This window comes from Arachis ipaensis, chromosome B3 (genome assembly GCF_059453495.1).
Source record: "Arachis ipaensis isolate K30076 ecotype BB chromosome B3, ASM5945349v1, whole genome shotgun sequence".
NCBI lineage: Eukaryota > Viridiplantae > Streptophyta > Magnoliopsida > Fabales > Fabaceae > Arachis > Arachis ipaensis.
Genome location: NC_142438.1, coordinates 133,703,299 through 133,767,158, shown reverse-complemented (window position 1 = coordinate 133,767,158; position 63,860 = coordinate 133,703,299). Strand labels below are relative to the sequence as shown.

Here is a 63,860-nt window from a genome sequence, read left to right as displayed (position 1 = left end):
GAGTTTTCAACATGTTTTTGTTAGGAAATTATTTGATTTCCTAACTTATTTTTGGGCAATACATATATTAATTATAATCACAAATTATGCTATTTAAAATTAAATGACTTATATAATGATGATCTCATTTATTATTTTAAATGCTAATTGAATAAGTCATTATTACTTTTGATTTGAAATTAAATGAGAATAAAACAGGATATTATCTTTTGTTCCTTAGATAATTATCTTTTTTGGATTTTAGATATATTATCTTTTGGGTTTTAGATACTATTTTATTTGGGCTTAAGGGTTTAATGGGTGCCATGCTCAAATATAAATAGACCTTCAGGGTTTCGGTCCCCGATATACCAAAAGCCGCCTTTGTTACTCTTTCCTCATCAAAAGAGTTGCAGTTCAGCCTCCTAGGAATACAGAAGGCTTTGGTTGAGAAAGATCGAAAGAACCACAAGATCCAAACTCTTCCGATCGTATGATTCATGTTTATGAATTCAGGTACGCTTCCACATTATGATATGATATATTTTTGATGATTCAACGTGGATGATTTGGGTTATTGAAATTAATTTATTCCAACAAGTGGTATCAGAGCCATCCATAATTGAGCCATTAAAAATATTAATTTTTTTTATTTCACCGGATCAAAACATGTTTGCGTTGTTCGGATCGAATTCAATTTTGTGAATCCGGTGAATTCGTTATTTAATTTTTAATGTGTATACATTGACCTTATGAATTGCAGTGCCTTCTTTATATGTATTGATTTATTTGTTAATGAATTTTGTACATGTGAATGTACTGCGCCTTTGATTTGTGAATTCAGAAATAAATGTGTATGATGTGTGTGCGTCGTATACTGGTACTATTGCACAAACACAGATTAATTTCCTTTTGTTAATGCCAGTGCCGTGATATTGCAATTCCTTATATAAATGTGTTATCATGTATGATTGTTTATATATATTATCATTGTTTAAGGTATAACTATATATACATGAAACCGAACTGGCGTTTAATTTATATAATAAATAAATGTTTTATTTTTTAAAACATTAATAAAGTATTATTGAATTATAATGATTAATTTTAATGTTAATAAATCAAGAATTTTTGACACATGAGTTATAATCATGTTTTTCTTTAAGGTCTTAAAAGACATTATTAAGATTTAATTCTTTTTAGGATTTAAGTATTTTTTTTGTTACATAAGGAAACTGGTAACAATTTAAATTAGTATACCCATCTATTTTTATAAAGATTTGGTTTTGAAATAAATTGATTCAACATTATGCTGCCAAAGTAGCCTCTTTTGTGAAAATTGATTTATTTAAAACATTAAGAATATGGTGATATGTAATTCATGCGAATATTGGTCGGCCCAAAGGAAGGCCTATATTTGACCAAATTACATACACATATTAATGGTAAATAAATATTTGGGTAACTAATTAAGAATAAAGTAATGTTTATTATTTATGCAAACAATAATCGGCCCAAAGGAAGTTTATTGTTTGGCCAAATAATAAGCATTGCATACTTCTGTTTATTTTCTATTAATTATGCGGTCAATAATCGGCCCAAAGGAAGGTTATTGTTTGGCCAATTAATAGAGAATATATGCGGTAATAAATAGGTTGCGAAGTTTAAGTTTTCATGTGCGCATTAAGTCGGTCCAAAGAAAGGCTTAATGTGTGACAGGAATTTTGACAATATTTGATTACTGCAATGAGAGTATCACTTACAGTTAATTTTTCTATCCAAAGATTGAAAATTAATGTTGTGCTAGATATCTCAATATGGATTTTTTACCCATTAATAACTAATATTTACTGCATGTTCTTTTTGTTCTGATCCAGAAACTATGGCTTTAGCTACCAATGTTTTTGCGCAAATTAGCAGTATTCCTATGCTGAATGGTTCAAACTTTAAAGTTTGGAAGGATACCGTGGAGATTGTCCTCGGTTGTATGGACCTAGATATAGCTCTTCGAGAGGAGAAACCCACTTCCACTCCGGAAAACCTCAATGAGGTTAAAATAGAGAAGTGGGAGAGATCCAATCGAATGAGCATCATGATCATGAAACGCTCAATTCCTGAGGCGTTTCGGGGCTCAATCACTGAGGATAAAGATGCCAAACAGTTCCTAAAGGATGTAGAAAAATTCTTTACTAAGAATGAAAAGGCGGAGGCAAGTAGTCTTTTGAGCAAACTTGTCTCCATGAGGTATAAAGGTAACGGGAACATAAGGGAGTACATTATGGAAATGTCTCATCTTGCTTCAAAATTGAAAGCACTAAAGTTAGAGTTGTCTGAAGATTTACTCGTGCATTTCATTTTGATTTCCCTTCCTGCACACTTTGGGCAATTCAAAGTGAGTTATAACACTTTGAAGGACACTTGGTCCTTAAATGAGCTTATATCTCACTGTGTGTAAGAAGAAGAGAGGCTACAGCAAGATAAGACTGAAAGTGCTCACATGGCTTCATCTTCTCAGTATAAAAGAAAGCGTGATACTACTGCGGATGTGCCTTCTCAGCAGAAAAAGGCTAAGAAACAAGATCAAGTTTCAACTTGTTTCTTCTGTAAGAAGGTGGGACACATGAAGAAGGATTGTACCAAATATGCCACCTGGCGTGTAAAGAAGGGTATAATTCTTACTTTCGTTTGTTCTGAGGCTAGTTTAAGTTATGCACCTGTTGATACTTGGTGGGTAGATTCTGCTACTACTACTCATGTAAGTGTTACTATGCAGGGTTGCCTGTGGAGCCGACCGCCAAGTGATGCTGAAAGATACATCTATGTGGCAAACGGTAATATAGTTGCAGTCGAAGCTATAGGAACCTTTAGATTATGTTCCACGAGTGGATTTTACTTGGATTTATTAGAGACATTTTATGTACCGTCATTTAGACGAAATTTGGTTTCTGTTTCTCGTTTGGACAAATCAGGTTATTTTTGTTCATTTGGAGACAATAAAGTCAGTCTCTTTTACAATTCGAATAATATTTGCTCTGGTCATTTGGTGGATAATCTATATAGGCTTAACTTAAATTCCTATAATAATGAAATACTGCAAACGGGTACAAAACAAAAAAAAAAAAAAACTGAATGAGAATTCGGCATCATTATGGCACAAATGCCTAGGCCACATCTCTAAACAGAGAATTCAGAGGCTCGTGTCGGATGGAATTCTCGGACCCCTAAATTTGGCGGACTTTGAAGTCTGCATTGAGTGCATAAAGGGAAAAAGGACAAACGAAAGGAAATTAGGTGCCGAGAGAGCTAAAGATGTCTTAGAACTAATACATACCGATATATGTGGCCCATTTCCTACTGTCTCTTGGAATGGACAACGGTACTTTATTACGTTCATAGATGATTACTCTCGTTACGGGTATCTATATTTAATTCATGAAAAGTCCCAAGCCTTGGATGTTTTCAAGTCTTTCAAAGATGAAGTTGAACTTCAACTTGGAAAGAAAATTAAAGCTGTCAAATCTGATCGTGGTGGTGAATACTACGGAAGATATGACGGTTCAGGAGAGCAACGTCCTGGGCCTTTTGCTCTTTTCCTAGAGGAGTGTGGTATTGTTCCGCAATACACTATGCCAGGCAAACCTAGCATGAATGGTGTTGCAGAGCGAAGGAACCGAACTCTTAAGGACATGGTGAGAAGTATGATTAGTCATTCTTCCTTGCCTGAATCACTCTGGGGAGAAGCCTTAAAGACCGCAGTGTACATCCTTAATAGGGTGCCAAGCAAAGCAGTTAACAAAACCCCATATGAAATTTGGACTGGGAAAAGGCCTAGTATAAAGCATTTGCATATTTGGGGATGTCCAGCTGAGGCGCGACCTTATAGGCCGCATGAAAGAAAATTGGACTCAAGGACAATTAGTTGCTACTTTGTTGGTTACGCTGAGCGTTCACGGGGGTACAAGTTTTACAATCCTGCATCAAGGTCTATTTTTGAGACGGGAAATGCGAGATTTCTTGAGGATGTTGAGTTTGGGGGGGAAGGAAATATTAGGAATGTTGCTTTTGATAAGGATTCTATAACTGACAATGATCAGGACCTTGTGCCTATTATTGTTCAAGATACAGTTATAGTACAAAAGTACAATGAGAATCCTGTTGTAAATCCAGCTACAGTACAAGAGAACAATGAGAATATTGTTGTTGCTCAAGATACTGCTACAGTACAGGAAAATAATGAGAATCCTCCTCAAACCCAACCCATACAGCAAGCTCAACAACCTCAAGAAGTGTCATTAATGAGATCCAATAGAAAAAGGAGAAAATCCATCTATGGTCTCAAACAAGCTTCTCGTCAATGGTATCACAAGTTTCATCAAGTCATTACCTCATACGGTTTTGAGGTAAATATTATAGATGAATGTGTATACCGTAAGTTCAGTGGGAGTAAATACTTTTTTTGGTCTTGTATGTTGATGACATTCTATTTGCCAGCAACAATATAGGCTTGTTGCATGAAACTAAGAAATTTCTATCGGACAAATTCGAAATGAAAGATCTTGGTGATGCCTCTTTTGTATTAGGAATCAAGATACTAAGAGATTACTCTCAAGGTATTCTTGGATTGTCACAAAAGAACTATATCGAAAAGATTTTAAGTAGATATGTCATAAAAGGTTGTAGACCAATGGACACACCCGTGGTTAAAGGAGACAAGTTCAGTCTCAAGCAATGCCCTAAAAATGATCTTGAGAGGACATCAATGCATGATAAGCCTTATGCATAAGCACTAGGGAATTTAATGTATGCTCAAGTCTACATACATCCCGATATATCATTTATAGTGGGAGTGTTGGGTAGATACTTGAGCAATCCGGATATGGATCATTGGATAGCTGTTAAACGCGTAATGCGTTGTTTAAAGAAAACAAAGGATTACATGCTTATTTATCGGAGATCAGAAAAATTTGGAGATGATTGGGTACTCTGTTTCCGATTTCATGGCATATGGTTGCGAAACTTTGTCACTAAGCTTCATATAGTAGATGACATTGAAAGACCATTAAAGATATTTTGTGACAATAAGTCAGCAGTACTATACTCCAATAACAATAAGAGCTTGACAAAATCGAAGCATACAGACATCAAGTTCTTAGTTGTCAAGGAGAAAGTTTAAGAAAAACAGATTTCCATAGGACATATAGGAACAGAGTATATGCTAGCAGACTCATTACCAAGGATTGACCTCTAAAGTTTTTCATGAGCACACTGCTCGGATGGGTGTCAATATTTGTGATGCCTTGGTTTAGTGGGAGTTTATGCTATATGTCCTATGACAGATAATTGAATTATTTTTCTGCAGAATTAAGTTGATGGTTTATTTCATATTATGTGAAATGTTCATTTTACAATATTTTGTATTGTATTTGATCTCAATAAAGTTGGACCAGCTGGAAATAGACATGCATGAGATCACTTGGCATGTAATTTCCATATTACTCATCCAAATTTGATCTATGTCGTTGAGTATATTAGGATGGTGATTGGCGTGGTTTAGTCACGGCATTTAATGTGATAAAAGCTGCGGTAGTTCCATATCTAATGTATGAGACGGACCAGATTGTTAAAGTAATGAGAGAAATAGCATTCAGATGCGCGCATAAAGTTTATAAAGATGTGATTATGTCAAGAAATAATATATGTATAGCCCAAGTGGGAGATTGTTAGGAAATTATTTGATTTCCTAACTTATTTGTGGGCAATACATATATTAATTATAATCACAAATTATGCTATTTAAAATTAAATGACTTATATAATGATGATCTCATTTATTATTTTAAATGCTAATTGAATAAGTCATTATTACTTTTGATTTGGAATTAAATGAGAATAAAACAGGATATTATCTTTTGTTCCTTAGATAATTATCTTTTTTGGATTTTAGATATATTATCTTTTGGGCTTTAGATACTATTTTATTTGGGTTTAAGGGTTTAATGGGTGCCATGCTCAAATATAAATAGACCTTCAGGGTTTCGGTTCCCGATATACCAAAAGCCGCCTTTGTTACTCTTTCCTCATCAAAAGAGTTGCAGTTCAGCCTCCTAGGAATACAGAAGGCTTTGGTTGAGAAAGATCGAAAGAACCACAAGATCCAAACTCTTCCGATCGTATGATTCATGTTTATGAATTCAGGTACGCTTCCGCATTATAATATGATATATTTTTGATGATTCAACGTGGATGATTTGGGTTATTGAAATTAATTTATTCCAACAGTTTTCTCCATCTTTTGGTTCTAGCATCAAAGGTAACTGACCCATTAAAACCATCTAATATTTGAAAAGCTCCTTCCTTATAAGTAGCAAACTTTATTGTACTCAAATCTCCTATTGTACAAAGACATTCATACACTCTCCAACGTTGGTCGCTGCGGCGAAGAAGATGTAACTGCAAAGCGATTTCATGCCATCGGTTAATCACAGCCACCGTGCAATCTTCACTAGTCGGAGCCGACGAAAATGCAGCAACATATTCAGAGCAATCTATTAGTTCCGGTAATGGAAAATTTGGAAGATCAATCCTTGCTCTGGAGAACGGGCAAAGGAAGAAAATCGAGCCTTCGCGAAACAGAAGCAGCCACCCCGAATTCGAGGCAACGCAGGTTGCTCCATCGAATTCTGGGATGTTCAATGTATACAACTTATCCTCGTTGCTTAGCAACGAACACGTAGAACCTTCGCCATACATAAGAAACCATGGCTCGTCTTGAAAGGTTTCAATTTCAAGACGAGCCAATGCTTCGGTGGAAGCGTATTTCCAATCCTTGCAAACGCCGCGGATTCTAAGAAGCTCCTTCAACTCTAAATAATCTGAAAATATTTGTGCAAGAAGGTGGATAGAATTGTTTCTTTTCTTGTTATCAGAATCTGCTTCTGAAATGTTGCTATGTTGGTCCATTTTATTTAGAAAAAGATTACCCACACAAAACAAAAGGAATCATATGAGTATATATATATAATAACCTAAATTAAGCCTCACTACAGTGGTTTTAGTTGTAACAGAAAAATATTAGTCCAAGTTTTCCTTGGGATTCAAGTTTTCTTGGGATCCAAGTTTTTTGAAGTCCGCCGTCACTGTTCCTTTTGTTGTTTTAACAATTCTAAAATTTGGCAGATTGGGGATGTATCTAAAATTGTAGAGCGCTCGCTTTGCAAAATGTAACCATTGAGCTCAAATTAAACATACGGAATTGTAATTTTCATACGCTGGAAAATGTAAGATGTGAGACACATGCATCTAATTATATATCACTATGTTAAAAAATAATTACATTTTATAAGAACATAAATAATTGGGTAATTTACTTAAACAAATAAAATGGATATCAAATATTATATGAATATCTTAAAACCAAATACATACCTTATATATATATTAGCGGCTCAACAAGTACTATCGTGTCTATTCAGCCGTTTTTCTATTATTATGAAAAAATTAATTTTTATAATTTTATTTTTAAAATTATAAATTTAATAATATAATCTAAACATTAAGAATAAAAAAAAAAGTTAAAAACAAAAAAAAATTATAAATTATTTAACTTTTAGAATGTATAAAATTTATAAATTTAAATTAAATAAGAGATATTAAACAAATTTATCAATATTATATTATTATTATGTGTAATAAAATAAAATAAGAATTTAGAGACATTATTTACAATTAACAATTTAGAAACGTTATTAAGTTTATTTATTTATTTATTTTTAATAGTATTTAATTTAAAACAGAGATACAAATTTATATTCAAAATATTCTTTATCTTCATTTATAATTTCAATTGATAAAAAATATTTTTTAAAATTTTATATTTAATTTTTTATATTATCTTTAATTGCATTATTTTTTTAAAATTATTAATTTATATTTGTATTATATCGTCTCACTATATCAAACACTATTCTTTCTCTTACGATATATTGTTCTCTCTATACATACATGTCATTGTCTCATCGCCACTATTATATTACCTTGTTCTACTTTCTCATTTTTTTTCTTCTGCTTTCACATTCTCTTCATCCGATCATTTTTAATTATTATCAAGTATCATCATCGCAACTTTTACTCTTGTCTATCACTTTGATTTATAATAACTATCCATTGTATTAACTTTTATGAGTTGTTGAAGATTTGCTAAAAGAATTAAGACATAAATCATTTAAAATATTTTGAAATGATCAAAATTTGATGTCAGTAATCCTAAAAAATAATATCAAAATATATTATTTTCAACCAAAATAATAAAAAATAGTACATAATTGTAAGTTTTTTAATTAATAATTATCAATTTAAGTCCCAGTTTAATATAGTACTTTAAAACAAAAGGCAACCATTGCTATCCATATTTTACTGCTATTTTATAAGTTTCATATTTATTTTATTGTGCACATCAATTAAACTATTATTTATTATTTCATTTTACATGTTTTGAAATAATGTTATCGTATTATAAGGACTAGCGGCTCAACAGACACTATCGTACCTGTTCAGCCGCTTTTCTATTATTGTGAAGAAATTAATTTTTATAATTTTATTTTTAAAATTATAAATTTAATAATATAATCTAAACATTAAGAATAAAAAAAAGTTAAAAACAAAAATAAAAATTTTATAAATTATTTAACTTTTAGAATGAATAAAATTTATAAATTTAAATTAAATAAGATATTAAACAAATTTATTATGTTATTATTATGTGTAACAAAATAAAAATAAGAATTTAGAGACATTATTTACAATTAACAATTTAGAAATGTTATTAAGTTTATTTATTTATTTTTAATAGTATTTAATTTAAAGTAGAGATAAAAATTTATATTCAAAAACTTTTTATCTTCATGCATAATTTTAATTGATAAAAAATATTTTTTTAATTTTATATTTAATTTTTTATACTATCTTTAATTGCATTATTTTTTAAAAATTATTAATTTACATTTGTATTATATCGCCTCACTATATCAAACACTATTCTTTCTCTTACGATATATTGTTCTCTATATACATACGTGTCATTGTCTCATCGCCACTATTATATTACTTTATTCTACTTTCTCATTTTTTCTTCTGCTTTCACATTCTCTTCATCCTATCGTTATTAATTATTATCAAGTATCATCATCACAACTTTTACTGTTGTCCGTCACTTTGATTTATAACTATCTATTGTGTTAACTTTTATGAGTTGTTGAAATTTTGCTAAAAGAATTAAGACATAAATCATTTAAAATTTTTTAAAATTATTAAAATTTGATGTCAGTAATCCTAAAAAACAATATCAAAATATATTATTTTCAACCAAAATAATAAAAAATAGTACATAATTGTAAGTTTTTTAACTAATAATTATAAATTTAAGTCTCAGTTTAATATAACTTTCATATTTATTTTATTGTGCACATTAATTAAACTGTAATTTATTATTTCATTTTACATGTTTTGAAATAATGTTATCGTATTATAAGGATGAGATTAATTTTCATAATCTAATACGAATCTTCTTATTATTTTATTCGTTATAAAGAAAGACAGAAAACTTTTAGATTTATAGTTCTGGTTTACTTCTTAAACCTCACTTAAGATACTCAAATTATGGTGGTGATTCTTTGTAATTAGTTAAAAAATTTCAACTTTCTCTTTCTCTTCCTACTATTTTGAACAAATTTAATTTTGTTATTAAATAGTTTTTTAAGTTTAAAATATTTTTAACTTCCTATATAATAAATATCTTTTAAATTATCTAATGCATAAAATGTTACATCTTTTTATGTATCTTGAAAGTTAAAAATTAAAGTTAAATGACATTAATTTTTTTATTAAGTACAAAAATAAACATTAAGTCTAAATGATATTAGTTCTTTTATTTAGACAGAGAAACTTTATAAAAGAATAATATTAAGTCCCATGTTCTTACATATGAGAACATTTAACCTTTATTATATTATATATAATCTTTCTACTGTATAACAAAAGGTGAAAATCTATAAAGCTAATATAAAGAGTTGGTCACGACTTTAGTTTCAAAATTTTTTGGACTATATTTATTCTTTAACAAATCATTTCATAAAGCAAATTATAAGGACAAAATAGTTATAAAATTCATTTTGAAAAATCTAATAACATCCCACTAAAATAAAATTTACTCCTATAACCATGATAACACATCTCTCAACAACAAAAATACAGAGTGTCTACAAATTGTTAATAAATCAAAAAATAGACTCAGTGAACATCAATGTCTTTACATTTTTTACCATCTTTATGTTTTGTTTAATTATATGTTTGTTTTATTTATATCCTTCATTGGGTTAACCACAAAAAATGCCCACAAATTATTCAAATGCGGACAAAAATACACCCAAATTTTATTGTCGATATAAAAACCTTCAAATTATTTAAAAACGTGACAAAAATGTCCAACAGTAAATATATATTCTCAAAAAATGTCTTAGAAATTGAATTTTGATGCGATTTTTTACAAATATGATTATAAAAATGAGATATTATTATCCTTAAAATTTGGTAATTTTTCGTTAAGTATATATTTTTTTGTAATTTTTTGTTAACAACCAATAATACTATTAAAAAATCACAAAAAATATATATATATACTTAGCAAAAAATTACTAAATTTTAAGAATAATAATATCTCATTTTTTAGTCATGCTCGCAAAAAATTGTATCAAAATTTAATTTTTAAGATATTTTTTGAAAATACATATTTACTATTGGACATTTTGATCGCGTTTTTAAATTATTTAAAGGTATTTTTGTCGATAGTAAGAATTGGGTGTATTTTTGTTAGCGTTTAAATATTTCAAGGACATTTTTTGTGGTTAACCCTCCTTTATTTTATCAATGTCTTTACATTCTTCACCATCTTTATGTTTTGTTTAATTTTATGTTAGTTTTAGTTTATATTCTTTTGTTTAAACCGGCCGTGTACTCTCACCAATAGTTTGGTTCCACCCTCATTATTCTATTAAAGTTTTTTCTAATTTTTTTTAAAAAATCTACCAATTTTATTCTTCATGCACACTTTTATCAGTTTATGTGTTTCTCTTGCTATGGCCCTTTTCCTTTTTTCAACACCCTCAATTGCATCTTTTTCATAGTCTTTCGTTGCTTTCCTCCACTACATTGTAAATTTCATTTGATTTCACGCATAACTTCCAGCTTTCACTTGCATTTTTCCTTCTCTTTAGTTTACTTATTTAATTTATATTTTCTGTTATTCTTCTATCTTTTCACATAAAAAATAGTTCTATCTTTTGCTTTTATCAATTTGATGTAAAAGAAAAACTTTTTTTATCTTATTAAATTGACATAGAAAGAAAAAAAAATATCTAATATGTGTTCTTATATTTTTTATTAATTTTTTTATAATTTTTTTATCTAATTAAACTTTTTTTATTTAATGTGTCAAGAATTAAATTTAACTTCTTTTATAATGAGTAGGTTTTGAATAATCTAATTTATAAAAAAAATCACATCTTTTTATTTATTCTAAAAATTAAAAAATTAAAATTAATATTAATATTTTTAGACAAAAATATTAAAATAAAATATAAAAATAATTCTTGAATAAAAATAAAAATACAAAATTTTAAATCTCAAAATATAAAATAATTATAAATAAAAAATTTACTTAAACATAATTTTTGTAAAATACTTTATGAATTGATATAAATATAAAATGAATCTTAAAATTATGATGTGAGCACTATTGTCCATCACCACAAAAATAAAAGATGACATATAAATACATATTTTTTTTAAATCAATAAAAATATACCCAATACTCTTGATTAAAAATACTTATTTAAGTTCAAATTCATTTTCTTAAATGGTTGATACCATTCAAACTGGATATACTTTAAAATTGTATGACGACCTTGAATAACAGATATATACTTTCTCTTTTAATATTGAGAAACTTTCGTATCCTTTGGTTAGAAAAAAAAATTACATAACTAAAAGATAGAAGAAAACAGACAAAAATTATATAAAATATTGACACAATTAATATTTATGTATTAATTATAGTAAGAGATTTGACTTTGATAAAATATTGACATAATTAATATTTATGTATTAATACTTATGTACTAATAGGATTACCTTAAAGATAAAAAGAGAGTACTACTTGTACTTAGTGAAACAAAGAAAAAGACACAATGAGTAAGTAAGAATTGTGCATAAAATAAATAAAAAGGTAATCGTAATATCAACGAAGGAAAGTTAATGATAATTATATTTTATACCGTCTTTAAAACGCAGTTACTTCAATCACTGTTTATTAATAAGGTTAAAATGAGAATACGATAATTAGACATCATTCTCTCTATATTCTCTTTATATATTGTTATAGATGTTTAATTTTCATTTTTAAACTATGTAAATCAAAACTATTAAGTTCGATTTAAACACATTCCATATAAATAGAATGAAATAGATTTTATTTAACTAAAACAATAATAAATCAAATGAAATATATTCGATTTATTAGAGGGGGAGTATTGTTGTTACTTGCAATTGTTTTCTATCTGAAAATTTGATAATTGTGTTGGTTGAAGGTATTGGGGATAAGTAATATGACTACAATCTAATCAATCATATGTCAAATAATTTGTTATTGTTATTATATTAAAATGTTAATATAATAAAGTCCTTGATTAAATTTAGAGATTTATCATTGTGATAGTGATCATAATATTGAGAGATGAATATTTTGTATATATATATATATATATAACGGTCTTCATTGGATGAAGATTAATAGATCTCATTTATTAAATTATATATATAGATTGTGCATATAGAGATATGACCATTGACTCACTTTGAGAACTTCTAATAGTTATAATTACGGTATATTTGTCAATAAGATATTTTCAAAATGAACATAGTAATAGAGTTCCTTCCATTTGAGACTATCGTAGTAATTGACAATGTATTTATTATACTTTGAGTTCGGACACCTAATTCCTAGGGTGCTAGTTGAATGGATATTGGATATGATTTAAATACTTGTACAATTAACGAACTAGTCAATAAAGAATCCGTCAATTCTCGATAAAGAGTTTGAGCTCTATGATTATAATGACTGAGATGAATAAAACCTTGGCCAAAAAGATTGAATGAATGAAGAAATGAATGAATGAAGAAATGGGTTTGTTAAGTGATTCACAGTCATTATAATAATGGTAATTAACAAGTTAGAGTTTGACAATTAAACCATATTATAAGAGGTTAGCCAAACTATGTTCTTCTCGAGTTCTTAGTAAAAATATATTACTGCTCGTTAAGAGTGTTGCTAGACGCCAACATTTGATTAGTAAATTTAGTACAACTAATTTACTACCCGCTTAGTATTCAACATATGGGGTCACACACTAACGAGTGTTCTAATATTTACTTGAGAATTATTTAATTATTATTTTGATTTGATCAAATAAATAATTATATTAATTTAAATAGAATATTATTATATTCTTTGCTAGCACCAAGAATATAATAATAGTATGATTATTAAGATAATATAGTATGTCCAAGATCTAATCTATCATAATTGGCTCTCGTGCAAGTGGGAGATTGTTGGGAATAAGTAGTATGACCACAATCTAATCAATCATATGTCAAATAATTTGCTATTGTTATTATATTAAAATGTTAATATAATAATGTCCTTGATTAAATTTAAAGATTTATCATTGTGATAGTAATTATAATATTAAGAGATGAATCTTTTATATTTTAATCTAATAGAATTATTAAAAATGATATTATAATCCGAAAAGATTAATATATATATAATAATTTTTATTGGATAAAAATTAATAAATCTCATTTATTAAATTATATATATAGATAAAGCATACATAGATATGAATTAAACTAATTTAAAAATATTCTACTAGTGGAAGAGGGACACTAACTCTTCAACGGATCATGGTATGACGATGATAACGAAAATAGTATATTAGAATAAAATTATAAAGTAAAAATATAAAATATTATTTTAATTTTTAATATTTGAATTAAATTTTAGTTTTATTTTTAATATGTAAAATATCTTATTTTCGTTGTAAATATTTTTTTCGTTCTATTTTTATTATTTTTTATTTTAATTATTGTTCTAATACTTAAAAATATTAATAAAAAAATAAATAATTTTTTAAAAAAATTCATTAAATTAAAATAAGATTGAAATAAAACATTTGAGACAAAAATAAAACTTAATTCAAATATTAAAAAAGGTAAAATATACTTTCTATCTTTCAAGTTTGATAAAAGTTTCAAAAATACTCCTAAAATTGAAACAAAATAGAACTTAGAGGTATTTTTGAAACTTTTACCAAACTTTAAGGACAAAAAATATACTTTACCCTGTTAAAAACTATTAACATTAATATATTCAGAGTTATAATCTATGCAATAAACACCTAAAATTTTCTTAATTATTATTTGAAATTGAAATGAAGTAATTGATTTAAAATTCATAGAAGTAAACCTACAAATTTAACAAAGTCAACAAACCTCTAAGATAGTGTAATCATTTAGATAAACACATAAAAAACTATTATTAAATAATTAAAAATTTAATATGTACTCAATTTTTTCAAGTAATATTAAAATTATTTTTCATCCTAAATTATAAATTTTAACTCTTAATTCTAACAAAATAAAAAAATCGAAATATAATTTTCAAATCACCAAGTTTGATGAGGAGATACTTGAAAGTATCTTGGTTGAATCCACACTGCTTTTAAGTTACAGTTGCGGCTATCACATCCTTCTTGTGGATCTAGAGGAGGGAGTACTTTCTTCTCTTTGTAAATTATGCTGCACTGAGCAGGTTCATTCTGTTCTACAAATTTAGTCCCACATGTAGATATAGACCATGTAATAGAAGACGAATTTGATCCAAAATTGTTCTTCATTCGAATGAAGAAGGACTGTAAAAATTTTTCCGTGTTCCATCTTACATACTTAACTGGTTTCTTATCACCTAACCATGACGGTGGAAATTCATTAAATTTAGATTCCGTACTCTTAGAAACCAGATGATAGAATTCCCATGTTACCTTCCCATCAACCGAAATAAATGTGAGTAATTTAGATGAATCATGAAAAATATGAAAAACCCCATTGTGATAAATAGCCATATCAAGTTCACCAGAACACGTTTCATATTCATACTCCAACCATTCTTTATAGCCTCGAAAAAGCAACCGTACCTCCAATTTGCTGCTACTTTTAGCATTATTCTTGGTAGCTACAGCCACAATGCAATAGTGGCTAGTAGGAGCAGAAGAAAAAGTTGCCACGTATGATTCCGGTAGCTCCAATAAAGGATAGTTTGGAAGAGATTCTTGTTCTAGAGAAAGGACAGAAGAAAAACATAAACCCCTTTTTGAATAGAAGTAACCACCCTTCATGAGATGCCATGCAAATTGCTCCCTCCAATTCCTCAAATCTGAGTTTGTAAATAATCCCCTTGTCTCTGCTTTGCAAGATACAGATAGGAGAGTATTCGCCATAGATGAGCAACCATGGATGCCCGTGCATGGATTCAACCACAGCTGTGGACCATGTGGAAGCAGAGCGCCAATTCCTGCAAACGGCACGGAAGCTGAGAAGATCGATGAGTCCTAGCTCATCCGCAACGAGCGACAGAAGATCCTGAGGAAGATCGCTAGCGCCTCCTGACATTTTAACTTGGATGGATCGATCTCGAAAGCAATCTGAAACATCAAAATTTTGTTGATCGAAAGAATGGATACATGGTTCTCTGTTATACTATTCACTTTTTGATTCAGTGACGATGATTTGAGAAAGACATTTATTTACTTTTATATAGAGGATATAGTTAGACTATAAGTCAATTTCATTCTGTATTCTTTCTGTAGTAGTTTGCGATCCAAATTTAAAATTCAACGAACATAAAAGATCATATCGGATTTTGTTGGATCTAATTTTTAAAATGAATCAAATTTAATTTCAAAATTATGGGATATTTTTTTTTACAAAACATAAGAACCAAAATTTGTTAAATGAGGAATCAAAAATATATTTTGAAAAGCTAAAGAATTTAAATTTAAATCATTGTTATCTAAAATTTTTTAAATTTTTTATTTTAAATCTTAATGTCTTTTTTTAGTATGACCTAATTTACTCAAGCCCAAACCATATTTGTCATGATATAATAATCAATTTGGATTAGTCTAAATGATAAATCCTGCTAAAGATGAGTTGAACTAAAAAAAAAATTACATAATAATTGATTTTTATTGATTAAATATTAACTCTCTTATCTATTTAAATAAGTATTAAAAATTTAAATTATTCACTTGCAGATTTTAAAGACTACATTACTAATGCATGAGATTACGTGTGGTTTTTAATTTCAAACCCAAGATTCAAGCACTCTAATATAAAATCATAGAAACTTATTCACTATTGAGCTCCGGTACCTGGAGCCGTAAGGCCAACCGAAAGAAAAAGAACAATTCAATCAATCCTCCCAAGTAGTGTAAATTAGAATTATTTTAGAATTAGCATCCAACGCAATTTTTGTCTATTTTATACTAGAACAAGGCGACTTCTTACAAAAAAAAAAGTCATCCACGTCGGTCTCTGTCCATACATAAAATAATCTATTGCGTCTCCTTCCTTGTATTCTCCATCCATAGTTAACGAAAAAATCTGATGTGGTACTTACCGGTACTAATCTAAAAGTTAGTTCAGAGTTAAGTGTCAACGTAGATTAGAAGAAATGGATAGGGATCGATTTGTCCCCCTGTCACATTCAAAAAGCGGCGTTGTTTATGGGTTAAAGAGAGAGGAAACGTTAACTTCGATGGTCCTCTGGTTCCCCGACCTCTCCACATACTACTCGTATTCGAAACAACAATAACGAAACCCTAAGACATCATAGTCGGAAGTGGAGAATGTTGCTCATCCTCCGACCTGCGAGTGGGAGGCGATAATTTGAGTTGTAGCATGAACTCTAGTGAGAATGTTGGAGGTCAAAAGAAGAAAAGATGGGTCTCCTCAAAGTGCTATTGCGAGTCTCATGCTATTCAATTCATGTCTGGGACCAAAAATAATTCAAATAGGTTATTCTTACGTTGCCCTAACTTCAAGGTATGTTCATGGACAGTTATGTGTTGATTTTGTTCAATTCTGTACTTACTTCAAGGTATGTTTATGGTTTTAATGTTTTTTTGTTTAATTATAGATTGCAGAAGCTCATTGCTCATTCTTTGTATGGCTAGATGATTATATTTCTTTGTTTAATGAGTATGCTTTGAAGACAATATCAAAGGGGTATTGCCGCAGAAGCAACATCGATTTGAAGGTCTAAGTGATGCGGTGAATGACAAAGTGGAAGAGCTAGAAATTAGGTTGATTGGATTAGAAAATCAATTGGAGAAGAGTAGAAAAAATAGGTAAAAGTAGATGCTTGGGGTTAGATTGTAGTATTTTTGCATTTTTTGGTGGGGTTATGGTTACCTGTTTATTTAAGATAACTGTGTATGCAACTTGATGAATAATTTTAGGTTATCTAAGAGTTTTGTGTTACAAGATGAAATTGTGTATGTAAACATTGTGGATATTAAATGAAGATGAATTATTGTTATCACTGTTTAAAGTTTCTTCTCAAATCTTAATCCAAATTAGTGCAACAAATATTTGTACATATAGCATGGATTCAAGTAATTTCATGTAAAGCATAGCAGTTCATACCATTATATTCATATTGTCACCAAACATATAATTCATCTGTTCACAGTTCACCTATCATTGTAGAGGCCAACATGGCCCTAAATAAAACAACTAATATATATATTGGAATAATTGTATCACTTCAAACTAAAGAGTCAAAATACCAAAACAATAATAACACATTTCTATATCCCTATTAGCATTATCACCCCTGTTTAGGAGGCCTGAGTCTTGGAGGCTTGAAGTCAGGTGTTGGCACAAATTTTAAAAGTCTTGATGCAATAGTTGAAGTTGCAGCAGCCATCGTCCCTTGAGAAATTACATCATGAGTGTTTCGTGGACTTGTCTTCTCAACTATTGAGTCATTCGATTGGTTCTGTGAGGTATGCGGCATCAGGTTTGGAGTTTGGGAAGGTTGAGATTTCAACCATAAGGTTGGTCCTGGTGCTGGTATGGGTGGAGGCACAAAACATGGAGCTGGTGACCTAATAATTTGGTGCTTCTTTAAATGGTGTAAGCTTGCCATTGGAGTTTTTTCCTACAGCCAGTAACAAATTTACTTTAACAATTATATAAATGACTAAGTCTATAGAATTGAGTTGTAATAATATGCAGCATGAAACATGTTTTAATTTTTTTTTAAAAAGAAAAAAATGACCTTCTCAGCTTGTGGTGCAGACTGTGATACTCGAATTTCTTTTCTTTAATTTTGAGTCGCTGTGCCAGTTCTGATAGACTTTTTGGGCAGGTTCTTCTTGGCTTTTCTTGTTTTGGCCTATGACAAATCAATATGTTATAGAAAGCAAGCAACAAAATAGTATAAGTGTATAACATATATTCCTAAACCCTAGACTCACCACAGAATCTAACATTGGCCCTCCTGTTGTGGTATTTTCATTGACATCAGTGGTGCTTTCATGACCATCTTAAACCTAATCATTGACAGGAGAAAAAAAAATCCACAACTCAACCCTCATCTAAATCTAATTAGGACATATAATAAAGTAAAGAAGTTAATGTTTGGCACAACTCAATTCCCAAACACAGACATTGTACCTAATCAGTGTTTGTTATTGGATTAGTGCTTGTTGCTGGATCAGTTGATGAATTCTGGTTTGTTGTTTTCTTTTGTGCTCGTCTCTCCTTTTTAGTCATAGGCTTCCAATTGGGATTTTGTGCTGCATTTTGACATGTCTTGTAGTAATGACTTTTTTTGCCACACTTAAAGCAAGTAACAACGAATGTCTTCTTTGCCTTAGTGGTGCTCATCTCTCTCTCAACTGGATCAGTTCTTCTCTTCAACTTGGGTCTATGAGCAGCTCTCTTGATTATGGGAGGCAGTGGCCTTGGTGCATCGGTAGGTGTCTAGTACTCTTCACTGTTGACTGGTTTAATGCAATGTGAATAAGTTGACCTGATGGCATCCATAGTTAGCCACTTATAGACAAAGTCCTCAGCCTTAAGACCCATTTTAGCTAGTGCTGCTACTGCATGTCTATAAGGCATTCCTATGGACAATATCCAAGTTATGCAGAATTAGAAAAAGACAATGGACAGTTAGCAACAAACCAATAATTATAAAACCAATTTTTTTTCAAACAAGCCTTAGTATGGCTACAGCAATTAAACTTTAGCACATGACTATGCAATAACTATGAAACCAAACTTATCAGTCAATTGCCAAACATTGCATGTGCATATCCTTTTGTGAAGATTAACACCAACTTTATGATTTTAGGAATGAACCTCAAAAAAACTCTTTTTGAATCACGGGTCTATATAGCTCTCCATTTATGGCTCTTAGGTTTGATAAATTGATCCAATTTCTTATGTTGTACTGGAACAAGCGGTCCAATGTGAGCCTCCAACTTCTTCTTGTGCATTGCTATCTTTCTCATTATGTAACACCGTAATCCTTCACACATCGTCAAAATAGGCTTTTCCATGTGTTCCACGATCTTTGCATTCCATACTTCACACATGTTGTTAGTGATATTGTCCACTTTCGACTCATGACTAAATAACGCCTTACATCAAATAGCTGGCTCAAATTTTTTCATATATTCCCATGCTGGTGCACTTACTTGCTTTAACTTCTCCATTGCAGCACTGAATTCATTGTGTGTGATGCACTTTGTACATTCCCAAACCTACTGTTTCGTCTCTTCATCTTTGAAGTGCTTGATGAAGTTCTTCCAGATATGTAGCACACAGATCCTGTGATGAGCTCTCGGAAAAACCTCTTTCAAAGCTAATGACAACCCCTAAATTAGTCCAAAGACATGACAAATTGAAGTTCTATTGGCACAGATTACATTACATTAAACAGATAATAGCAAACTCATGAACAAATTAATACCCATAGCAGGGTATACCAATGTAGAAGCATATGATCAAAGTCATAGCATAGTGTGAAAGTACATGACATGAAAGTCATCAAACAGTTAAGGTCCCAAATACTAACATAGCAGATTATAACAAAAAAAAAATATCATAGTCATCAGTGACTTGACAAGAAAAACAACAACAAAACAGAGTACATCATACATAAATCATCAACAAGTAGCCAATCAAATTACATGACATAAAAAACAAGTAAGAGTATATGACATTAAACAACTTAATATATTAGGATATAGAGTTGACCTTTTGTTGATCGGAGATAAAATTCAATCCCAGTTCAGTGCAATCTCCTGGATCGACCCACCCCCATGTGTCTTTACATTCGTTCGGAACCACAACATACGCAATAACAAAAAAAATGGTTATTAGCATCTTGCCCTACTGCAGATAACAACTGTCCACCATAGTAACATTTGAGGAAGCACCCATCCAACCCGATTAGAGGCCTGCACCCATATTTAAAACCCCTTTTACATACATCCAAACTTATATATAATCTGTCGAACAGTGACATTGACTCTGACTGAGGTATGACATCAATCATAGCTGTACTCCCTGGATTACTCCTGTGTAGTTCTATCAGATAGTCACGGATCTTTCTATATTGAGCTTGTTCGTTGCCTATAACTATCTCTCTAGCCGCCTTCAGTCCCCTACTTATCATTTTATCACTAGTGTGTACATTGTAATTCTCAGTCATGTATTCCCTAGCTTGTTTAGGCTTTAAGTCAGGCTGAGTGAGTAGCCTCTTGACCAACTTCGATGTCACCCATTGTCTATCAGCTAGATTACTACCAAAATTTCTAACACAACTATACTCATTCACCAATGTCTTCACCTGATAACAACCCCCAGCACTGTTCCAAGAGGTCAGAATCAACCAATGACACTGCTCTCCTGCACATGTAGCCTTACCCTCTTATTTTCATTCTTTAGATACACTACATCCTTCCCTTCATACACAAAATAGTCCTTTAGTGCATTCTTAAAACTTTCCATTGTGATGAATGTTTGCCCCACCTTAAACTCAACCTTCCCATATTTTGTCTCCTCATTGAAAGCATCAAATGCAATCTTGCTTTCATCATCATCTGACACTGAACTTTTAAATGCTTCACTCTCATATTCATAAGGCTTGTCATAATCTGAGTCTAATTCTTCTCCGAATATTTCAGAATTAGAACCCATTGTATTCCTAGCCAGTCCATTTTCAGACCCCACATCACCCCCTGCTTTAGGCCCTTCATCTTCTGCACATTCTACTCCAGTTTTTTCATTCCTCGGAATATGTGTCCTCCTCCTACCTGAATACTTCTTGGAAGCCCGTTTCTTAGCTGTCTTTGGAGAATAACCTGGACCACCTTTACTTGGTCCAGCCTTATCCCTACTATTTGGGCCACTCTTGATTAATTTTCTATTTGGGCCAGACTTCACCTCACCAGCTGAGCCCTGCCTAGCTCTCTTCCTTGGTGATACCATTTTTTCTTTTTTCTTCAATCTCTCCTTCCTTCTCCGTTCCTTACTGTCTTCACTGCTATGAGTATCTTCATATTCCGGAGGAGGTGGCTTGTATGGCTCATCCTCAGTTGTTTCATACCCATCATTTGAGGATGATGAGTCACTCAAAATAACCTCCTTAGCTTGCTTCTCCTCGTCCACAACTTCTGGCACACTAACCGGATGATCAACATAGATATAAATTTCATTTGTCTTCTTGTTTTTACTCTTGTTATTCCTTATATCATTTATCTCAATATCACCCCTCATTACATGTAAGCCAAATTCTAAGTCAGGTGCCGTGCTATCAAACCAAAACATAGTCTTGTACTCTGTGTAACCCAACTCCTTCAGTAACGCTCCAAAATCAAAGAAGTTCACCAAATCAATGTCTAAAGGTGGCTACTTCTTCACTTTTCTATCACCATATTCTAATTTACCCTGTGAATTTCTCTTAAATTTTTTTTCATGATGAAAAATAGAAACTACTTTAAACTTATCCATCTACAAATTACTACTACTAATCAAAATCCAGTTAATGAAATTTTATCTCACTGTGCCAGTGATCTAAACTATTGACAAGCAACATTATTTATTTACCAAATTAGTTAAAAAAACTTCAAATTCCATTCACGAAAATAACATTTTTAAAAAAGCACAACCAGACAAACCATTTTAACACCACTGAACACTCCAACACCAACATGCAAGGAATAGAGTTTGGATAGTACTAAATTTTTAGATGATCAAATCCGTCACTAACCTGAACGGCGACAAAAGCTACGTCCACTCTACGACGTTAGTAACTTCGTCAATGGTGCAGTTACAAGCGTCTTCCAAGTCTTTCTTAGCGGTCTTGTCAGCACCAATACTAACTACTTTTACCAATGTCTATCTTTTCGTGTGAAGAAGGTTACAGAGGTTTTGGTTATTCTGTAAATACGAGTTAGGACTTGGGCAGTTATATGGGTGAGAATGACGTTTTCTTCCTCTTTAACCTAGAAACGACGCCTTTTTAAATGTGACAGGAAGACAAATCGACCCTTGTCCATTTTTCTTAATCCACATTAACACTTAACTCTAAACTAAATTTCAGATCAGCACCGATAAATGCTACATCAAATGTTTTCATCAACTATAGACAAGAGATACAAGAGAGGAGACACAATAAATTATTTTATGCACAAACAAAAACAGATGTGAGTGACTTTTTTTGTAAAATATCACTTTGTCTTAATATAAAATAGATAGGACCAGAATGATTGTTTACTTATCATTTTATTTTACCCTAGAAAAAACACACTTTCCAATGACCAATCACAAACCCATAACGCACTATAATGAACTTATCCAACAGCAATACAGTGCCCCGTTACTGAAAGAAAATCTAAGTGCCCTCCATGCATGTAAACCCATCGGCACTAAATTTTTTTTTATCACACATACCATACAATTACAACTCTACAAGTAATCATTATTGTCACTAATTCAATATCAGAAAATTTTAAATAGTTGTGATTTAGATTAGTTAAAAATAATTTAATTAGAAAATTAATTAGTTATTTTCAAACCAAGTTTAACTATTTTTAAAATTATTTTTGTTTTAAATTTTAAATCCTAAGTTTTAATTTTAAATTCTAATAAAAAATGATAAATTCTAAATCCTTAAAAAGAATTTACTAATGTTTATTAATTAAAAGTTAGTTTATTATAGTTATCCAGATAAAATTTGATCATTTGACATTTTTTTAAGTAAAAAACTGAGCTGATAACCATTCCATCAATTCAAATGACTTTTAAATATTACACTTAATTCACTAATAAAGAGATTGTAAGTTTAAATCGTGAAGTTGTGATCGATTTAGATTAGGTAAAAATAATTCAATTAGGGAATTAATTTTTTAAGCCAATTTTAACTATTTTTAAAATATTTTTTATTTTAAATTCTAAATTTTAAATTATAAATTATAAACACAAAATCCTAAACTTTTTAAAAATTGACCAATATTAACTAATTAAAAATTAGTTTTTTATACTTATTCGATAAAACTTGATGATTTTTTGTATCCCATAAGCATTACATTACTTCTTTTTTTATAGTAGTATTTTTTAATCTGAGAGACGGCTGTAAATCTAAATTTTATTTAAGAGTCTGTAACTAACCAATAAAATATTATATATATAAGACAAAATTCAATCTTTCACACTCTCTTAAATAAAATAATGAACTAATAACTTTATCATCCATACGGTTCTCACCTTGGCTAAGTGGTACAGTTAACTAGTACTTTTTTTTATTTGAATTTTTTTAGAAGAAACATCAATTCAAATTATTAATTTGAAACATCCAAATTCTAATGAAAAAATCCAAAATAAAAAAATTCATCTAAAATCAAATAATAACAAACATCTAAAATTATTCTAAAACTACAGTAATGAGACAGTGATCAGTATGAGAGGTGGAACCGTAAAGGCAGTGAGAGTGGACGAGGATGACGAATAGTAGAATGAAGAGTAAAGTGATGGTTAGAATTAGGGTTTTTACTTTTTATATTTGATTTTATTTTTAAATTTTAACTATTTTTATTTGAGTTTAACAATTAATTTTTTTAAATTAATTTTTTAGTAAAAATTATATATTAATTTTATAAAAAATATAAAATAATATATACCATTTTTAAAAATTAATCATTTAATCTTTAATTTTTTATAAAAAATAATTAATTAATACAAATAATATTTTAAAAACTTAAATTTTAGAAACAAAATAAAATTATTTTGAAGATTTTAACATTTTAAAATAATTTTTTTAGTTAATCTTTTTTATATTTTGTGACAAACAAAATAACTTGTTACAAACAATATTAAATTTTGTGACAAATTAATTTTTTGTTACAAAATATTCTGAACTTTTGCAACAAAACATCGATTCGTTACAAAAATCAATATAATTTGTAACAAATTGTATTGTTATTACAAAATATTATTAGTATGTAACAATTATTAATTTTTGTTACAAAAAACTAATTTTTTATAATAATTTTAAATTTGTTATAAAAAATTTTTATAGTGATATGGTTCTCACCTTAGCTAAGCATAAAATGCATATTTTAATAAATGTTTATCTTAAATTTGATGGCTAGAGTAAAATAACAATTTAGCTACGCAACTTTTTTTTGGTGACTTCTGTTTTTTTGGTGACTTTTAGCTACGCAACTAATAAGTGGTACAGTCAACTAGTACTTTTTTTTATTTGAGTTTTTTTTAGAAAAAACATCAATTCAAATTATTAATTTGAAACATCTAAACTCTAATGAATAAGTCTAAAATAAAAAAATTAATCTAAAAAAAAAAATAACAAAAATCTAAAATTCTTTTAAAATTATTCTAAAACTCAAAAAACTATTTTTAATTTATTTTAAAAAAACATCTGAAACATAATAAAATGAAATAATTCAAAACCTTAAAAAAATGAGATGTCCAAAATCCTTTTAAAATTTTTAAAATCTATCAAAACAAAACATAAAAAAATTTAAAAAAAAATAACATCTAAAAACTAAGCAAGAACAACATCTATTTAAGGGCTAAAAAATTTGAATATGGAAGTAGAATGAGTGTTATATCTTAACGTGGTAATTTTTGGTGTTTTGGTTGAAAAGATTAAAAAAATTTGGAGTACACAAATCAGACAGTCTGATTTGTGTACTCCAAGTTTTTTTAATTTTTTCAACACAAATCGGACGGTCCGATTTGTACTCCGTACATTAAATCATCCTATATTTTAAAAAAATATCACAGTAGATCACAATTTAAAAAAACACCATTGCTAATCCAATATTAAAAATAAAAAAAGTGCTATTTAACTTGTTGCAGCTTTAGTATTTATTGCATTTAACTTTTAGTATTTGTTTGTTTACTATTTAACTTTTAGTATATTACAACTCCTTATTATAACTTTTTTTTTTCTTTTGGCATGATGTTGTACATTTTTTATATATATGTAATCATTAGATAACAATTATTATCTATGATGACTGATGAGAATCATTTGCTAGATTTCATCAAGATTTAACATCATTATGATCGTCCCCAATAAAATGTAAAATGTTTAATTAGTTTGTATTATAGTGTAAACCTATTTTTAAAAGATAGTTTGCATTGACATGTGGCTATACACAATTAAATAACAGTATAAAATTTTACCTATATATGTGATGATCTCTATCTACAAGTATTGTACATAACGTGAGCATTCTGACTTAGCTTGTCGGAATAGCAATAATGGGTATGATCAAGGTCCATACTCTGCTTCTATTCTGTGTGCTTTGTGAAACGCAAGCAGCAGCAAGAGCAGCAAAGTCTGATTCTCATAATCATCACCTTAGAGAGGAAGAAAGGATGATTCTTTATTAAATGGGTGCAACTTATTCATGGGAAGTTGGGTTGTTGACCCTTCATACCCACCCTATGACTCTTCAAGCTGCCCCTTCTTAGATGCTCAGTTTGATTGCCAAAAGCATTCAAGAACTGATTGCCTCTTCATTATAATAGCTTTGCTAATGAATCTCGCTCTCAAGATAACTTATCAAGTTGTCAGTAAATTGATATAGCAGTAGCTGCCTACGATACAAATACAATACATAATCTGAAAAACATTCACGAGATTCCTTAGAAACGGACAAGCTTATACATGTTTTGCAGCTATATATATAGCTGGATATTCCAATATTATATTCTTCAGATTCAAACACGTGAAACATAGATATCAAGGTTCGATGCTCCAAGCTAGAATAATATCCCAAATTTATCACTGCATGCAACCATTTTGATTTGACTGTGTTGTTAAATTCATAAAGTGAGCGTGACAGCTTATATTACGTGAATATTTTATGCATAAAAATGAACGAATGAGACACGTGACTGCAACTTCAACTTGTTTTGCATGCGTGTGCCTTGGCCTTCCAATTTCTAGGATTTATCTTTGGTGAATGAAAGTGGACGCAATATTTGGTGGACATAGTTGAAGAAAGCCTTGGACGAGTCCTCAACTTAGACTCCATTCAAGCTGGTAATAAATCATGGTTAGGGACTGACCTCTTGATCTTCAACACGTGGCATTGGTGGACCTACATCGGACCTTCCTCTCAAGGGTAACTTGCATATATTATGATATATCATATATCACACCCAACCTATCATTAAGTACATTTATATCAACATTATAACCATGCAGATGGGATTATATTAGAGATGATTCAAATCTTGTGAAGGACATGGACCGTTTGGAAGCATTTCATAAGGGGTTAAACACATGGGCTGCATGGGTTGATCAAAATCTTGACCCTTCCAAAACCAAAGTATTCTTTCATGGCATTTCTCCTAAACATACCCAGTAAGAAGTAATAATTAATTAACTCCTCTCATGAATCAATTAGAGTTTCAACTAATCTTATGTTTCAAATGAAGTTGCACTGGAGAAACAGAACCATATAAGGGGCCATATCCAGAAGTTCTACTACCAGAAAATGGCATAGTGAACAGAGTGTTGAAGAGCATCAAGTACAAGGTGTACCTGCTTGACATAACTCTGCTCTCACAACTAAGAAATGATGGGCACCCTGAGGATCAAGAGGCCAAGGGTGAAGATTGCAGCCATTGGTGCCTCCCTGGAGTACCTGATACTTGGAACCTCCTCCTAAATGCAGCACTCACCACCTCATGAACTCGGTTATTATACCATTCAAGATGTCCAACAATTTTATTGCTATTATTATTTTACTTAAACATTATTATTACAAATTTACAACCACTCAACTTCTAAAGTTTTAAGCTTTAACCATAACCAACAATAGCACTAATCAATTATTACAGCACACCTTACAACTAAGTACATAGTAAAAGTCCACATACACACCATGATGGCTTTACTACTTATGCATCTGAAGCTCCATATTCCAACCTGTTAATCATTTACAATATTATTAAGGTTTAGAGTTACCCATAAAACAAACCATGCGATTCAAGAAACAAAAGTGAAACTAACCACAGGGAACCGAGAGGAACCAAATTCTTAATAACCAACATAGACAGCAGCATTGACAATGTAACAGTCATCGTTCCTGTCAACCGTTTCCTCAGTTGAGCACACCATTCCACCATCCACTACTTCAAACCCCGTAACTTGTCCACTACAAAATTGTGCAAATTGAAACATTATTCCTTAGAAGAAACAAAAATGTTGATTATATAATTACTCACTATGGAAACACAGTCTTAATTTTGTCCTTATCCAAGCCTTGTTGGAGAGGATGAGGCACCCCAAGTTTCACATGTACTTTCATGTTATCAGATGTAACACCAGGGATGCTACCTGCATACACCAAAAATTACTATTCAAATTGCAAAAGTATCCATTGCACTGAGTACATGGATATGAAGAGTAATTTAAAATCATGACTACAATAATAATATGTAATAGTCAAATTCCAATTAAAGAGATACCCTTTTGGAAAGCTGGAATTGAATTAGTAGCTATTGCATCTTTGCATGCTCTCATAGCAGCAGCTGTTATGTCCTGCCTGTTATGTAAGTCAAACATGTTATATTATATAACAAATAAATTATGATATTTAAGTTTTTTTTGAATCTGTTAATCATAAATTTTACTCGGAACCTTATTAATAACAACATTTATTATTCAGAAGATTTAAATAAAATAGAGTACCCATCAAGATCATAGCCAACCCCCATCTCCACAAACAACGGGTTCATTCCCTTTTGGCCACCTTCCATTGTCGCTCAGCTTATATATTCCTTCTTCGATTGGTTAAGACTGAGTTTGATTAGAAGCAAGTTACTAACTCTTGAACATAGCTGAAACTCGAAATTTATAAGACTTGGGAAACTCATGAGAAGGCTCTCGTGTATCGGTTGTTGATTTGCCAAATCAGCATTCAGACGATGATACGTGTATCATAAACTAAGAACATGGTCAAATGTTATATGACTTATATGAGTTTGTCTTTTTCTACTTCTAAGCATTGTTTCTCTCTATCTGCCACGTTTTCATTTAATTATGCCACATATTTGAAAATGTGACACGTAAAAACCTTTTTTCCATAGATAAATACTGCAATATACACAACATATTCTTTCTGAAATTAAAAAACCAGGATAAACTAAAAATATTGGTGTATTATTATACAGAGAAGACACAAAGTTATCAGAATCAGAAGTTCACCAAAAACAGGAGAATAAAGCTTTTATTATTAATAGCCTACATATACAGCAGCATTGACAATGTAACAATCATCATTCTTGTCACCCATCTCTTCCACATGCACCCCACTTGAGCATATCAATCCACCATCCACCACTTCAACATTCAAAATTTTTCCACTGCAATGTTTTTGGGGGGAAACAGAGATTAGACTACGAGAGAATGATTACAGATAACTTATTATATTTTGTGCAAATATTGTTGTATTGCAAATCTTGAAATTTAAATGAGAAATAACCATATCTCAGAACATCATAGTTATATCTTGGTTCAATGCTTCAACTATAACTTTAAAGGCGTGTATTTTTAGGACATACTAAAAATATAAGATTAAGGTTTCGGTTAAAATTGTCCACGTTAAGCTATTGGAAATGCAATGCAACAGTTTTCAAGGTACTCACTAGGGAAACACAGACTTGACTTTCTCGATATCCAAAGAGCTCTGAAGAGAATTGGGAACACCTAGCTTGATCTGCAATTTCATCTGATCGAAATTGACACCAGGGATGGAACCTAAACAAGATTATATATCGCAAATGCATAATTAACTGTGAATATCATTGTCAAAGCATATAGGTTCGAAATCGTTACCACTTATTGTAACCATTACAATACCTCAATTTCTTCCTACTCAAACGCATCACTAAACTAAGAAGTAATATACATATACCACACTCAACCCCCCAATCCAACCAAACTTGGAGTTTTTGGATGGGATATGGCCAAAATTTTGATCTGATTCGCACTAATATTATCGAATCAGATCGGATACAATATTTGCAGTTTTTAAGCTTAGATCTGGTCTACACATTTGCGTATCGAATCAGATATCAAATATATCCGCAAAACATATAAAATACTTTTAAAAACTTATTTTTATTAAAAAATATCAATAAAATCCCTTTTTGTTATTTTTTTAACATGTTTACTCTTAAAATAATATCATACATACTTTTCTTAATAATAAAAATAAAATAATACAACATATATAATAATTATTAGTTAAAATAAAACATAAAAAAAATCTACTTATTTATTTTTGTGGATCCGCACATCGAATATGCGGATACATACATAAAATCCACCATCCAATGTATAGATCGGATCTATATCCACAATTTTGGATCGAATTCGGATAAATACGGCATACCATATAAATCCGAACTATGAACACCCCTAACCAAACCCTATCACCAAAGTCAATATATCAATAAAATTGAAATTTGGGCATTAAAGAAGGCATACCTCTGCGGAAAGCTGGGATTGAATTAGAAGAAATGGCATCCCTGCATGCCCTCATTGCTGCAGCCGTTATATTCTGCCTGTTATTAATTTTTGTGAATGCAGTGCAATCAGTTTCGAAATCCCATGTCATCAAACTTTTCTTGGGAAGAAAAGAAGGGAAAAGGGCCAAAGAAGAGAAGAGAAAAGAGGATACCCGTGTTGATCGTATCCGACACCCATCTCCACAAACAAGAGCTTCATTGAGGCGCTGTTTGACTCAAACCCTTGAGTTCGTTCCACTTCCATGTGAGCTGACGTGGCCTGGATAGTTCTAGAAACTCGAAAAGGTGGCAGCTTTGACGACGGATTTGGGAAAGGAAGAGATGCGGGGAAACACCGTGAAAAATGGTTTCGGCGGCCGAAATCAGCGATGGGAAAAGGGTTTTTGGTAAATGATGGAATCTGAAGATTTGGAATTACAATTGAACAACAGCACTCACTCATTTCAAATTTTCAATGCTCTTGTTTACAAACAACGAAGAATTGGAATCACGAATAAAGATGAGTCACGAAATAATCGGGTTAACTTCATCACTGACCCGACACTCTTCTCTTTTTGCGGTGTTTATTATGTAGCTAATAGGAGGAGGTTTTCGCGGTGCGGTTTGATTCGGTTTTAAGGAAAAAAGTCATTCGATCTGAATTTTTAATTTATGTGATGAACTTTTTTTAAAAATTCGATCCGATCTGATTACAAGCAGTTTGAATCGGTTTTGATTTACAGTTTTTTAAATAAAAAATTAAATACATATAATAAGTCTCAACATTAAATTTTAAATAATCAACAATGACATAACAAATCTTAACAATATCTTAAAAAACCAACGATAATATAACAATAGAAATAAAATTATAAGTTAGTTAAAATAAATAAATAAATAATATTTTGAATATAAAATATTTATTAAATAATAATAATATATGAATAATAAAAAAATGCATAACAAATTGAACATGTTATAAGTACAATCGTAAATATAATAATAAAATAATAATATTATGGCATATTGTGCGGTTTGGATTGGATTGGATCGGTTATAAAAAGTAGATTCAAAACCCGATTCAATCCAGCAATTTGCAAAAAATAGAATCCAATCAAATTCGAATTAGTACGGTTTTAATCGATTTTCGATTTAGATTAGATTGAACGAGTGGTTTAATTTAGATCGGTCTAAATTTAAACATCCCCACTACTAGCTAACTAAATCATAGGAGTAAATAGTGAAAATCATTATTAAAATATTCCCGGAACATCAAATTACTCTCCAAACAAACTTTTTAATCAAATCCCTCGGTTAGAACTTTTAAGTTAATCACATAACTCTTTTCATCGCTTTTTTGGTTAATGACATTAAAATTTATTAATATAATATATATTAAATGATACATAATTCTATTTAGCAGATAATATTATTTAATTTTATAAATTTATTATATTATATTCAATTAGAACTATTAAATATAAATTATAATTAGTATAATATCACTTAATATATTATATTAATAAATTTTTATATCGTAAATAGTGAAAGTAATAAAAAGATTAATATGACTACTAAAAAAAATTTTTGATGACTAATTTAAAAAAATTATCTTTTAAAAATGAATTTTATTATTTACTCTGTATTATAATATAATTTTAGGAGAAAATGAATCTTCTCAATTTCTTTTTAATTGAGAGAGTAAAATATAATTTTTAATCTTTTAATATTTTTTTTCTCATATTTTTTTTAATCTTACTTATAAAATATTTAATGAGAGATCACACTTTAATTTCTTAAATTAAAAAAAATTGAGAGAATTTATTTCCGATATTTATAGATTATTATTGCATTAAATGATTGAATTAAATAATTTTGCTAATACCAAAATATATAGTTTTGAGGTTTGCATTCATTTATTAGTATAATGTTAAGGAGATAATATTTAAAATTATTTTATGTAACATAACATCTGTAATTTCATAATATAATATCTGTAATTATATATTTATTACATATAAAATTGTATAATTATTTTAACGATAATTAATAAATATTAAATAATATAATTTTAGACTATTTAAACTAATTTTTTATTATCTTTTAAATATTATTGTATTAATAATATAGTTGGTGCTAAAATGTTATAAGACATTTATTAAAGTCAATATAATTAAATCTTTTTATATTTTTTAATAAATACTTATAAAATCATCAAAAGAATAAAAAACTTATTATACCTACAAATTTTTATAACGCTAATAAATCTATCAAAAAAAATCAAAACTTCGTTGTATAAATAAAAAATATATTCCAAGTGACAAAACTTCTTAAAATTTTCAAATTACCTCTCCAATCCTAACTTAATTAATTCCAAATTCCCATCTATATCTCTAATCTACCCATGGAATGGAAGCTCTTGATGCAAAGGTAGCTCTTGACACAAACACACACAAAAAAAAATGAAAAGAAAGAAATCAGCCTACAATATCCAAATTCCAATTTGGCACTCTAAATTACACTATACTATACTTTCAAGTTTCAACTTTACAGTGCACAATCCCCACAATCTCAAGTTAGAAAATCAACTTGCACCAAACTCAAGTTCAAACTACTTGCCGTACCAATGCCCACAGGCAAAGTTTCAAACTTTGGGAATTCATCACTTTGTAAGCAATAATCTTTAAGAAAGAATTATGTACAGATATTCAATTAAAAGGATGATGGAGGTAACATTTTTAAGCTCCGGGAGAAGAAGAAGAAGAATAGATAAGCTGGATTTAGTTTAAACCCTAAAAATCCTAACGCAGTTTAAGGTTCAATTAGTCTCGACGTAAAATGCAGGATTATACAGAGTACAGTGTATAATGCAGGATTATGCAGTGAAAACAAAGTAACGGGAGTTGCTGGTAAACAATGAATTGATGAATTATTACAGAAGTGATCTACATTGAGGATGGCTAATACTATTGCCATACACTATTCACAAACAAATTAAAACACTGTCACTATCTTTACAGATACCATGATGGGGGCGCTACTAAATTTCCGTTGAAGCTGAGTTTGCTCCAACATTTAACATGTTGTAGACCGGCAATAGAATTTTTGTTGCTGGCTATGGCATTGAACATGGCATGACCTCGCTTTGTCCCTCAATTCCTGAAATGCCCTCATTGTCTCCACATCAAAGCCCCCAGCGAACTGCCAAAACAGTAGTTACATCAAATGACTCATTACTCCATTATGGCTGGACAGGATACGTGCCATCTCTATTTTAGTATAGGCATCAAAATTTTGTACTATTTATTTACCTGATGTACCCGAAACGCAAATCTAACTCCTTGAACTATGAGCTCTTCTTCTTCAGGACCACCACCAACTGTCTCTAGCTCAGCAGAGACTCTCCTCATGTATTTCATCGCCAATTTTACTGATGCCAGCTTGATCTGCCACAATAACTTTATAACATTATTGCAGGTACATTCAATCAAAAAAGGAAAACTAGTAGTTGCAAACTTGCAATCTACCATACTAGCTAGTAACTGCGCCTGTTGACTTGAATGCGGGCTTTTCAGTTAGCCACCTAATACACTATCCATACTAGCGTCATGATCCGTCTGTTATATAACACAATATTATCTAAAATAAATCATAATCTAATGTTAACACTTAACACTATACGTAAACAAGTTTCATATCCTAATTCCTAAATCATAATTGATCTTACCTGGCTGGCATAGCCACTATCAAGCATCCAATCAACAGGTATTTGGAAGTGTTTGTATCTCTTTGTTGCGGACTCTCTCATTCTTGAGATGTTGTAAACCCCGTGTTCTAATCTGCAATGACGAATGAATCCTGTTACAATTGAGTATGATTATATTACAAGAAAAAGCAGAGTTCAGTAGAAATCGACATACTTTTCGAATAGGGCCTGCATCTTCTTGAGAGCAGGAGCACAAGGCTGGCGCGGATCGTCATGGAAAGACGAAGCCTCCGATTCCAGCTTCTTCAGATCACAGAAGCCAAACGCGGCCTCCCTCAGAGCATCCGCCTTCTGCTCTGGCCATTCGAAGTGTTTCAGCACTGCTCTTTCATCAACCTGATTAATATCAATCAATAATCAATATACTATTTGAACAACAAAACACACATTTTTACAATCCATTTAACTTTCTTGAGAAATAATAAGTACCAAGTAGGATAGCTCATCATCAAGCCATTTCACGAAAGGTACCACGTCTTCAATGTTTGTGAATGTTGCTCTCTCTACCTCTTTGATCAAGTATTTAATAAAATCTCCTTGCGTTTCTACATCTGTTTTTATCTACAATGAGAAGGAAATGCCAGAAATTAAGTTAAATCATCAACTAGTGTTTAAACTTTTAATTTTTGGTATCAGACTCTAAAAATGCCACTACTTTGGAACATATTTACGGTTCCGACCCTTGTTCGAATTACAACGCTGCGGTGCATTGTTTTGCTAACAAGGCAGTTCATCAATTTCAAAATAAAGCAATAAAAGCGCCTCACACATGTCTGTCTACTGAAATAAATGGCCAATGGCAAAGTTGTAATTACGCCACACACACTTACCGCCAGCAAATGCGTCGAACGGTTTTCGATCTCTCCAATCATGTCACGGGCATTAGCCGTCGCGGGAACCTCCGCTGAACCACCGCCACCACCAGAGCTTGACTCTCGCCGTGCTTGTGAGTCCCTTCGCATCAGAGAGTGGTAGAACTCCACCACCTCCGGCACTCTCCTCACCTTCGCCGGGGCTGCACGTCCGACTTTAGGTGGAGGAGGAGGCGGCGGCGGAGCAGTAGCCTTGCATGTAGCCGCCACCTTTGGCGGTGGAGGAGGTGGTGGAGGTGCCATCTTTAGCGGCGGTGGCGGAGGAGGTGGCGGTGGTGGTTGCGGAATCGACTTCTCAATTTCACCATTGCCGTTATCTTCAGGGGAAGAACCCGACGGGGAAGCCGGCGACGAAGAAGATGGTTTGGGCGGCGGTTTGGGAACTCGAGGCTCGCGAGATCTGACAGCCGTAGCGAGAACCGAGTCAGTAGAATCGGCGAGTTCCTCCGAGTTACAACGCGAGTGAGGTGGCCTTTCAGTAATTTCTGCTACTTCTCTTTTCAAATCTGAACCGTCAAAATGCTTCTGAATGCCGAATCCATGATCCGACGACGTGGTTCGCTTCAAGCTCTTCAAGAGGTTCGGCCTTACAGAAACCTCAAGGAACCTCTGCGAAGAGGAAGAGTGTTCGTCACTCTCCAATGTCGCTCTGTGGCTACTGCAGCTAGCGCTACCACTATCAAACGACGTCGTTTTCTTCAGCTCCGCAATCTCATCCTCCAGCGCCTTCGTTCTCTTATCGCTCTTCTTCTTTTCTTCTTCCATTCTTAGCTTCAGTTCCCGCAACTCGCTCTTGAGCTTCTCGTTTTCTTCTTCTAGCTCCTGCACTCTCTTCTTGCTCCGTTCAACCTCGGTGTCCCTCGCCACGAGCTCGTTCTCGAGAACCGGGACAATGGCAAGGGACTCCTTCAGGAGCTTGTGTTCGAGAAGCTCCGTCTTCAGTCGAGACTCGCTCTCCCGGAGCGACTCCACTAGGCGGAGAAGCTCCGCCACGTCCGGCGGGCGGGGTTGGACCTGTGCGGAGGAGCGTGGGAAGTAGGCGCCAAAAGAGCGAGAGAATGAGGATTTGTGGGAGGAGGACTTGCCGGAGGAGGTGGTCGTGGACGAGGGAGGAGGAGGAGGTTGCTTCTTCTGCGGCGGAGGAGTCTGATTGGTGGGCGACGGTGACGGCGACGATGACTTCTGGAACCCCATTGCAACCCTTACCTTACCGGCGACCATTTGGGAGGCTTTATTTTTCTTTATGATTTGGGTTTTATGGTTTTGAATCTCATAGGCTTGTGAGAATTGGAGAAGGGGAATGGTGTAAAAGTGGGAGAAGAGGTTCCAGATTCAGTGTCCGTACTGAGTTATGGTGGTGGTGGTGGTATCATTTGATATGCATGGGTGTTGTGAGTGTAACGGCTATTTCTAAATACAAGATATAATAATTGTTTATTGTTGCTCTGACCTTGTGTTAGGGAGTAACGGTTTTAAAACTAGTCACGCAGGAGTGGGGTGTGGCTTTGTACTATGCACTGTATGTAGAGTTATTTTCTCACGATATACCGGGAAGGCTACTCGTGGTTTTTGCTGGTCAAAAAGGCAAAAGGGGACGAGGTGGAGCTGCTGGGGGGTTACCGTTCCAAACTGGACAATTATTTATTACCACCATCCCTACAGTTTTTTTATAATTGAAAAAATAGAATCAGGGAATTGCGGGAAACTCATTTCATCTGCAATCAATTTCTTTACAAAGATGGGAGAAATCAAAGAAAAAGGATACATGTAATTTCATCCGAAACCATAAAACAACGTACGTAATGGCTTGAGAAGAAAGCAAAACAACTTAAATTGCGACCTATATGAAATGAAATAGTGTTTATTCTAGTACTTGAGTTACTTAATTACAATATTTCGAAATTATTAGTTACTTCTCAGATATCAACAAAGCAAAAAAGGGTGTGTGGATGACCCGGCCGCCAAAAACTGAATTGTTGGTGGCTTGTGATAATTAAGGTTAACTACAAAGATTTTAAAAAAAAAAAAAGGAGATAGAGTTAGTTGTTTCACACTTAAGGTGAAAACATATGGCAACTGCAGCAACACTAGTTTGTAGTTGGAAAATTTTCATCAGGTTTTCTACAATTGTGCACTTTACATGGTCCATAATAAGGGCCTCGACTAGAGTCCTAGCTACTAGATAGAAACCTATTATAATTTGGGGTTGTTTTCAACCACCAAATTTTCAGGTGACGATTATGAATTTGTCATGTGAAGCCATTGCTTGCTTCGGAATCACACTCGAATAATGTTGCATCATCCTCACTGCATGCACCTCTCTATACTTTATAGCCTGAACAGTCAACAAAAATATTATAACAAACTTTTCATGATCAACCTTTAAAGCATTATTATGTTGTACCTTCATTCTTGGATGTTTGCAACTGATGCTATTATTTGATATTTCACTTTACAGATTTTTTTTATCTTTCTAGTTATCAATAAATTTTGGAAAATATGATACCCAAGTTATAAACTTCGAACAGTTAAAAGGAAATTAGGGTAGGTTTTATGTTTGTGTGTGTTTTGAGGTGTTATTCTATTTTTATTTTTGGTGTCATATATATGGTTTTAAAACAGCTTCCCTCATGAATTGAGCATTAATAGACCAAATGAATAAAAATACATATGAAAGAGTTTAAAATAAACAAAAATACACATCAAAATTTATAAATATCAAAGTATATCTTAAAAGATTATTTTTTATGAATACAAATATACATAAAAAAACGTAAAATATAATTTTCGAAAGAGACTTTGATATTTACAAATTTTTTTTGTCTCTCAAATTCTTTTATGTATATTTTTATTCATTTATCATTTTTTTTTTTTTTGAAGTCTCACATAGCGGAGAAAGCTAGCATGAAAGGAATGTATCATGGTTGGGATCGAGTACACTGTCCTGGTGCTGTTTGAACTTATGAAGTTATTGGGCCTCCAACTGCTATTTATACTCTTTATACATTTCTATAGTTTCTAGATATAACATGGCCAACGAAGCAATATATACTTAATGTTTTTCTTGGCATATATACACTTAGCAACAATGATTGTTATGTTTAATTTCAAACACGATATTTCTACACACTCAAATAATTTCGATTGTCTCTTCACGTTGAATGAATATGTCTTATATAACTAAGTAGTTAACAACATCTTAATAATGCCAATTTTCTTCTGATCCATCAACAAAATTTATGTTTTATTTTTGGATAACTAATAAGGCCTACTTGGGTAGGTAATGTTGCGGCGGTGATTAATTGTAATGAAATCACAGTCACAAGATAATTGTGTATATTGTAACATGAAATTAAAATTCCTAATGAGACACCAATTAATTAAAACTCTACAGAAAGAGTTAGCTATTAGCAATGATGATGATGACCATGATTTGGGGGTTAGGGTTGTTGGCATGAAGGAGGGTAAGGGCCATGCCCTCACATGCAAGTTAGTATTAGGGAAAACAATTAATTGCATGAGATGTCAGTACGTGAATGTCTTATTCATTACTAACACTTGTCAGACAATTCCTAACAAATATAAATGGAGCCACTATGTATGGGATATAAAGATTTCCTAACTTTTTCATTTTTATGAAGCAACATTAATAATTTAAAATGTCAGGATGTGTTTAGTTTTATTTTTTATTTTTATTTTTAGTATTTTTTGTTTTTTAAATTTTGTGAATAAAAGAGTAAAAACAATAAAAATAATAAAATTTAATTTTTTATTTTTATCTCTTATTTTTATTTTTTTTTCACAAAATCTAAAAAATAAAAAATACTGAAAATAAAAGCAAAAAATAAAAATACAAACCAAATACGCCTTTAGTTTTTGTTAACAAAGAAGAAATTTTGATTTGAGTCTTAAAATAAACCAGTATTTTAGCCAACCTAGCTTTTATATTTGTCTAAAAAGCTCACTGATGAGATGGGGAACTTTTCAGCATCAATAATTGCCAAGCAATTGGATAATTTTTGCAAGTCCGTACATTGACTCGTTGGGGCTCAAGGGATTGAGAGTAATAATAAGTTCCAACTTAGGGATTTTGTTTAGGTGATATTTCCATTATGATATCTTCAATTGAAAATAGTATTGTAAATTATTAGATGAGTTAATATGTTTGACTAAATATATTTAATTAATTATTTAAAAATTTATAATATTATCTTTATATGAAGATATTATTATGTGAATATTTTTTTTATTTAATCATTTTTCATTATTAATAACTACTGTCACTAATACAAGCATTTATATATGCCTTCCTTGATTGCATTGACGTGGCTTATCAACTGGGTAATCTATATTAACAAATTAAACACACAGACAACTAAAATCAAAATCAACCTCTTCACATCATTTCTACTCTCATCTCACCGCAATTTATTTTTATATTAAGGATGATTTTAAAATATAAAATTATTAAAAACAATTTTTATTTTGAACAAAAATCTTAAAGATCAAAATAATATTTTACTCCACACACATACACAAATTTTTGTTAATTCATTAAATTTTATAGGATTTTATTATTAACAAATAGTTTATTAGTGCTTGTTAAGGTTAGTAATATAATACAAAAATTTTAAATTTTTTCATAATTGGTAACCTTATAACAAGAAGCTAAGTGTCATTCTTTTGAGAGAAGAAACACAACATATCCTGGGATAGAAAAACTTCAGAGTAGAAATTTAGCTAGGTTTTCTTCAATCTCTTTACTAACAACAATAACAATAACAATAATAGTAAAGTTTTATACCATTAGAGGAGGTGGATTATATAGATTAACATGTATTATATTTACAATGAAATTGTTTACGGTTAAATTTTTTAAACTATAAATCCAAACAAATAATTAAAAGTTATTATAAATCAGTCCCAACTAATAGCCAATTTAAATGTTAGAGTACCTTGATCAATCGAATCAATGCAACAATTCACATGCCAACAAATTGAATGTCAATGGTGAACACCGCATATGATATACGATAATTACGTGCAGCCAAACCCATATCCTTGGCATATGTTCACAAGAAATATTATATGTGTTATTTATATTTTTTAATATCGATCTTTTATGTTAGTATTAAATGTGATTGATAAAAAATAATAGAAGATAAAATTTATTTTTTATACAATAAAAAATACAAAAAGAGATATATACAAAGAATTTAATTTTTATGTACTTATAGTATAGTATTTTAACAGTCGTACAATTACATTTGTTCTTTTAGATGATCATTCATACGGTCAATATGAATTTTTTTTTACGATGTGGCGTTATATAATTGGATACACGTATAAAAATATTTTATATTGAGAGTGCATTAAAATTAAATTTATATAGTTAATTTTTTCCTATAAGCTATGAATAGGACAATTTCTGAACAAACATAACGAAACAATTTCTGTGCTTTGTGTGTTGGCATAAAAAACACTAAATATACAAGCAAGCTCTCCTACTACAATTTGATTGGATCGACCATTTTATGGAAAGTGGACAAGTTTTTTTAAACATCAGCTTTGTCAAAATCCCAAAATGCAGTCACAATGATGGATTGAAGGATGAACACTGAACAGCATCACCAACTCAGCCAAATCATCTAACTCCAATATAATGCACTAATCGCATAAAAATGGAATGGTAATTGAACCAATTATACTCTTTTCGAACTTAAGGCCTTCAAAGCTAAATTCCCTGGGCCAAATCACTGTTCAATAGTTAAAACTACTAGCCCAAAAAAGGCCTAAACTTCTCAGCTTACCACTAACAACCATAATACTACAGTAATTCAATATAAAAGCAAAGGTTAAATTAGTTTATAAAATCACAAGCAAATTTTAAAGGCATTTACTTTGTGAAATTACATTTTATATATTATTCTAATTATTTATCGATACTGTTTTAACTTTTACCAGTATAATATATCAAATAAAATGCAGGAGATTTAACCATTAAATAAATTATCTAAGTGTGAGTAGATAAAAAAAAAAAAAAACAAACTGTATCCAACTTTCTAGTACTTTAACGGCCTTACTTTCCATAAATAGATTTAAGTCTCGCTAACTAATAATTCCATAATTGTAAAACACCCGCATCATAATCCCTTTTCTTAATAAATAGCAATGAATTGAAACTGTATGCTAGATTTTGGACTTTGGTCTATAGCAAAATGGTGCATTGATTATTGAAACTTAATCATTGATTAACAATATTTAAGCGGATACCACCAATAGTAAATGCCACTAGAAACAAAATTTTCTTGTTGCATTAACGTATCATTTCAACACACAACTATTTACATATAATCCCTATTTTTTATGCATACATGAAAATGAACTGTTTGTAGGATTACACATGGATCAGATAATATTCACATATTTACGGTAATTATTCGCATCTGATCTGAATTTTACGGATACTATTCGATTTGCAAAGCCATCGGATCGAATCGGATTGGATTTGATCTGCACTATGGTAGGATTGGATTGCAGCAGTGATATCCGTGGATTCGCATATCTGCACATCTCATATAAATAGTATAGTTTAGAGAGTAAGCCCTAATGTGATATGAATTTTAGTGTGTTGTTTTATGGATTTTATAATATCTTGTTTTTAATTTTGTATGTTGTACTTTAACTTAGAATAATTAAATTTAGATCTTGTATTATTATTTTTTTTTTGTTATTCAAAAAAATTTTATTGATAATATTTTAGGAGTAAATAGACTTAAAAACAGGTGAAAAAATAGATTTTTGAGAGCCAAAAAGGACCTTAAAACAATTTTTTTGAATTATACGGATATACTCGACATCCGATCCGGTCCACAAGTATGCGGATCGGATCGGATCCAATTTGAAAAAATGCGAATATCGTATCCGATCCAATAAATATAATGTAAATCAGATAAAATTATAGGCTATATCTGATCCGATTCGCGTGCCATCTCTGTTTGCGTTGCCTTGACCAGAAAGTCAGAAACAAACAACGTTATAACTAGCAACACAGCCGATTGTAACAGACGTTAGAAAAATATTACCATCCAAAATTTAAAATACTGTAGTAGTGAATAAGAAAAACAAAATTAAAATGAACTTGTAGTCCTTCACGAGTTCACGTGCATTTTGATTTTTCTAGCAATCAGAAAATAGTGAACACATCAATTCATCTCCAACAAGATACTCCACGGCATACATAGTGGAATGCTCCTCCGGATCCCAACAATCTTTTCTAGCATTCATTGGTATTCTCCCTAAAAAGTACCTCTTTAGTAGGATATAAATATAGGTGACTTTTATGATATCTTTGTTACGGTGTTTAAATTATTTAATTTATTTTTTAAAATAAAAAATATAATATTTAAAATAAAAAATAAATCATATAAAATTTATTAAATATTATTTAATTATCTTTTTTTATAATTTAGATACAATGTAATAAGCATCATAGTATTCACCATAAATATATAAACTAGACAAATAAATTTTCAACACTTAATTACTTACTTGTGTATATATATGTATATATTCACTTTTTATTTATTTATTTATTTTGGATGGAATCTTTGAAATATAGGGTTATGGTGAGGTCGGAGAATTTATAGTGTTATGGTCGATGTTATTTATTTTTTGGTATTTGCAATAACATTTTGTCAAAGAAATAATAGTACAAAAATATTTTTGCAACTTGCAATTTTTTTTGTCGAAAAAACTTTTTTATTTACACCTTGCAAAAAGTCTTTTTTTTTTTAAATCACAATAACAATAAAAATAATAAATATTTTTTGCTTAATGCAAGAAGCCGAAAAATCATTTGGTCCCAAAAAAATAAAAAATCTTTTTTTTTTTAATTAAAAGTCTCAAATTTCATATTTTTGTGAGTCCCACACGTAGCTAATTATGTATTATCTAAAATTGAAGTTACATTGAATCAGTGATCCTTCAAGTTAATAATTACTTATATTCATCTCTAAAGTTGCACTCTGCGACCTAGAGTCGACCTTCAAGCAATTTCCATCAACAAGCATCATCAGAAAGCTGATGTGGACTCATTTCTGATACGTTGGCAAAATAACAGCTAGCTGATATGGAGGACGAAACTTTTCTATGGCAATTTAGTCCCTGAACCAATTTTAAAAATCTTAAGCCCCAATTAAATTTGCTTCAGACCTTCTCTTCTTAGCTGTTCTTCACTAGGAGAAAGAATGCTGATGATGATGAAGTCTTTCTCTATCAATGGTATCCAGTTTGATGGGATGATGCCTAGGTAACTAACTAACTAGGTTTCAATTTCAATTTCAATTCCAATTCCATTTTTCGATTCATCAATTCTTCGATCTGATTTCTATAACTACCAGTGACACTTCTTTTAGAGTGGCGCACGATGCATTCAATATTTTCTTCAGCAAAACAAGATCTAGCAAGCACATTCCTCATGCTGTCTTCGTTGATCTGAAGCCAACCGTCATCGACGGGTTAGAGCCGACACCTACCGCCAGCTCTTTCACCCAGAGCAGCTTATCTCCAGCAAGGAGGACACCGCAAACAACTTCACCAAGGGACACTACACCGTCAACAAGGAGATCATCAACTTCTGCTTTGATCACGTTTGCAAGCCCGGGCCCGCCAACAACTGCACCAGCCTTCAGCCTTCCTCGTTTTCAACACCGGTAGCGGTACTGGCTCAAACCTCGGTTCCCTCTTCCTTGAGCACCTCTCCGTCGATTACGGCAAGAAGTCCAAGCTTGGGCTTCACCATCTATCCTTTCCTCCTTTCTAATTTCTGGTTTCAGGTTGGTTTGGACGGTTGTTGTAGAGCCATACAACAATGTTCTTTTCAGTCATTATCTCTTCGAACACATTGATGTCGCTGTACTTTTTGGACAATGAAGCTATCTATGATATTTGCAGGAGGACCCTTGATATCTCAGAGCAACGCTATTAAAGAATAATAAAGAGAAAAAAAGATCTCTGTTTGTGTTTTGGGAGGAAGAGAAAATGTTGAATTAGGGAAGGGTTAATTTACTTACACAAATGAAATGACATCGTCTGGTACAATTTAGGTGCCAAACCAAATACTACGTCATTTAGGCTTGCCAGCGTGTCAAAAATTTGTCTACATTAGCTTTTCATTGGCGTTTAATTGACGAAAATTGCTTGAAGGACGACTTTGAGTCCTGGAATACAACTTTGAGGATGAATATGAATAACTATTAACTTAAGAGAACACTATGAGGCTCGAGTATAATTTTAGGGACCACTTTGAGACTTAACTCAAAATAGTGATGATTAATATTTTTGGCACCTAAAACTTTTGATAGGTAAATATAAATAAAATTTTATACGAAAAGATATAAAGTTGAATTTTAAATATATTTTAAAAATAGTTTTACATGTACATTTAATTATATAATATCATGTTAACAAAAATAATTTTTTTTATATTGACAGTATAAATGATAATTAAAAAATAAATGTGTTAGATGTAAGTCTATCAAAATTAAACTTAATAATGTTTTTAATACATATTTTTAAGACATATAATAGCTAAATTTTATAATTTTTGATAGTATAATTGTTAATAAAAACATTTTATTTGAAAATAATACTACAAATGATTAAATAATTTAGTTAAATATATTAAATTATTTAATAATTTATAATATTATTTTTATATAAAAATATCTTTATGAGAATAACTATTATTTTTATAGGTGAATTCTTTTATAAGGACATCTTTACATAAATATAATATTATAAACTATTAAATAATTTAATATATTTAATTATGTATGTTTTGATGATTTACAATATCATTTTTTCGTAAAGTATCTTATTGTTTTTAGAAAAAATATTAAGATATTATCAAAATTTATTATTTTTGGTTATTAATTAGCTATTAATATTTAAAATATAAAATAAAAGATATTATTAAATAACTAAATTAAAAAAATTATATTGAAAAATTGAATTAATAATTAAATAATAACAAAAATAATAAATTTTGATGGTCCATATTGTCATTTCTCTTGTTTTTATTATTTGTTGTTGTTAAATGTGAATTTTATAATAAGAAAATATAGGTAGACAATAAAAATATTAAACAATATGAACAATAAATATATATAATATTTAATTTAATAGGTATGCAGATAATTATGTTTATTATTTTTAATTAAATAATTATTTTTTTATTTGATTTATTGATACACAGTTAATAATGACTGATATTTAATTCATTAAATATATAAATAATTATCCTAATATTAAAATTTAAAAAATAATTTAAAAATAGAATATTTTTTACATATTAGATCAATTATAAAATTTATTATTGACATTATTTATAAAAGTAACAGTCTCCCTAACAAAAGACTTTAGAATTTAGCAAATGGCAGTTTGGTTGGCACGCTACTAGTAGTAGTGTAGTAGCAAAAAGTGATTTTGTCCCCATGAAATCAGTGTCGCTCCATGCGTGTGTGCCTTTTTTCTTCTCTCACTGGCCCCTTTTAGATCCCACCCTTCCTTCCATTTCATTTGCACTTCACTTTTCCGCTACACCCAATTATAAAACAAAAATAAACCAAATAATAATAAAATAATAAGGCCAGCTCAATTATTTAGGCAGCAACAAGTCACTGAGTGAGAGAGAGACTTGTGGATTTGTATCGAATCTAGATTCAGATTCGTTTATTAGTAATTAAACACTTGATCATCCAGCTTGTGACATGAGGCCAAGGATTTATCTGTTGGGTGATTCAATCACCGAGGAATCATTCTCTGAAGGTGGATGGGGTGCCTCTCTTGCCAACCATTTCTGCCGCATGGTATTCATCTTTCATCTTCTTCTTCTTCTTCTTCTTAGCTTATCAAAGTTTGAATCTTCCTATTAATGGGTTGACCATTCATGATATATACATTTAAAAGCTTAGCTTTTTGTAGGTTTTTTCACATGAAGGGTAAGATGACTTGCATGTAAAGTTTGAAGCTTTTGAGAATGGGGTTGTCCATGATGGTGATGTTTTGTTTTGTATTCTTCAGGTAGATGTGGTGCTGAGAGGGTATAGCGGCTACAACACTAGGTGGGCGTTGAAGGTGTTGGAGAAGGTTTTCCCTGAAGCCCCACCATCACAAGGAGATGGTGATGCACCGGTTGCTGCTGTCACTGTTTTCTTTGGTGCTAACGATGCTACCCTTCCAGATAGGTGTTCTGGTTTTCAGCACGTGCCTCTCAATGAATACAAGCACAACCTTCACTCCATTGTCTCCTTCTTCAAGGTAGGCATGCCTTGTGTGTGTTTATGACTTTGTTTTTTGCAACAAACTTCCAAATGAATAAGCAAAAGTTAGGCGGTGTTGAAACCCAGAAGAAAAAAAGGGGGAAAAAATAGAAAATAGAAAAAGAGGACACTGTGTTTTGAGTGACAGAAAAGGCTTTTAGTAGTTTTGAGTTTTGACCCACTGATTTTGATGCATGCTTTGGAGCCAACACTACTCCAATGCATATACAGCAAAAAGGATTAATCATTTGTCACTTGTGGGGTTTGAGTGTTAATGATGGCTGTTTCTTAGTCTGGTTAGTCAAAGATGGGTTGTGGGGGACCCTTTTAAAAATTGTTGATGACTGTGGCTTGTAGGGTCAAACAACAAACACATGCAGTGGCTGTCGCTGTTTCTATTTCCCACTTGTCCACGACAGACTTGCAAAAATACACACAAAATCTATTTACACATTTAATTTGGTGCACTTATACACCTTGTTAAATTCAAAGTTTGAAAAAGGGGTTAAGTGAGTTATGAGTGGGATTGACAATTTAATTTAATAAAATCTAAATAGATAGGCATTGCTTTCTATGGTAGTGGAGTTTGTAAAGGTTCTTACTTTTAAGGAGTTTTCGATAATCATTTTTGGTCTAGAGTGTAGGAGGCTATCAGGGATTGTTGTTTTCACAGTGCCCATGCATATATGTTGCTTGATGAACCTTGTGCTAAGACCTTTATTCGAGTTAACTTGTCTACATTATGTGGATGTGGTTTCCTAGCTGTTTCCACGTTGGATTAAAACCATTTGTCACTTTCTTTATGATCCCTTGTCAGTTCTCTTAATTCCACAATGGCAATTTTCTTTTCTTTTTTATCTTTGAAAAATGGCAACTGAGAAAAAGGAATTTTTTACCAAGGAAAAATAAGGGACATGGAGAAAAGGGACCAAAGATTTCAATACTTGCTTGTTGCCTTTCTGGGAGTGAAGCAAGATAAGATTTTGGAAGAGACCAAAAGTCACTTTAGGTGTGGAAAGAGCGGTGGCTCCTTAAGGATTAAGACTTGTGCTAATGAATGCTGACGCTTATGTTGGGCTACTTTCATTTTATATAATTATGTTCGGGAATATGGATAATGGACTATATTTATGATATCATGAGACATGAATTTATCAGTAAAAATAATCTAACAAGCAATGAATTAGACAAAAGTAGATGCTAGTAGCGTTTTTCTTCCAACACCCTTTAAAAGGCTAAGGCTCAAAGTTGATTGTGACATATAAATTTTCTAAATAAGATGAAATGTTTATTTTTCCCAGCCCCTATTTTAGTTTGTGCTAGTTCATACTTATGAATAACATTTGATGCATCCATATTAACCTTCTTGTTTTTTGGACTATCTGGGATGTAACATATAGCATAACCAATATATCTATTATGTTTTCAGTGTTGGGTTCTGATTTTAAGAAAACCTTTTTGTAAGTCATTATTTGCTCTTGGCATGAAACCAATAATAAATTACAAGCTCAATCACCATCTGAGCACATCAAATTAACTTTGGAACTGCTTTCAATATAGGAACATGAAAGGACTACATGTAACATGAGCCTTATGATGGAGGAGATTCCATTTCATCTTGTGTTTTCTCTGAATTTGATTTTGCTTTCATTCTCACCGTTGCTTACTATCTAGATGTCGTGAAATCTTTCTTTGAATTTCAGAAGCTATGGCCAAAAGCAATTGTTCTACTCATAACGCCTCCTCCAATTGACGAAGTTGCACGTCTTCAGTATGGTTTTTTTTGGCCCCTCTTTCCTTCTATCCACCTATAGAATTTTGGAGATATTGACAGAGATTTAAAGTTGACGATTCGCAAAATATCTTTTGCAGATATCCATATACAGACAACCCACAGGGTCTTCCTGAGAGGACAAACGAAGCTGCTGGCGAGTATGCTAAAGCATGCACTGCTGTGGCTGCAGAATGTGGAGTCCCTGTGATTGATCTCTGGACCAAAATGCAGCAGTGCCCCGACTGGAAGAAAGAATATCTAAGGTATAGCCTTTGCCTATGAGGAATTTGATCCATGCCGCTCTCATTCTCGATGCACATTACCTGTGCTTCAAGCCCAAAGAGTGGTTTTATGTAGGGTGTTGTATTACATAATGTCAAACTCTCTATAGGAAAATGTATAGGGCTATAAGGTGAGCATGCTTATAAATTGTCCATACATCAAAACCAAATTATCTCTCAACTATTTTTTAGCAGAATTGGTCCTTGTCACTAATGTGCAATATTAAAATAGCGAAATAGCTATCATTTATTCCTTTTTAAGCATGCTAATGAATGTGATGATGCTATTGACTGAGTAGTCATCAGTCATTATAGCAATGTATAGAACCTTTAAACTTGTGCAGAATATAATTATTTGAAAGGTATGCTTTGGTCAAAGATGTAAATTGAAGACTACTGAAAATTTAATAAGCTCCATATATAGGAAGTGAAGAACAGAGAAAGTTTCATGTAAATATCACATTTTGGATCATAGCTACTTTAATATGCTTATGCTGCAAACACTGAGATTTTTTTGCCTGTGTTCTGTGATTTGCCTTGCCTGAGAAATAACCGGAGTTTGAAATGGATACATGATTTTGATAACTGACATGCAGCGACGGTTTGCATCTCACTAAAAAAGGGAATCAAGTTGTTTTCGACGAAGTGGTGGCGAAGCTGAGAGATGAAGGCGTGAGTGTTGAATCAATGACAGCTGAACTCCCTCTAATAGCTGATATCAATCCTAATGATCCTCTGAAGGCATTTCAGTAGTAATAGAATGATATGCCTTTTCTTTGGGGTTATTATTGTATGTTCACCATTGTTGAAAGCTTTGCTACTTCTGCTAGTTTATGTAAAATGATTTAAGCTTATGTGGAGAAGTGTTACAAGTTTTCCTTTGATAATGGATAGATACTTGCATTGCTCTTGAATTGTATTAAATTACAATTTTCTGTGTTAATGAGTTTGATTTGATACTGAAAACAAGGTTTCAAAAGATGGAGTATCATTACACTATTACAAAATAGGACCTCTATTTCAAAATAAGAATGATAGAACATTATTAGAATTTATTACTTTTTAGTCATCAGTTAATTATTAATATTTAAAAATATCAAATAAAATTATATTATTAAATCATTATATTAAAAAAATTGAATTAATGATTAAAAATAATAGTAAAAAATAATAAATTTTAATAACAGCAATGCTCACAAATTTAATTAAGCTCTTTTCATCGTCTCATAATCTTAAAATTTCAACATATGCTAATTCTTCTTAGATTTGTATTGACAATTTGATTAATAGTGATGTCTGATCAGTATTCTATATCGACTTTTTATTTTTAGCATTGTGATTTAAGTGGTGTTTTTAGTAATGTGAATATTTGATGTATTTTTTTTAGTGTGGATACCACAAATCTTGTGATTTAAGTGGTGTTTTTAGTAATGTAAATATTTGATGTATTTTTTTAATGTGAATACTACAAATTGATGTGGTTTATAATTTTTTTTCACAAAATTGACCCAACAATTTGCTTATCTCTTAAAGAAAATTTTTAGCCACATAAATTTAAAGTTCAGATTTCTCTGTTACTCCAAATCAGATTCTAAGTTTTGTTTCCAAAATAAAATTGAGCCTCTAATTTATGAATTCGAATTAAAAACAAAATTATCTCCATATCTATAAAAAAACACATTATTTTTCTATAATTAAGCATAACATTTTCATAACTTAAAAAATTAGCATATTATATCCGCCGACTGTCATATTAAATATTTCTCTTTTTTCCCCCCCAAACTGCCCTCGTAGAGTCGTAGTGATGATGGTGGCCTAATGGCCTTTGATTCTTAATTGGATCGTACCCTGTTTTTCATTTTATGAATCTTACGTTTTTTTTTTTCATTGTTTAAATTTGGCTGGTGCCGCTCGTCCTTCATCGTTTTTTATTAAGTAGAAAGTACTATACTTTTTTATAATTAAATAAATTTTAATTATTTATTTATTATATTTAATATTAATAATTTAAATTTAAAATTTAAACTATTTTTTTTACATTAATAATAAATTAATTTTTATAGAGTGTTACACACTTTAAATTTTTTTGTATACTGTAGGGGTGCACAAGATCCGGTCCGGCCCGAAGATTCAAACCGGACCCGATGATTTCGGGGCTAATTTGGCCCGGCTTGGTTATGGCCCAGTCAGATCCGAAGTTTCAATAGATGGCCCGGTTATTTATTAAATCGGGTTCGGGCTAAGTCTCGAGTCACCCGGCTTCGGCCCGTTGAACCCGTGTAGTTGTTTGTTACTTAATATTTTGTTGTTATTGGTTGGTATGACACTATAACTTATTATTATTGTGTTAATCTTGTGTTGGTTGTTAACTTTGTTTTAATTGTCTTTTGAACTTTGAATGTTTAATGTGTAATTGATATAATTATTATTACGAAACTTTAAATTATTATTATTAGATTCTAATTTTTTTTTTTACCAAAGATATGAAACTCGAACCCGCTGTTAGTGTTGCAAGTGTGAGGAGTGTTGAAATTAGTCCCACATCAAAGGACGAATACTCGTGGTGGTGGAGGAGCTAGAAAGAGGGGGAGTTGGTGCTTGATGTGGAGGCTCACACTTGAGGGGGAGATTGTTAGTGTTGCAAGTGTGAGGAGTGTTGAAGTTAGTCCCACATCAAAGAAAGTAAGGAAGAGTGAGGAGTTTATAAGATGAAAGACCCATTAACTTGACACCTTAAGGTTTTGAGTTGGATGTGGTGTCTTCTCATCTTATGTTCTCTCACTTGAATTCTCCCCGGTTGTTGAGAGCTCCCCACGGTTGGCTCAAATGTTGCATTGTTATGGAATAATTATATTTCAAAATTTAGAGGTTCAAAAGATGTAGAATCTAATTTTTGGTGATGTCGTCACGGTTGGCTCAAATGTTGCATTGTTATGGAATAATTATATTTCAAAATTTAGAGGTTCAAAAGATGTAGAATCTAATTTTTGGTGATGTCGTGATAAAGTTGATCAAGATCCGGGCTTCACCCGGTCTAGACCTGGCTTAAGTGTGGCCAGAAAGTAACACGATTTCATCGGGTCTATAATCGGGTAAGGGTCTCATAAATAGACCCGATCATTATTTAGGCTTCATCCGGCCCATGTGCACCCCTAGTATACTGGCATTAATTTGTGGAAGTAGGTTTATGTTATAGTTGGTTATTTTTTTTTTTAAAAAAGGATATTTTTTCCACTAGTGGTATTACCAATACAAATACCTGTTTTACATAACTATAAAAGCAAACTAAATAATTTTTTTTGTTTTTATTAATTATCTGCTGCTTTCTATGAAAAGCTTTCTGCCTTTTAGACGAGAGATGAAAGATACATAGATCAGAGATCCACCCACCTCAAAGAATCATCTTGGCCTATATAAAATTATAAATAGTAAATACACTTATCAAGTCATCCACATCGTTATTTAATATGTTTACAGATATATAGTTCACGATATAATGTCAAAAAGGAAATTATTAAAGCAAAAAATCAGTACGAAATAAAGCCTTCAAATAAAGAGTAGTGATGCATATAAGGCCAAAATATCATGCACATATATGCATGCACCTTAATTAATCCGTTCTTAATTATTTGGCTGAATTTTAAATTTGATATGCTAATGCAGTTTCCACTGAGTTTATAAATAGAAGCTTGATTAAAATAAATAAAAATTTCCCATTTGGAACAAAAAAGAAGCTTTGTTTTTTTCAGAAGTGATTTTTTAAATTATTATTGCGTGGCTGGGCATGATATGATAAAAGTTAGTTGATGATAAGTGATTAATTAAGTTATAAAATTAAATTTCTACGTAAAATTAAAGAGAGGATCAGATATATCCAAGTGCATGAGATGAGATGGTTGGCTGGTTACGCGTGCAATACATTACCTAAAGTTGGTCATCATTTTTTATTTTATTTTATTTTATTTTTTTCCTTTTTAAGAGTTTACTTTTTTTTTTTTTGTCATCTTGTATGTGGTCTTATATATTCGTACATACTAATCGTTTTTATTTGAAATCCCACCACTTAGTACAAATAAAGAATCCAACTTTTGAAAATTATATGTAAATAACAAGGTGTAAATTAATTAGAGAAGTGCTACATATACAAATCATTGTTTATAAGCTAAGTCATATAAGTTGGGCCAAATCACATGTGATTATTCAACGGTTTTCATAGTGTGTTTCGCGCTCCTCCTCCTCTTCCTTCTTCTTCTCCTCTTTCTTTGCGTTTCTCCTCCTTTTTCTTCGCGTGTTTTATTTTCATCGTTGTTTTCTTATTACTGTTATTGTTGCTACATTTTTTTCCTCTTTCTCTTTCTATTGATTTTACAACATTATGTATTTTTTTCTTCTTTGTTTAATTTTTTCTTCCAAGAAAAATTATAAAAAAACAAAATAAGAAGATGAGGAAGAAGAAGATAGTGATGATGATGAAAAAAAAAAAAAGAAGAAGCAGTAGAAGATGAGAAAGAGGAAGAGGAAGAGTTTTGAATTATGCAGAACTTATCAGAATAAAAATATACTCAAAAATTCTTAAAATACACCCAAATATCTTCATGTTACATTCAAATATCTTCGTGTTACACCTAAATTTACTGCAAATATAGAAAAATATATTTTTTAATGTAGAACTTTTACATTATATTCAATTCAAACCATCAACGATTAAATATTATTCACCTACAGAATCATAAACTATTAACGAAAAAATTAACTAGAAGAAATTCTAATGAAAAAAGAAAGAGGAAGAGGAGGAGGAGGAGGAAGTGGTGGTGTTGGTGACGACGATAACAAAATAGAAGAAGTAGAGGAGGAGGAGAAGGAAGAAAAAGAGGAAAAAAAAACGTGCAGTAAGAAGAAGAAGAACATGCAATGAAAAATATGCAATAATAGCTTAAAGCACGTGAATATAAATAACTTGTAAAGACTTGTATGAAAAAAAGCTTATACATAAAGACTTATTCAATTAATAATTCATATATATTCATTATGAAAAAGTAGACATTTAATGTTAATATATATATTTTTCACCCATATACTCATTTATTAATTGACAATAGCCATTAAGCATTAATGTTCAACACAACATTTAACCCCTGATACTTAATATAATTTACAACATTTAACCCCTGATACTTAATATAATTTACTCTCATTTCAATTAAAAAATCTGAGATATAAATCATTCCCATTCTCATTATTAGTTTTAAAAAATATATGAGAGAAAACAAAAATCAGTCTTATTACGATAGTAACTGGAGATTAGTGAACTAGGTTTGGGAGTTGTTGTCCAACTTGTGTGTATGATGGAACAATTATTTATTTGAATAGGTGTTATCTGTTCGCAACCTTTTTTTTTTAACAAAGATATGAGATTCGAATCCGCAACCTCTTAATTGAGTATGGAAAGAATATGCCATTTGAGCTATTGCTCATTGGTATACTTAATAACACTTTATTTATAAAAAAAGTGTGAATTACATCTCATAATCAACTGATACATTTTTATTATAATCTTTTTTTTTTACTTACACCAAATATCAATTTCAAATTTTGTGTGAAATTAAATCCAATTTTTTCTCTATACTTCGATCCTAATTATTACATCTATAACTATTTAATCTTCTCCAAATAAAAATTCCAAATCTTCAAAATACTAATCCTAAAAATATCTCCAAATTACCACAACACATTTTATAAAAAATCCAAATATCTTAATTAATTGATCAATTTCAATTTATTGAAAATAAAATATTCAAAAATTGTTAGTTTGTAATTTTTTATTGTTTTTCAAAATTTTTTGTTTGTATAATTATTGATCATTGAATCGGAGGATATATTTTCTATCATGATTGACGTTGATTAATGTCAAAACCAAAAATTTATGCAGATAAGAACACTAATCGCTTAGTCACTATCATCAGGTGCTAAATTATTAAACAACTATTTGACTTTGGAGTGATCAGTTGAAATGTATAATCCATAGCCAGAAGAAATTCAAACCACGACCCCATGCATAAGATGAGTTTCAAGTCACATACTATATATATATTCCACTATTAATTAATCAGGCACCGAGGTTCTCAGTGCTGAATCCACATTACTGTGCTTATGCTGCATGCTGATGATGATGATATATACACGTTTACCTTTCATTACACACAAGGAAATCCATTTGTGTCATCACCTTCACTAATCACTACTACTTCTAACTGAAAAATGTGCTGTCACACCGATTCTAATCGTTGTGTCTTTTCACATTGGATTATATACATGGTATAGTATAGTACTTTTCTAACAATTAAATATTTTCAAAGAATTTCGACCAATTTTTAGAAAAATATTCTCTATCGCATAATAAATATTTAGTAGGTATGTCGTTTTGTTTTATTAGCAAAGATAGTAAAATTATAAATTATTACTTGTAAAGTATTTAGAAGGAAAAAAAGTACTAAAGATATAAGCCTTTAAAACACAAACTAATTAATGTAAAAAAAACAAAAAAGGAAAATAAATAGTTGTGGTATCAGTGCTGGTAAAATTGTATAGATTATGCTACGTGTACACTAAAATTAGTCACCAAAATTAGCTATCAGTATAAAATACATATTAGAATATAAATACATATTGAAAATAAATTAAACTATACATATATTTATACACAAATATATTGGTGGCTGATTTTAGTGACTAATTTTAATATACAAATAACATTTTTAAAATTATATATATACACATTAATCAAGGATGAATAACAACGTATCATTTTGATAAGAATAATATAATTAATTTTTTTTAGCAAACATCGACCAATTTTTTAAAAATTATTTTAATTATTTTAAATTTTAGATTCTAAATTATAAATCTTTAATCCAAAATTCAAAATCATAAAAACTAATATCGGCTAACTAAATATTTGTTTCGTGTGCTTTAATTTTCTTTTGGCAAAATTTAGTGAATAAGAAATTTTATTTGAAAAAAAGAATGTTCCCTACTAATGGATTCGGGTGCATAACCATAATTATGGGTTCTAATGTACGAGATCCTGTAGCACTTACTAATAAGTATAGTCTCATCACACTCATCTAGAGATTACAAATTTGAGTCATCCTCCTAACTTTAAAAAAAAAAGATTATGAGAAATTTAGAAATTAGATTATTGTTGTGAGCTAGCTCAAACTCGCTATATATATATATATATATATATTTCGCATAAGAAAAATTTAGAGAGTCAGTAATTTTATTAAATTTTGACTAGTATGTAACCAGCAAAAAAAATAAATAATTTCACATTATTAGATAAAATCTTATACCATTAAATAAATCATTAATAGCTACTTAATGACTACAAATCACATCTTTCACGTAATTAAATGTTATTGCTGAGCGAAATGATGGTACATATAAAGTGGAAAGTTTGAAGTAAAATACATGAAAGTTTAAGAATGATGAGTGCTAATGATGATGGGGATCGGGTCCCCCAGGGCTCAATCGGAGGTTGTCATGATACTGTGACTGTCCAGCTTCTCCAATGATTACACGACGTCGTATCAGAGGCCGTGCCTCACACCGTACACTCATCATTAGAACCAACAACACACAACACAAATTGCAAACCACAATTATTCTCCTCATCAACACGCTCATCCTCATCGATCTATATCTATATATGTATCCAATGCAACGATATATATACATATATATGAAGCAGTCAGCACCGTATTTATAGCACGCAGCTAGTGCGGTTGAGTGTATCCGATGACACGATATATGATTGATTAGAATTGAAAGAATAATGTCTGGATCTGATGATGTGTCTGTGCCGCCCCAACAAGAATTCGCAAAACAAAAAGAAGCTAATAAGCCTCTCTCTCTCTCTCTCTCTATCTGATGTAATGATCGACCAATTGGACTTTGTGGTTGATGTGTAAATATCACTTTCCAGGCCCAACGGAATAAGATTGATTCAAACATTCTAATATGCAAACAGCTTAGCTTAATATATAAACATCAAATCGAGTACATTTCATTTTATTTTTATGTTACGTGTGCCTTGTTACAGGCACTTCTATAGTTCTATCCACTAGTAGTGTTATTTACCTCAATCTACATAGTGATTACTGATGACGCAAAGTGATTTGGTAGTTATCCTTTTTGCTCACCTAATCATCTGCACTGCCCAATTATCCTAAGATTTTTCGTAAATTATATATTATAAAAAAAATATTAAATATACATCAAAATCAGCCATCATATTTTTATACATATACATTAATGAGAAGTACTAAAAGTTAATAGATTTTGTAATTTATAATCATTAATTAATCATTATTAATATTTTTAATAATTTAAAATTACATCTAATTTTTTTACTGATTAAATACTGATCAAATTTTAATAAAATTGATTTTAATCAAATTTTAATAAAATTGATGCCTATACACCTTTTCTACATTAATAATCCAAATCAACTATACGTGCTGCGCCCAACCCATTCAACTACTGTTACTGCGGCCCAGCACCTCCACCCTTTAATAATCTCTTCTCTCATTCATTCGATAATTCAATATTTAAGTTTGGCTATTACGTTTGATTATAAATAGAGTTTGTAATATAATTTTAGAATGTGTTTGATTATACCATAAGGTTGATTTTTGATGTGGATTATTTTAGATTTTGTATACTATAATAAAATATAGTAGCTAATTTATATATATATTTAGTATAGTTGATAAAAAAAAATTTCTGTTTAGGGTTATATATTTTAGATAACAAAAATATTATACATATATAAAAATTAATTTTTAAACCAGTCATCATTTATATATAAATATATATATTATTTAATTTATTTTTAATATATATTTTATATTTTAATATATATTTTATATGAGTGGTTGATTTGATAGCTAATATTTTGTTACACCTAATATAGATGTTTTGGCTATTGCTTTCTCACATTTTTATACATAAATTATAAAATATTTGTTTTTTAATATATTTTTTTAGAAAATATAATAATAAAAAATATAATATTAATAATTTTATATGCAAAATTCTACTCTTTTGAGGTAGGAATAAAACTTTCATGCTATAAGAATAAATTTTTTCTTGAAATTTTAAAACTTAAAACAGAGATCTTATATTACCATAAAAGATTTCCAATAATGACTTAAACAAAAACTTGTTAAAAAAAGGCCCACTAAAGTAAAAAAGGGATTCTAATAACCCTGCTAATGGATAAGGCAGAATGAAATGGATATATATATATATTTGGTATGAAATGAAGACAAGTGGTTAGCCACACTTGCTCACAACCCATACACTCATAGATAGATGCGCACCTAACTTAGCATGTTTATTTTGTGGTTTGGAGTAAATCAAAATCAGTTTGATCAAAGTATGAATATTATTTACTAAATGAACACATCAAACAGTGCATTGTCATTCTTTTGCATTGTTAAGGTGACGAAAGGGTAAGCCAAACTTGTTAATCTTGTAAACATTTCTCATGGATTTTTTTAGGTGAATGTTATGGTGCTTACTATATTGTGCTTAACTTATTAAAAAAATAAATACATAATATTTAATAAATTTTAAATATTTTATTTTTTATTTTTAAAAATAAGTTAAAAAATTTAGACAACAGGATAAAAAATACCATAGAATTCACCTCTTTTTATTAGTTGTCCTTAGGAGTGTCTATAAGTTCATGTTAATAACTTGATTAAAGTCTTACGAATATTGATTGAATCAGATTTAAAAAAATATGTCGTCGGGTCTAACTTTAAAATTGGTATGGATTGAATAAACAGTCAATCAACAAAAGAATGAAGGATGAATATCTCCATCAGTATAAAGAATTGTAAGTATGAAAGTGGTTGCTCCACCTGCAGATTCAAGATACATACATTCAAGAATTAGGAACAGAAGAAGAATTCAATCAGAGGATAAGAGAGAATATTCAGAAAGAAGATCTCACACACCCCCATGTTTCGGCTCTGCTCAATTAAATTGTTCTCCCATTTTCCTCCAAGTTGTTATGCGCATTGTTGCTTTCGATTGGGTATTTTCTCCCTTTCTGTTACGAGGAAGTATAGGGAGCCAATAGAATACCTGTACAATGTGTATAATGGAAGTTTAAGGATATTTAATTCAGTAGGATATCAGATGTTTATTATCCTTAGTATTCGGATGGTTATTTTGGATAGTATGAATATATTATGTTTGAGAAATTAGTAATATTTTACCTGAATGTTCATTTTTTAACTCATATTGGATCAAATAAATAGTTCATTGTACACATTGTACAAATACTCCGTCGGCTTTCTAGCGGGATTCTTCTGTTATCGTCGTACTTTGAAACCCTCTCTACTGCTTTCTCCCCTTATTAGTCTTATCAATTCCTTATATAAGTATATTTCTTTTGGACTTGAAAGCAAATTTATGCAGATACTGTATTTTTATTTTGAAAAAAAGGGGGAAAAACGAAAAAGAACTTGCTTGTTACTTAATACTTATTGATTATGCACATTTATAGTTAACAACGACAACCATGCATTGTGCATATGAATGCATGGTAATAATATTCTATTGATTATTGATTGATATCAAAATAAGAGAGGATTGCAGCATGCATTCATCACTAATGGTGCCTGGGATCGGGGCCCATTGGACTCAGACGCTTCACCCTATGTTGAACATTCTCCATTACTTTTAGCCTTGAAATCACTACGAAAGCATCCAATGCACCAGAGTGATTATGGCTTTCAGAGGACGATGAAGAAGAAGTCAGAGACCGAGGCTCGGAAATTAAAACTAAGCATAAGATCAAGAATGTGCAAAACCAGAACCTCAACATTTTTACTTATTGTAGCAATAATAGAGAGGATGATTATGATCTTAGGCAATAAGCATATTTATAATAAGCAAAAACAGAATCACACTTAAAATGTTAATAAAATAAAGAGATTTCGCTAGTAAGTTGTCTTTGTAAAATTAAAGATAGAACTAATTTATTAGTTTTTATTGTACTTTTTATGAAACAGTGCATACGGTTATCATACTTGGTCATCATGCTTTAAACTTTGGACAGACATATAAAAGGTGTATAAATATTTCATAGATCCGGTTTCAATTTTCTCATGAATTCTCCAATAATATCTGCTATGTACCATGGGAAGGCCAAGTATAAATTGATCTTCCATGACCTAATTCTTAATGTCGTAATGCGTGAAATTAAAACAAGTTTGTTGGTTCTTTTATTTAGTGCAATGTACTACCTAGTGTTTTAGGTCACTTCCTTTCATGACCGATCGAGCACACTCATAGGCAAATCGGCAATATTCTAATAATAAAGGTGCCAAAGTGCCATATGGTCATAGTTAATTAGCATAACTTTTTGAAATAATAGAGTGAATACCTATCCGACCCCTAACAATTATCTCGAAAGGACAACGAGGTCTTCAAGAAAAAAAAAAATATCAAATTCGGTCCCTGATTTTTTTTAGACTGATTAGTCCCTATAAAAAAAAATAACATTAACTTTTTTTTGGCACAGGAACCTCGTTATTTTTTCGAGATAATTGTCAGGGGTCGGGTTAGAATTTTTTTTGGTAAAAAATTTCGTTATCTTTTAAGGTAATTGTCAAAAGCTGTTTTGCGTTTTTTCTCAATAATATATGGGGCTCTTTTTTAATTATTTTTATTATTTATCAAACGAGCAAATATTTATTTGTTTCTTTTAAATTTTAATTAGGTGGTAGATATGAGTCTAATCAGGCTGACTTTAATTAGACTGAAGTCTTATCCTATTTTTGCCTGTCTATTTTTTTTAAATTTCGACCAAAATTATAATATTTAATTATAAGCTTACATATTATATATAGCAAAATATAATAAGATTGAAAAGTAAAGGTGAAATTCAAAAATAGATATTATATAATACTTATATTAAATAAATAATTTCAACACGAAGATTTAATATAAATTTTTAATTTTAATACATATAATTTTTTTAAAAAAAGAGTAAATTACCAATTATGCTCCCGAATTTGTAAAACGCTGACATAAATATCTCTAATATTTGTTAACGACAATCATATCCTTGAAAAATTTAAAAACGGAACAAATCTGCCCAACTGTGAGGAGAACCCTTCTCCGTTAAACGGAGCTTGGTGATGTGGCAAACGGAAGTCCAACGTGGCATCCGTATTAGGCTCTCAATCCCTTCTCTCCCTTATATAGTGTTAGGTAGGAACGTTTTCCCCAATTTGAGCAGCAAGCAAAACCCTAACCAGAGCCATGCATAGTGGAAGCAGAGTCATGTCAAATTGTAACCGAAGGATACAGTGTATGGAAAATTGTAGCTCTGAAGGGCTCGAAGAACATGTGAGCAAGCCATATGATGGGACATGCTTCTGCCGTCTTCAGGTGGTGGCCTTGAAGTCGAAGACGAGGAGAAACCCAGAAAGATGGTTTTTCAGGTGTCCTCTGTGGAAGGTATGTATGATTTTTCTGCTTCATTTGTCCCCCCCCCTCCGGTTGAGAATCGAGCTTGATGAACTGTATTTGTGTTGGGCAGACGAAGAACACTGGGTGCCGTTATTTTCAGTGGATGGATGAATCTATTGAGGAATCTGCTGGGGTGAAAGAATCCTCCAATAATGACACAGTAGTATGCAATACATGTGGAGTCTTGAAAGGGAGGTTTACCAGTATTGAGACTGAGACGACACACATAGATGGAAAGATGTTGATAGAGCAGATGAAGAGAGTTGAATTGCTTGTGTGTTTCATTCTGGGTGGAGTTGTACTGAGTTTATGTATGAGTTTGATTTGTTTGGTTAGATAGAACAAGGGATGACTGTAGGACAGGGTTTATTAATGAATGTTAATTGTTATTGTTGCTTAGAAGTTATGTTGACATTGTTGTGGCTATTTAGTCACTTGTTGAGCAATTGGATCTGTGTCTTGAATTCAATTGCATCACTAATAGAAGCATGAATTGAGTGAAGTGAATCTAACTAAAAAGGTAACTGAGATATGTTAACTAATTTCAAATAGACCTAAGAAATAAAAATTGGTAAAGGCACAAGATTAAGTAATTGGTCTGCATAACATTAAGCATTAGAACTAATTGTTCCATCCAAAATACTAGATACTGGCTAATCAGTCTTAATACCAGATATCAAAATACTCAAATTGTCCAACAAAAGGAAATAACCAACCATACTAAATATCAACATACAACCCAAAAACTACATAAACCACTGCAACTAAATATCAACTTATAACCCAAAAGATCAACTAATTATGCACCAAAGTTTCCCTCAAGTTGACTGATTTGGCATGAACTTTGAGAACCTAGAAGTGGTTGCTTTAGATGCACCATTCATGGTTTCATTTGACACAAGTGGAGTCCTTGTGGAGTCTGAAACTCTTGAACCAGCAGCAGCATTTGTAGAAGGTGCAACGGGCCTTATCCATGAGGGCCTAAATGGTGGGTTGGGCCTTGGAGTGGCTGGTGGGCCTGGAGCTATGGGCCTAACATTGGGTTGGGCTGTTGGAGCTGTAGATGTGGGCCTCATACTTGGTTGGGATAAGGGGTGTCTCCTAATAGGCATCTTTACCCTGGATCTTTCCTTGCTAGTAGATGCAGCAACAGCCGCAGCAGCATTGGAGGGAGTTTTAGATCTTGGTGCTCTCCTTGCAGGGTTGGATCTAGCAGCTCTCCCTCCTTCACCATGAGTTGTTGCCCCGGATGTGTTCATGTTGGCCTACAAGAAATTAAGTCTAATTAGTACATGTGAATTTACTGTAAACAACAATTATTGAGAAATGAGCTACCTCTTCATCAGCTTCAGACTGTGGGTGGCCTTGGGTTAGCTCCTCTTCAACTGCATCCATGGTTTCTTCCCAAAACATCTCCTGCTCTGAGTCTGACATGTCTTGTAAGCCCCTGGGTGGCACAATTCCTCCTGTTGCCGGCTGACCTGCTTCAGGTGCTTGTTGTGCATCTTCATCTTCCTCAGCTGCAACATGAGTCTTCTTATTAGGACATGTCCTGGAATTATGTCCCACCTACGAAGACAACATCATTCAAAGCATCAACAGATGAGGTTGATCTACAATTCATATACTAACCAGCATGTGCATCACTATTGTTTTGTGGTGCAGGTTGATCTCTACCAGATGGTGGGGGCCTCGCATGTTTCTTCCTGCGTTTTCTTCCCCTGCCATCAACTTCTTCAAGATTAGATAGCCTCTCATGGTCTTCAACATGTGTCTGCTGATTGTCTCCTAAATTGGGGGCCTCATTTTCAATTGTTCCAGCCTCAGTTTGATTAGAAAGGTTTTCAGTACCAGCCTCCTCTGGCAATGCTTTATCATACCCCCCGTTGTTCAACGTTGGTTCATCCTCTTCTTGTTGTTGCTCCTCGTGCTGTGGGGGATCGTCTTGTTCATTTGCTTCATTTAATAAAGGAACTCTCTCTACTTCTGTATGTTCATATCCTTCCTCCTCTTCATTTTGTTGGGGTTCCTGGTCATGATTTTGCTGGTCTTCTAAAGGAGGCATGTCAACATCTTCGTTAGCCAAAACCTCAGCCTCATCAACATACTCTGGATCTGCATCAACTGGATGCTCAAAATACAAGTGGACCCTGTTTTCATTCCTCAGTGCAGCATCACACATCTTAACCACATCGGCATCCCTTCTGAGCACCCGTAACCCGTTAGCTAAATCCATCCCTGGCTCCAACCAATAAACTTCATTAAACCTAGTATAACCTAAATCTAGAAACAAGCCTTCAACAAGGAATAGATTACAAGTATCAACATGCACCCTCTCGATGATACTCACTAAACCACCATTATACTTCAGCACACCATCTGCATCCTTCTTTAACCAACCCCGATGGTGATAAACAAATGTGATGTGCGTAGCCATCTGACAAAAATCATCAAAAAAGTCATAATCAGCTAACACAACACATGAAAACACCATCATCATACCTCCATTGCAAACCCCAAACGACTGATAATAACAACAATGCAAACATAAGATGCTTACCAAAACCTTGGTTGATCGACAGCAACTTCTTCACTCCGTATCAACGCCAAATGTGATACTGCATGTGACGTTGCCAAATCCAAGAAACGAATATAAAGCGACAACAGACGAAGAGAAACAGAGACGACCACCCACAAACTCTTCAGTTTCGCGCGTCCAACATAGTCTTTGTTAAATATGGTGTTTCACTTAGGGTTAATTTCGTCATTTCATCTGAATTGGGCAATTAGGGTTTGTTGAATTGGGGATACATGGACAAAACGGGATTGAGAGCCTAATACGGATGCCACGTTGGACTTCCGTTTGCCACATCACCAAGCTCCGTTTAACGAAGAAGGGTTCTCCTCACAGTTGGGCAGATTTATTCTGTTTTTAAATTTTTCAAGGGTATGATTGTCGTTAACAAATATTAGGGGTATTTATGTCAGCGTTTTATAAATTCGGGGACATAATTGGTAATTTACTCTTTAAAAAATATAAATATCGAGTCACGATAAACACCCCTATTTAGAAAT

General features: G+C 31.3%; 5 protein-coding genes and 1 pseudogene across 5 annotated transcripts; 2 read left to right on the top strand and 4 right to left on the bottom strand.

Moving 5' to 3' along the window:
- Positions 1-6,246: 6,246 nt before the first annotated feature.
- Positions 6,247-6,939, bottom strand: LOC107633717 (F-box protein At3g56470-like). Its single transcript, XM_016337318.3, has one exon. The coding sequence runs from the start codon at positions 6,937-6,939 to the stop codon at positions 6,247-6,249; it is 693 nt and encodes a 230-aa protein (XP_016192804.1).
- Positions 6,940-27,406: 20,467 nt separating this feature from the next.
- Positions 27,407-28,565, bottom strand: LOC107631171 (uncharacterized). Its single transcript, XM_016334524.3, has 5 exons — positions 28,397-28,565; positions 28,174-28,250; positions 27,931-28,042; positions 27,716-27,860; positions 27,407-27,631 (listed from the first exon to the last, which is right to left on the bottom strand). The coding sequence occupies exons 1-4, from the start codon at positions 28,462-28,464 to the stop codon at positions 27,743-27,745; spliced, it is 375 nt and encodes a 124-aa protein (XP_016190010.1). The 5' UTR covers positions 28,465-28,565; the 3' UTR covers positions 27,407-27,631; positions 27,716-27,742.
- A 281-nt stretch (positions 28,566-28,846) lies between these two features.
- LOC107631170 (uncharacterized) lies at positions 28,847-30,816 on the bottom strand. The gene is made up of 4 exons (XM_016334523.3): positions 30,390-30,816; positions 30,197-30,273; positions 29,353-29,464; positions 28,847-29,070 (listed from the first exon to the last, which is right to left on the bottom strand). The coding sequence occupies exons 1-4, from the start codon at positions 30,677-30,679 to the stop codon at positions 28,941-28,943; spliced, it is 609 nt and encodes a 202-aa protein (XP_016190009.1). The 5' UTR covers positions 30,680-30,816; the 3' UTR covers positions 28,847-28,940.
- Positions 30,817-33,124: 2,308 nt separating this feature from the next.
- LOC107631172 (protein INCREASED PETAL GROWTH ANISOTROPY 1) lies at positions 33,125-36,345 on the bottom strand. The gene is made up of 6 exons (XM_016334527.3): positions 34,813-36,345; positions 34,412-34,543; positions 34,137-34,318; positions 33,944-34,055; positions 33,528-33,662; positions 33,125-33,417 (listed from the first exon to the last, which is right to left on the bottom strand). The coding sequence occupies exons 1-6, from the start codon at positions 36,073-36,075 to the stop codon at positions 33,292-33,294; spliced, it is 1,950 nt and encodes a 649-aa protein (XP_016190013.1). The 5' UTR covers positions 36,076-36,345; the 3' UTR covers positions 33,125-33,291.
- A 6,758-nt stretch (positions 36,346-43,103) lies between these two features.
- Positions 43,104-43,843, top strand: LOC107633719 (tubulin alpha-5 chain pseudogene; annotated as a pseudogene).
- A 1,573-nt stretch (positions 43,844-45,416) lies between these two features.
- Positions 45,417-49,212, top strand: LOC107631173 (SGNH hydrolase-type esterase superfamily protein). The gene is made up of 5 exons (XM_016334529.3): positions 45,417-45,725; positions 45,940-46,176; positions 47,882-47,949; positions 48,051-48,215; positions 48,830-49,212. Exons 1-5 carry the CDS (start codon positions 45,627-45,629, stop codon positions 48,984-48,986), a joined length of 726 nt encoding a protein of 241 aa, XP_016190015.1. The 5' UTR covers positions 45,417-45,626; the 3' UTR covers positions 48,987-49,212.
- Positions 49,213-63,860: the final 14,648 nt, after the last annotated feature.

What these genes read in the sequence shown, in the direction of transcription:
- LOC107633717 (XM_016337318.3), bottom strand. Translation starts at nt 6,939, where the DNA reads ATGGACCAACATAGCAACATTTCAGAAGCAGATTCTGATAACAAGAAA.
- LOC107631171 (XM_016334524.3), bottom strand. Translation starts at nt 28,464, where the DNA reads ATGGAAGGTGGCCAAAAGGGAATGAACCCGTTGTTTGTGGAGATGGGG. An exon ending in GTTGGCTATGATCTTGATGG is followed by an intron (nt 28,251 to 28,396) that starts GTACTCTATTTT and finishes CTTACATAACAG; the next exon opens with GCAGGACATAACAGCTGCTG. An exon ending in AATTCCAGCTTTCCAAAAGG is followed by an intron (nt 28,043 to 28,173) that starts GTATCTCTTTAA and finishes TGGTGTATGCAG; the next exon opens with GTAGCATCCCTGGTGTTACA.
- LOC107631170 (XM_016334523.3), bottom strand. Translation starts at nt 30,679, where the DNA reads ATGAGTGAGTGCTGTTGTTCAATTGTAATTCCAAATCTTCAGATTCCA. An exon ending in GTCGGATACGATCAACACGG is followed by an intron (nt 30,274 to 30,389) that starts GTATCCTCTTTT and finishes AATTAATAACAG; the next exon opens with GCAGAATATAACGGCTGCAG. An exon ending in AATCCCAGCTTTCCGCAGAG is followed by an intron (nt 29,465 to 30,196) that starts GTATGCCTTCTT and finishes AATCTTGTTTAG; the next exon opens with GTTCCATCCCTGGTGTCAAT.
- LOC107631172 (XM_016334527.3), bottom strand. Translation starts at nt 36,075, where the DNA reads ATGGTCGCCGGTAAGGTAAGGGTTGCAATGGGGTTCCAGAAGTCATCG. An exon ending in GTTCGACGCATTTGCTGGCG is followed by an intron (nt 34,544 to 34,812) that starts GTAAGTGTGTGT and finishes TTCTCATTGTAG; the next exon opens with ATAAAAACAGATGTAGAAAC. An exon ending in TTGCGTTTCGGGTACATCAG is followed by an intron (nt 33,418 to 33,527) that starts GTAAATAAATAG and finishes CTGTTTTGGCAG; the next exon opens with TTCGCTGGGGGCTTTGATGT.
- LOC107631173 (XM_016334529.3), top strand. Translation starts at nt 45,627, where the DNA reads ATGAGGCCAAGGATTTATCTGTTGGGTGATTCAATCACCGAGGAATCA. An exon ending in CCATTGTCTCCTTCTTCAAG is followed by an intron (nt 46,177 to 47,881) that starts GTAGGCATGCCT and finishes TTTGAATTTCAG; the next exon opens with AAGCTATGGCCAAAAGCAAT. An exon ending in TGGAAGAAAGAATATCTAAG is followed by an intron (nt 48,216 to 48,829) that starts GTATAGCCTTTG and finishes ACTGACATGCAG; the next exon opens with CGACGGTTTGCATCTCACTA.